Below are 60,948 nucleotides of genomic sequence, written 5' to 3' on the forward strand. Positions count from 1 at the left end.
GGCTGTGAATACTTATTTGGTTACTTCGTTGGTATGCTGACTGTGAGAACAGAAAGAAGAGAAATAATTGAATTCCTAGATCATCTTTGTTTTAAACTGTACATTTATATTATGACATTCATTTGAGGCTTCTTCTAGCTGCCTGAAATTGTCACAAAAGTACTAGTTTTCCATGTTTTATAAAATTAGACATGTTTATTCTTTTTCCTTCAGTCTTTCAAATATTTGAGATAAGTCACATCAAAAAGATAATATAAACTAAGGCATTTGAATGTGATATTGATTTTGTACTGTTGCAAGATCCAAATTCAGTACAGGGTGTGTGTCTTGTGGTCTCTGATAGAGAGAGACACATGGACTAAAAAGTCTTCTGGACTAACCTTTTCAAATGTGGTTCCCCAACCCTGTGAAAGTCAATACTCGATGATACAACCAGTCCCTTTTGTCCATTCTTCATTTATATCTTCCTGTGTCTGAGGATACTGAAGCACTTGTATTAAAATACTGACTTCATTATAGAATCGTAGAATAGGCTGAATTGAAAGGCACTGATCAGGATCATAGACTTCAATGCTTGATCTTCCCCAGGAATCCCCAACAATCACACCATGTGTCAGAAGGTTTTGTCCAAATGCTTCTTAAACTCTGTCAGAGCTTGGTGCTGTGACCATTTCTGTGGGGAGCCTGTTCCAGTGTCCAATCACCCTCTGGGTGCAGAACCTTTTTCTGATATCCACTCTACACCTGCCTTGACTCAGCTTCTTGCCATTCCCTGGAGTCCTGCCACTGGTCACAAGAGCAGGAATACCAAGATGCCAACACTAGAATGCAAAACAAGGTTCTTCTGATCCACCAAGGCTGAAAGAGGGCAACAAGCCTCGTAAGGGAAGCTGGCAACAATGGTGGTAAAAGCAATAAAATGCAAAATGGAGGAAAGAGTTAAATGTAGTGAAAATAGTATCCAAAAAAGCCTAGAAGCTATAGTGCAAAGCAAAACCTGATGGTGCAAAACCAATTCCAAATAATTAGGAATAGTTTAGGGTTACAAATAGGTTTACATATTTTATTCTGGTGCAATTATAAATAGCTCATTAGAAACCATAGTACACCAAGCAACTCTGGGTACCTATTGCATTGTCTAGTACAGCTATAATCTGAAAATCGTGCTGAACTTCACAAATAACACTTACCCAAACAAAGATAATATCAAGAAACACAAAAAGAGGAGTGGAAAAAAATGCTGGGTATATTGTAATGCTGTTACATTTTGGTATGACATGCCTCACAGACTTATGTCTTTGGCTCAAAAAGACACCCAGGCTTTTTACAGCCCTAGAGTTCAGCTAATGAGACCTAGGTGACCTGGCTAACAAAACAAATCAGACAGTTCATTGCCCCAAGTCTGACATAGCCTCTCACACTCTTCCTTTGTTTGGGGTTGGAAGGTCAGAAACTGAGACTCCCATACTATCCATTTTATCACATCCACAAGCCTTTAAAGTTTTTTCCATTAGACCTTAATCACAGTATATTTCAAACACTTAACTAAATACTGCTTTACATTAAGCTAAACTTGTGAATCATTTAAGTAATTTCATAACATCTTACCTTGAAAACTACATGCTGCAAATTGGCACCATTTCTAAATGTTAAGTAGAAATAATAATGGCAACATCTACATTTGTCAAGTCAAATCTCCTAGAAAATCTCTGTGTTCCCTGTTGGAAAACTGGTGAAGATCCTGTCTGTCTACCAAGCACTCTTGGGAACTCAAATTCCTTCTTTCTTCTTTGGACCTCCCCAAAAGCTTAGGGAAAATTGTCCAAGAGTGCCACCAGAACTTCCTTATCTGACCTGGGCAGCAGATTTTGCACTGAGCAGGAGGCGCTCAAGCAGGATGAATCCTTATCAACATCACAAGCGAGAAAGTTTCCAAGGATAGGACATCCACCATGTATGTGGGCAACTGTGTCAGGTTTTACCACTCTCATTATAAAACAACTCCTAATGAATAGCTAATCTAAACTGACCATCCACCAGTTTAAAGCCCTTACCTCTTGTTCTAACACAACAAGTCCTGCTAAAAAAATTGTCCTTGTCTTTCTATTGTCTGTCTGTTGTTTATCAGCCCCCTTCAAGTACTGGAAGGTGATCTCCGTTCTCCCCAGAATCTCTTCTCCAGGCAGAACAGCCTCAATGCTCTCAGCCTCATTGGAGAGGTGCTGCAGCCTCCTGATCATCTTTGTAGCCTCTGGACTCACTTCAACAGGACCATGTTCTTATGTTGGGTACATTGGGCCTCAATGCAGTGCTCCAGGTGGGGTCTCACGAGGGCAGAGCAGAATGGGAGAATCACCTCCTTCAACGCTGCTCTGGGTGCAGCCCAGGACACCTTTGGCTTTCTGGGCAGTAAGTGCACTTTTCACATTCATATCCAGCCTCTCCAGCAGCCCCAAATTCATCTCCTCAGGGCTGCTTTTGAAACATCCATCCCCCAGTCTGCACTGATACCAGGAGATCCACAAGTGTTCCAAAGTGTCCCTCCACAGGACAACCTTACTTCTTTTGATGTGCCGTAGCACAGATCAGCTCATGCCTTGTCCTGTGCCTGGCACAGAGCCCTGCACATGTACCAGTACCACACATCCCAGCCCAGCACACGTGTCAGGGGATGGTTTGCACAGCTCAGTGTGGTGGTGGTGACAGAAGCCCTGCCCACCCTGTGTGTCCCTCCTGTGTCCAGACAAGGACACTGGTGCAGGCTGTGCATTCCTTGGTGCCCTGGATGGGTGGTCACTAAGTGGCCTCAGGTGACCTAAACAGGCTGGCTGCAGGCCCCAGAGTGCACTCAGACATTGTCCCCTCACCAAGCATCAGCCTCCAGTGACAGGCCAGGGGGCTCCTGCATGGGGAAGTATCAGTGGGATGTTTTTATAACACCTTTAAGAGTGTTAAAAGCTACATGCATGCTTTCCTAGTGGGAATGGGGCTTCACAATCATTCCTCATGAGCATCTGAGTTCCCCACAGCAAAACCCACATCTCTTCCTCCCAGCAGTGGAGCTGGAATTTTATTTCTGCTTCCTATCAACCTTGGAAAAAGCCTCAGGCCACGACTTCCTTTCACTTTGGGAGAGGGCTTATAGAAAACCCAGAACCAGCAGCCCCAGTAGCAGAGAGGAAAGAGCACTCTGCCAAGTGTAAAAATGAGGAGGAATTTGACAGACTCTCATTTCTACAGTTGCCTCCCTGTACACCTACAGGTGTGGGTGGATGAGCAGAAATCACGTGGTGATGTGAAGATTTTGCTGTTCTTTCCCCCTATTAAAGTCACATTCTGTCAGCCCAATCCTCAGCTCTTGGGAAAAAGTCTCATTAATTTCATTTTCAGAATATAAAAGAGCAGATAATCACAAAGCAAAACTCATTAGTGAAGTTTAAAAAGGGAACTAATTTGAGCAGCATTTACTTTTTCCACTCTGCAGCACAGTTCTAAGTCTGCTCAGAATTAGGGGCAAATGAAGAAAATATTTCCAGCAGTGAAGAGGAGTTTTCAGCATACCATTAAATTTGCCTGTGGCATTCCAAACCAAAACTTTTTGCTTGATGTATACAGCTTACTGAGGGCTTATCACAGGAATCCCCACGCATGCCTGCACAAAGAATTGCTATGGACCTATACACATAACTATTTAAAAATGCATGCAAGGGGGTTGTGTAGTTTTCCATTTCCTACGTCATCTAATGGGAGCTGTGACCCTGGAGGTCAGATTACTGTAGGTAGATCCAATAAGAGAGTTAACCCCCGCAGATCAGGCACCAAATACCTGGCCTCTTAGCATCTGGCTCCTCCTGTGAAATTCAAAACCCAGAGCTGGGTGCTAAGCCTCCCTTCATTGAGTGCATGCAGAGTTAGACCTCTCAGAAGGGCCATCCAAGAAAGCACATGTAGAGTGGGAGCCACTTGGAGCTGGAAATGTTAATTGCAGGAGCGTGGCCCAAATTCTTGTACCCTCTCCAGGGCTGTGGCATCCGCCCATGTCAGAGCTCCAAATAGAGGCTGACCCTGCTCCCTGCCACCAGCAGGCAGCTCTCATCAGGCTTCTGTTTTCTTTCTAAAATCCAAGCAGGATGCTCAAGCAGGGCTGGCACTCACACACAGTGTCATGCCCTGGAGCTGGTAGCAGAGGGAGGCACATGGGTGGATGGGCTCCTCCATCAGCTGGGGGACCATCTTCAGCCTCCCAACAAAGCTGCTTTGCTTTGCTGCAGGTGTCTTGGATGATGTGAATAGGACTTCCATAGCTTTCCTTGGAAATCCCAATGTTTGTGACGACCCTAGCAGCGGGTCTTAGCACTTTGGCTGCGTACGATGAATACAGATGGAATTTTAGCACTTCACAAGGACTAACTTCCTATGGCCACCCATCCCCTGATATTATCCAAGGCTACTGCAAGCCTTCATTTACTCTTGTGGATATCAGAAACACCATCCTTGCAGAGAGCTCTCTACCTCTAATGCAGGTTTCCTCTGCTTGAAATCAAGTGCTTGCTTTCTGAATTTTGTTGCATAAAAGAATAGCATTTATTGATGATTTGGGACAATTCATCCAAGTACACTGTGATCCTTTTCAGTTCTCTCTTGCCAGTTGTACAATTTTCCCTTTTGATCACAACACACACACAAACACCTGTGCAATAACTGTCATTGTTTTTAAACAGGAATATATTTTATGACAAGTAACAGTTGAATTAGAGGTCATAAGATCTGAGTTAAAAGAAACACATATTTTATAGTGTTATTTGATGTTAAATGTATGTCCTGAAAACATATCACTTCTCGTGAAGAAATGTTTCTTTTAGTAGCGATATTAATTTTTGTCAATATTATCTCTGAATCTGAAATAAATAATAAAAGGACACAGTAATCTTTTTTTTCAAAATGTGAGTTACATATCTATTAGAATTGATGTCTACAGACACTAGTGGTAAAATACTGCTCTGAATTTTAACATGTATGTATGGCGACATCGTATTTCTGGATTTTACGTTTGCTTTGAGCACCTGCACCCAAATTCCCCAATGTGGAATCAGCTAAAGTTGATATAACATAACAGCTAGTTGTATTTAGGCTCAGAAAGAAAATACTGACATTTGGATTACATGTCAGAAAATAAGAACTATTAGACCTGAATTATTCAAAAGAGAAGTTAATTTTTAAAGCCTTAAGACATGAAAACGGATAATTGAGAGACCTTTTTTTTTTTGCATCTGAAGATACTACTTAAATTTTTTAAGTGATGCTTTACTGGGAAAAAATTCTGGAAAGCTATTGATAATTTACACCCTGCAGCATTGCTATAAATGACTAGTTCAAGAAGTTTCACAGAAACCTCAAATGCATAATTCCAAAATAAATAGCATTGAAATGGAATTTAGCAAAATATGTTCCCTGACATGTGGCAGGAGATAGCACACACCTCTCAACTCCATGTCACTTGCAAGTCAAGAGTCTTACTTGCCAGAGTACTGCAACCTCTTGCTATTAAAAAGAGAAAAAAAAAAAAAAGTGTGAAATGAAAACCAGGGAGAAAATGTGAAGAAAGATATTCTTGTTCAATTTGCAATAGCAAATCCAAAAGGAAAATGCTGGCACAATCCTGAAAACTTGGGAACACACTGAAAAGATACTGCTGGGGCATGGACACAATAACCTTTTAGGCAAAACATGTGGCACTATGGCTGGGAAAAGAGATGATGTTTCTGAGAGACAAAGGTTTTGATATTTTCCATGAAACGGCATAAAAGTGAAACTAAGTCATTCAAAAACAACCTTTTAAGAATGGAACAAATAAAACAGTTATAACCAGATACTTCAGCACCTCTTCCAGAACAGAAGAGCCACTTTTGCCATTGTTCAATCTTTACACCACTGTGAAAAATATCCAAGTCCTCTTTGCTAGGCAGCTTCCTGCTGAAGTCCTATCAGTTTAATACTTTCCACTGCTCATGTCTGCTAGACTTTCCTTATCTGAAGTCCCCCTTTGACTGAACTGGAATGAAAGAAGAAAGCCAAGATACACACAGGATGTCTCTATCTGAAAAAGTAGGAGCAGGTAGATAACTTCTATCACATATCCAGGCACTGAGCCAAATTTTCAATGCATGTAAACAAGCATAGCTTCACTGAAGCTTGTGGAATCTTGCCAATAGAAAACTCACTTGAGTCTACCATTCTCTTTACCACTGTAACAAACTGATATCCTAGGATGAAACCTGAATTCATTAAGCCAAAAATAAATAAAAAAAAAAAATCACAGAAAGCAAAGCTGTTAAATTAATAACTGTCTGAGAGAAAATCAGATACCTGAAACTGTAAGCTCTCATTGTAACTGTGATATAATCTATTTAATGAATATTGCATTTACCTCCAGAAGTTTTAGACAGGTAACAGCAATGTTTCTGTGCGCATTGCTGTTACCACAGTCACAATACTTCTTTCACTCTGGATGAAACTAAATGATTGATTCCTTAAAAGTAGGGTAGAATTTCTCAGGACAGTATGGCTAATTTGTTAAAATCACTCTTGTGCACTTAAGAGTCACTTCAGATAAATGAGGACAGATCTTGTGTTGAAGTACATTGACCCTGCATCTTATTTCCGGAAAACATAGGCACTTGTGAAACTCAAACTTAAATATTGTATGTCAAATGATCACACATATGCTGAAGATATTACTAAATAGTAATAGAGAAATATATTCATAATACAAAGGAAAACCTGTTTCATGACTGTGAGCATACAAAGCTTTTAAACAATGGAAAAATACAAAACTTTATATTTATACTAAGTTTTATATATAAAATATGTAATCAACATAACTTCAAATATTTGGAATTTAAGTCCAGCAGATCATGAATCTTAGTAAGAAATATTAATGTGAGGATTAATGGTATATATTATTTAATAATTCACTGTGAATCAGGAATGTTAAATTATATTTCTGGGTACTTTATTACTAATTTCTTTCAGCATTCATGAGAGTTTCCGTTAAAATAAATTAAATATTTTATATCTCAATCTGAATAGACTAGACTTCAAAAAATTGCAGTGACTAAACTGAAACATATTTTATGTTAAGTAAGATTTTGGGTTGTCCAGGGCCTAGAATGCTGAACACACCTCATCACCTTATCCATACTTACTATGTATTGTTGCCCATATTGCAAATGTAATAACTTTACTTAAAACATAGAAAATCAGTGTGGGAAAACACAAATCAACTTGTAGTGAACTCAAACTATTTTTTTTTTCATCTACAAGAATACTATCTGAGCAATATTCATTAGCATCCCTTTCATCTATCTGATATCTGCCTGTTGAAGGTGCAGAAACAGATGCCTGATGGTCTAGCTCACCAAGTCTCCCAACAACTTCCATTTTGGCACAGGGAAGATTATATGAGCAAAGGCCTCATGTGTCCTTAGGTTTTGAGTCAGATTTCCAATACACAGCAGAGCGGACGGTGCAATTTTGAGAAATTTGTCATGGTTTTTAGTCCCCTTATAATACACTATTTTTATTATTTTCATCATAGGATATTTAACACTTTGTGATAATTTGTGCAATTAATGACACTTTAATTTGCATATCTCCAGTGTTCTCAGTGCAAGATAATGATTACAGTCAGGCATAAAGCATAGGACATTTCTGACTCTCCTCCAAGTCAGTTGATATGAGTTCTTTCTTCTATTAACATTTCCCATAGGAAAAAAATATTTTCTACTGAATAAAGATTTATATTGCAGTTTCCTAGAATAATCTTCAAACAGGAAAAGGAATTTCCTCCCTCACAAATCCCCTCACTCCCTGCACACTCAACAGTGTGCTCTGGATAGGATGAAGAAAAAGAAGAGAGGATATGATTACTTTACTAGAGAAAGCCTACTCTCCTCCTGCACCAACAAGATATTATAGGTCAAGTCAAGTAAGGTCAAGTGAGTTCTTGTCATATCCAAGATCCCTGATTTATTCTGTCAGCTGTTCACTGTCATGCAGCACCATGGCTTGAGTGTCAATACTGAGATGGTGCAAAGAGACTGGACAGGTTGATTAAGACTTGGGTGGCTCATGTTCATTTGAAACACACGGTGAGCCCTGCTGGGTGATTATGGACTTCATGGGGAGTGTGGGATGAGCAGTGCATTAGTACACATAATTTATGTGTGGGGCTTTCTTTGCCTTTCAGAGTGCAGCCCCTGGGATGGGGAAGTCCCATGGGTTCCTCCAGGTTCTGCTATATCCTAACAGATGAGGAAAAAATAAGGAAGAAAATGAGGAAGAGCTGGTGCGGTCAAACCCACCACTTCTCTCAGCAAGCACACCCAAGGCAGCAAAGCAGAAATACAGCTAGGATCCAAAGCCATGGATTCCTGTTTGCCAGCTCGGTGGGGTATCTTACTTCCTAGCTGATTGAGGCTAGATTTCTGGGGGCTGAAGTTCAGCATTTCCATTCAAAAAGCAGACTGTATATGCAGATTGTAGTGGTGGCGGTGTTATGCAAGTGAAGGACGCCATCAAACCTGCAACTTTTTTTTTTTATACTTTAATTGGTAGATTTTTTTTATTTTTTTTTTGGAAGTAATATTATTAGAGATTTGGCATATTTTTTTATGCTGACCTTTCTCACTCCTTCTTTATAAATACACATTTTCTGTGGGCAGATTATAAAGCAGAACAGTTGCTGAAATGGATCCGATGATTATTGGAACATCCTGAACTTTCTTTTAAATCACTAGTTTTTGATAGGCTCAGATTTTATGAGCATGGGTTTCAACAATGCAGGAGCCAAGGGCCTCTCTTTGAGTGGCAGCTGCAGTCATTCATCAGATATGGAGTTGGAGGTACCACAGTTAAATGCAATAGTTGTATCACTGTCTGAAGTTTCAATTTGTTATAGCATATGAGTACAGGATGTAGACACTTGTGTTGACATAATGCATTTTTGTGCATTTGATTATGCAAAACCAGAATTTTATAGGGTTCTTCAATGAATGTGGTCACACTATACTGTAAAATACCCATAAATTAGATTGCATAGAAGTCAGGCTGTGAAGAAGCACTACTGTGGGCAGAACCATACCTCAGATGAATTAATTGGCAAAACTTCGCTGACTCCTGTGTATGCAACATTCCTCACTGTGAAAATGTTATGAAGCAGGGTTTAAACAACAGCAGTATGAAACAATCAACTTCTGTCAGTCACATGCCACACTTTTTTCTTAATGACTGTGGTCTGGAGCAATCCATAGCCTATTATGTTTCCACTTCCCACAGTGAATGGCTTCTGCACCAACCTCTTCAATGCCAAAGTTTACAGTACTGCATTGCCTTCGGTGGGAGCTGTGACAGACCATGAGGCTGGGCTGATGCTTTGATAAACGAGAAAGCATCTGTTCTGTGGACCAAGGGGGAGGGAGACGATGTTAAAGTAACACGAAAAAGTAAAAGTTTCTTTATAGGCTTTGGTACCATTGGAGCCAAAGGAGCTGAATATTGTCAGGTAAAGCAGATAGAACTCCACAGTTGTGCTGTGTCTTTGGAGCCCTGCAAATATTTCCACTACTTTTTCTTCAAAGAACTCAATTTCATTTTGAATTTCTGGTTTGGGAAAGAATTTCCAGTTTCAATTTCTAATCACTTCCTGAAAGGTCCCAAATTCATTCTTTTCTGATATCAAACCCATGAAATAACCATTTCTGACCTGCTTTTATTGGTTAGGATTCTAAACAACAGAACACTCAGGCACACACATAACTTCAAGTAAGTGAGTAATCCCAGCCCTTTGGGCTGCACCACTGAAGTGAGTGGGAGTCTTGCCACTGAATTTTATAGGAGCATTATCAGACTGTAAGTGCTTTGCTGGTTCAAGGCCAATATTTTCTCAGACTTCAGTGGAAGCCAGATTGGGCCCAAACTCTACACAGCCTCTCCTAGAAAGACCAAAATAAAAACAAATGATACTAAGCAACAGGAACGCACATAGCATAGAGGAAAGGAGCACTGAACACAAGACAAGCCGAAGAAGCATTACTCCTTGTATAGGAGAGAGTGGTGCTAGGTTGTTTGGTTCACAATATCTTTCCCTCCCAGTTTTTCAGACAGAGAGTTTATCCATTTAGCAAACAAGCATCTGCCTGAGTGAGATCCAGAGAGACAAATAAGCCTACCACAGAGCCAGGGATGTACCCTACTCCAGCAGAAGAGTATGCTGCACTGGTTAGAGAACAGGCTGTGCGAAGTACTGTATGCACTGATCACCTGTTCCGCACACCTATGGCAGCTACAGGCGGAGCAGACAACTGACTGCAGCCTCCAGCAGAGCAAGAATGGCCCTTTTGCTCCTTTAGTCTGTACCTGCAGATTTGAGAGCAAGAGGGGTGGCCACTGCCCTGTGATGGGGCTCTCTCCTCACAGCCAGCACTCTCACATCACTGCCACAGCAACCCAAACCCCAGAAACACCTGCCACTGGCAGGAACAGCCTTTCTGGAGCAGCAACAGCCAAGGTGTTAGAGCTTGCTAGTCATGCTCTAACATCTCTATTAACATAATTTTGGGGGACTCACCAATTCCTTCCAACAGCACTATTTGGCTTAATATAGCTCTGCTCAAACTGTATTGGTGCTGTGACACTCCCTTCACATTAAGTAATTCTTGCCATATTAGGAACTGTGTAGGCACCCATTTCATACAACATGCTTATCACTTATGTGCACTTGGAGACTGAGATCTTATGTGCACGACCCACTGTGTGTTTTAATGTGGCATCCACCACGTGGACACATAACCATGGCCAGTGAGCATATGGCTTCTCTAAACCAGCTGAACCCTGCAGAAACACACTCTCTAGGCTGAACACTTGAATTTGGAATAAAGCAACTTCAGAGTTTGGGGTTTTTTTGTTCTAGGAAGTGAGGGGCTTTTTTCCCCTCTTGTGGCTGCATTAGACAATGCCTCCTTAAGCAAAATGAGCAGATATGTCCTTTGGTTCTGTTAGTTACTCTTTTAGGAATAATTCAGTGACATGTGCTCTTACTCCCATTGAAGTCAGTGTGATTATTTCTGTGGTTAAGATTTATTCTTCTAAAGCCACAAAACCTAGGCTCTTGGTTTTCTGCTATATTTTCTTCAGTGGGAGAATATTTATTTACTCCTCTCATTCCATTCAACCACACAATTATTCAAATCTTTCAGGAATGTGTATCTTTTTATGAAATAGACACCAACTACCGAATGCTGTGTTGTTTCAAGCCAAATGAAATCTATGCTTTACAGAGCACATGAACAACTCAGCTCCATTAAAGGCACATACCTTGAATTGCTAACCAGCTCTGGTTAGACCAGAGCATTTTAAATGACAATGTCACATGCAACTTGTGAGTGAGTAAGAAGCTATGCCAGTGTGATGTCTCTGGAAATAAGTGCTACTGTTTTCCCTAGGCACTTCATGACCTTGTGTGTTGATCTCAGTCCATTTTCCAGGACTGTAAATAAGAGCACTTGGAAAAGCTTTTCTGTTCACACATTTGTAGTTACGAGGGAGAACTCCTGAATGGAAGCATGGCATCCATCAGGCAAGCACAGCAGGTGGCACAGGACAGACTGCATTAGGCAGATCCTACAACTGGGACTTTGACAGAATTTTATTATGGCAACAACTGAATATATATTTATCAAAAAAAATTAAATAGAAAAAAGTAATTCCCTTGCACAGTAGTAAGCTGGCAAGGTTCCAGTAGGCATTTTTACTGTTGGCAACAACAAATAAGTCACTTGCTGGGGTCACCAAACTTATGGGAATCTGCAGTGACCTTTATCATATTATATAATGTATTATTATTATTATTATTATTATTATTATTATTATTATTACTATTACTATTACTACTATTACTATTATTATTGTTATTATTACAAGGAACTTTCTTTGGGCTCCTCTGTGCTCCCAGAAGAACTTTTATTTGGTAAAGACAGTTAAGCTGAACAGCTTCATTCACAGTATTGCAGATGTTATAAAAGTTACTTTCTTCCCATATTCAGTTTCACAGGTGGTGATATTTTCTGCCTTCTCTATTAGTCTCTATTTGTATGATTGTGTTCAGGCTATCCATACTGGATGATTAAGCAGCAAGTAAGACTACAAATTGGCTTTTATATTATCCATCCTAGAATGCATAGGAAAATGTTGCCAGCAGAGTATCTGGGTGCTGATATGAACTAGCTCTAACCCCAAAGCCAGAGAAGAAGCCTTGGGAAACTTGGGAAGCCACAGCCATTCTACCACTTTCACACAAGGAGAAGAAAACCCCAAGATGGAAAATGACATCTGCAGGATAACATATGTGCTAAACATGCTGCCAAAACGAGGAAATACTAAGTCCTCAACACCTGTACTTACCAAAAACACTAATGCAATCCTAGTGAGTGCCTCACTATTTTAAAAGAAAAACCTCTAGTCTCTCGTTTCCTGGAATCACCTTTAGTAATTTCAGACACATAGAAAAGAGGAAAAAATAGGAGCAGAAATAAGTAAATTAGAGACAGCCGTGGTTATTGGCAGTTTCTGCTGCTTCCTTCCTGTAATCTTTATAGATTACATCACATCACCTGCACATTGTTCCCTAAATGTTCAACCATGGATACATATCTGCACTTGCAAGGCTGGACAGTGGCACAACCTGCCTTGGAGCTCCCACCCAATATTTGAGAGAATAAATGAAACACAGGAGATGGGCCCCTTTCAATGGCCCCATTTCCAACTGTGACAATCTATTATCTATTTTCAAACAAATACCTTCTAGTTTTACCATGTTGATGCTTGCACTTGGAAGCAGCTGCCTGAAAGCAACCACAAAAATGCCTCACTATCTTTTAAATTCTTCCTTAAAATTTACTTTGCTAGTGATGGCAACCAACAGCTGGCAGCAGCAAAGTGCTGAGATTGTGGCTTACCCCCTCTTCACTCTCCAGGTGCAGCCAGCTTTCCTCCCCTGTGCTTCTACACTTTGCCTCTTCAACAAGGAGCCTACTCCAATGGTCAGCGGAACTGAGAAACAAGGCTAGCTCTTCCTTTCACAATATCCATTTCCCTTCACACAATATTCAAGGGTTTAATTAAACAGATTGTAGCCTGTCAATGGCTTTTATGATCACAGAAAGCTCCCTGACTACAAGACCCTTACAAAAGGGAGGAAACCTCTCATACAGGAATAATAGGAATAAGACTAAAAACTCGCAGCTTTTTGATCTGCTAAACCGAGCACCAAAAAGTGGACATACGAAACTTCAGTCTTCACGTAACAAAAAGTTAATTTGATTTAATGCAAGACGACTATTCCTTCTTACTTATTAAAAAAAATAATAAAAGAAAGAAAAAAATACCAGAGGTTTTACCAGTAGTACTCATTTTCTGAAGCTGAAGAACAGAACCTGTGCCAGGAGAAGGAGGAGAAATTGCAGAGATAAGCCAGAGAATGTCTAAAAAAAAAATGCTAAGGAGGTGGTAGAGTTTTCAAAAGGATAAAGGATTCTTACACCCTTCCCTGTAAACCTCTTCCCCTTTGTTAAAGCCTTTACTAGCTAAAAAATGGTCCCAGACCTGTAGTACAGCATGGAAAGATGATGAAGAATTATAAGACAAAAATTGCAGTAAGAGAATGCAGAATTTCAAGTAGGAGTCAGTCTAAATAGGAACCTTTTTCCTCTGATTTTCTAGTCTGATAAGTTTAAAATTTTATCATCCCATGGCATTACTAATACTTCAGAAATGTGGCATTTTATGCCATACTTAGTAACAGGGCAGGAAGAAGGAGAGTGCCAGTAACAACACTGAGGAAAGGACATGTCTTTTCTCAAAAACCTCTGATGTCTGGAGTTTTTCCAGCCAAAGTCACTTGTGGCACTGAGGTCTTGTCCATCAATGCCATTAGGTTTCTGATCTCTTTGGGGAAGAGAAACTGACAGTCATTTTTAATCCCTACCAAAGACATGTTTTCCTATGCAGCCTTTTGAGCTGTCAAACCCTGAGCCAGACCTTTCTATAGCAACAAAGCACAGTAGGAGTCATGCCTTCTGGAAGCTTGGAAGGGCAGGAAGAGAGATATGCCAGTGTCTCTCTATTTATACCTTTAAAGCCTATGAGGAGACTGGCTGGGCACGAGGACCACGGCCAGCTAAGAATTCCTTGCAGAGCTAGTATTGCCAGCAGCTCTGGACCTAGATTTCTCTGTTTAAGCTAACTGCTTCTCTGTGGAGATTGCAACTTGTGTGTTTTGCCAATATTTTAAGACAGAAAAGCTAAGATATACGGGAAGCTAAGGGATCATGTGTTTTGTTAATCAATACACATGGTATTTTCAATGGCTTAGTTAAGCAACACAAAATAATTCAATAATTGTGCAGTTTAAAAAATTCCACGTGTTCCAGCCTGAAACTACCGGAAACCTATTGAAGAGGCTACCAAAACTGCCCACAGAAAAGGACAACTAAAGGAGGACCAGCTGTGTGCAATAAAGGCATGTATTTTATACTAACAAAACCAATTTATTATACAAGGAAAAATATTTATTTGATCTAGATCTGCATAACATCTGACAAATATTTCTTAGTACATCAAGTTTTTTCCCAAATGAGTCAATGTTAAGTGTTATTAATGTGCATAAATACCATTAAAAAAAATCAGATTTGTTTCTGGAAGCCAAGAGGGGAAAAAAAAACAAAAAACAAGAACAATCCTTTCTAAAGAGAAAAATAACCTGTTTATAGCATGGCTAAAGATCTAAGAAAATGCAAGTATATTTACTGACAAGGCAAATCTGATAGCATTTTATTGAGATAAAGCAAAATTTGTTTCTATACCTTCCAAAATGTGAGTATCTGTTAGGTAGGTTACTAGAAACACCAAAAAGTGGTTTTAACTTTACTTTTAGAGCATTTCCTAATTTTTCCCATGGAAAAATATATCCTTTTTGATTCTGAGATATTTTCAGCATGTTATTTAATTTATATTTCTCTTCTTTAATGCAGCCCAGAGCATTCAAACCTAATTTTGCAATGTGCCATTTCTGGGAGCTTGACTCCAAGGGCTCTGCAGCACCTCAGAACCACTGTATCACTACAGCTCAAAACAGCCTTGGATCTGCACCCATGCCCTCATCCTAGTGTGTCCTCTGGAGAAAGGCAGGGCAGTAAAAGGTGGTTAAGTCAAAGCTGGGTTTATGCCTTTGTATGGATGAATTTCAGAGAACTTTGAATTAAACCCTCAACTGAAATGTATTTCTGATTATTTATTACTATCTTACATTCTTCCTTCATGTGCTCATTTTTTAGATATTCTCTGGCAAAAACTCCGCATCACTGATCTGTTGATTCATGAAGTTCATTTTAGCTTTCATTTTTCAAATCTGCTTGAGGGCTGCAGAGTTTTTCCTAGGGAAAAAAAAAAAAAAAAGCTCTCTCTAAAGAAAACCTAGAAAAGTTGCCAATGGATGAGTATGTTGGCCCCATGAGGAGCCATTATCTTCATGAAGGGCTCTTGAAGTTTGGTCCTACCCGTCATGTTTCATGCTCTGCCTTTAACAAGTCCAGAACTACTTGCTGTAAATGCAAGAGTTATAGCACAGCAGTAGACAGATGGAGGCATGATCTACTCCTTATGAGAGGTCCCGTTCCAGTCCATAATTGTTAGCAGAAATAATAAATATGAAGCTATTTATTACACAATGTAGCATTTTGTCAACCTAAATCTTTTTCTTTCTTTTTTTTTTTCCTGCTTCATCTTAATTAGTACCTGGCCTTTACCATCTGCTGAAGAGAGATATTATAGCAAACACTAGATTATCTTCACAAGCATCTGATACAGCTAACTGCTTCATGTCAGAATTGCCTAAAATGTTTTTCTCTGAAGGAAATGAGAAATCACAGCTCTCATTTTTCAGTACACGTTCCAAGGCAATGGTTTCCAAACTGGTTTGGACCTTTCCTCACTGTTAACTCTCAGCATTACTTACACACCATCAATCGCCATTACTGTCAAACATTCAGCCTAACTCCCAGGACAGCACGTCTCGGTGTGCCAGCTATACACTCCATGCCCTCACAGGCCACCAGTTGGGACAATCTCCCACAAACCTGCTGAGAAACAGGTTTATATGCACAGGCCACAATACAGCCAGAATCAGACCTCCTCTCACCACTTAAGAGGGAGATTTGAGGCACAAGAAAATTTCTATCCACCCTGAAATCTGAAATGAAGACAACAAACAAATGACAGTCCAGTGTTCAGATGAGCTCAATGATACCTTCTCTTTTCATGCTGAAAGACTAATGACAAAGTGCTCCTGTTTCTGCAGAGCATAGTATAGAAAGCACAGAATCACAGAATCATCCCAGTTATAAAACCCCTCTAATATTACCAAGTGAACCATTAACCTATCAGTGACATGCCCACTACTGAACTGTCCCCCATCTAGACACTTTTTGAACACTTTCAGGAGTGGTGCTTCTACTGGCCTGTTCCAATGTCTAACCACCCTTCCCATGAAGAAATGTTTCCTAACATCCAATCTAAACCTCCCCTACTACAGCTTGGCACCATTTTCTCTCGGCCTACCCCTTGTTATCTGGAAGGAGTCACTGACCCTCACCTCACTACACCCTCTTTTCACAGAATTGTGGAGTGGTAAGGTCTCCCCAAGTCTCCTTTTCTCCAGGCTAAACACCCCCAGCTCCCTCATCTGCTCCTCACCAGACTCGTGCTCCTGACCATTCTCCAGATCCATTGCCCTTCTCTGGACTCACTCCAGCCCCTCAGTGTCTTTCTTGCAGTCAGGGCCCAGAACTGGACAGGGCTCAAGGTGTGGCCTCACCACGGCCAAGTACAGGGGGACAATCCTTTCCCTGCTTCTGCTGGCCACACTCTCACTGATACAAGCCAGGTGCCGTTGGCTTTCTTGGCCACCTGGACATACCCTGGCTTGTGTTCAGCCACTGTCAACCAGCACTCCCAAATCCTTTTCCAGCAGGCTGCTTTCCAACTGCTCTGCCCCGAGCCTTTAGCATTGAGTGAGGTTGTTGTGACCCACAAAAAGTTCAAAAATTGGAAAGCCTCAGGTAGGAGGAGTCTACCAAGACAGCCAACACTAGGTTTGAGGTGTGTGAAAGGCACGTAACAGGTACATGTTTATGTATACTCATACCTCCCTGCATGCTTGCAAAGCTCATGCAGAATGTGTACCTTTTTTTAACCAGAAGGAGGTTTCTAAAGGTGATGGTTTCTCCCAGGCACACAGCCACTTTGATGAAATATCATCCCCATCACAGCACTGGCCCTAACTAGCTCTGTGAGGCTGTCTCCCATGCCTGCACCCTTTCCCTCATAGGAATGCTCTTTCCCTTCATGAGCCAGTGCCAGCAACTCCAAGGAGTTGAACAAGGCATTTGATTCCCTTGATTCAGTAACCATTAATTTCCTTAAACACCTGGAACTGCCCCTCCTGTCACTGAAGTCCAGGATTTTGCATTTGAATTCTGTGAAGACAGCTCTGAAGTCAGCTCAAGAGTCTCAGACCCTCCTGACTGGACTGGTGGAAAGACAAGGAGCTTGCGTTATGTGTCTGCTTTATGGCTAAAACCCCAATTTTTTTTCCTACCAAGCTTTCCCTAACAGATCAATGTCAAAACTTGAAAATTATGTATATGCTCGAAGAGAGGAGACACAGGGAGTTTCTTTACAGCTGACTGACTGAGGATTTTAACTTTCTGGCCTACAGTCAACAGAGCATCTACCCGTCCTTGTGAAGCTGTAAGTGTGTCATCAGGATACCACATGCTTTGATAATTACTCTAGTGGGTATTAAAGTTAATCCCAGACTGTATAGATCACTTACAAAACACAATAACTGAACCAGAAATCCTAATGTGATACAGTAATGAAATCAACATCTCAAAGTGCCAGCACGTCTCTGACACGTCCGGCGTAAACTGGAGCCCAAAATTCCTGCCTGGAGCAGCCAGTCAGGAATCCAAACTCTTCTGTGATTATGAAATCTGAGGCATGGCAGAGCAGCTTATGTCAGATCTATTGCGTATCCATAAGCCTTAAACCAAGACTTGTGAATATAACCCATGCCTTTCCAGGATTGTGAGAAGGGTCATGAGCAACTGGTGAAATTTCAGACTGAAATAGCTAATGCATCATTCAGTGGACCCAGCTTTTCTTCCTTTAAAGATCAGACATCTATCCCAGATGTACTGATCCTACTCAGTTATATTCACAGCATGAAATCTCCTGTTCTGCAGAAAGCCAAGAGAAAAAACACTTTAGGCTTTCTGAAACTTTTCTCAAGGAAAACACAAAGCTAAAGCCACCTCTACAAGGATGGTGAAGAGGAAAAGATGTCCATCCTTCTCACACTACTGGTCTCTTTGCTATGTCAATGCAGCAACATAATTGTGTTCTCACAATAACTGCTCGCTATATTTCCCCTCTACGACTGGTGAAAGTCCCAAGTGAACTAAATAATAGTTCACAGTTTAGTCCCCAGTGAACTAAATAATAATAGCAAACAGCACGTCCCTTTAACACCTCCCTTGGATCAGTATCTTTTTCTATTTTCCTTACATCTTTTTATTATACTGTGTTGGATAATATATTCAATACAGAAGCTGGACTCCAGCTCTGGGTAACAGAAGGCACCAAGTATCAATACTAAATATGACCACCTACTGCCACCGCAGTTGTCTAATGCTTGAACAACACTGGCTTTAAAGTGAAGAGCTATAATAACTAGGTAACCATGCTGGAATGTATTTTTATGCATCTTGAGTCATCTGCACACATATAATTATCATTTTTGCTTAAAGATTTCCCAGCAGCTGCCTCTGCTGCTCTGGATTCACCATGTGCTCTGAACACAGTATTCAATAATAATCCTTTCTGTATCCTGGTCAGGTACAAGAACCTTCCCTTACTTTCAGATGAAAACTTCAGCTTTTAAGTGACAAACAATCTGAAGCCCAAAGTAGCATAAGATGTTTGGAGGATGTCAGTTCTATTTGTGCTTAAATTGGCTCAAACCAGCTCCAAGGTCTTGACCATTGTCTTTGAGGCATTATTTTTGCCTAAGTCCAGGAAATATAAAAAGCTATGAGTTAAGAGTAGGTAGGAAAAATTTCCTCAACGACCAGGAATAAAATCTTCCCTACTTCATATATATGGCTCTTTTTCTGGTCTTACTCTCCCCATAACTGAACACACGGTAAAATCAACACTTTAAAGAAATATATCCCCTTGCTAAAATAAGGTATTTTACAGTAAGAGTGTCTCACCAAGCAAAGAATAAAGAAAACATAGCAGAATCTGAATTCAGACAAATTGTGAGACACATTGGGTAATGCAAGATGGAACAAAGTTCACCTAACCCTAAGCTCTCTTAGAACCACAGGAGGCAAAGGTCTAGTTGAAGCCCAGAGTGTGGAGAGGGTGAGGATATGGAGAAGACACAACTGTATTTGCAGCAGGTGGTGTAGATGAAAGATTCAGTGACCTTTGGGAGCAGAAAAGGTGATGTATCATCCCACTGTTCCTGTAGAACTAGTAAGGAATTACAATTTCCACCCTAGATCAAACACAATGAGTCCTCATATGCATCCATCCTAGCAAGGAAAAGATGTGTCCTTTCAAAAGTGATCCATTCAATATGTTCCCAAGAAGGTAGATCTCTGTTCTTAATATCACAAAAGAAGTGTGATTCATATCTTTTATACACCACCCTAAGAATTTATAGGGTTTAGAGTTTTATTTATTCTATTTCATATGCCAATAGGGGTTGGAACAGGCTTAAAATTTTCTGTTGGGTTGAGCCTAAGAGTCTTTTAAACTACATTCCCTGACAGTGTTATTTCCACTACCTTTAATAATTTTAATCAGGCTGATTATTCTATTCTTCAGATTTGAAGGGGATGTAATTCTCAGTGATCTCTGAGTTTCAGTGCCACTAAGACAAAATAGTTATTAATATTAATCCAAATAAGCCCTAAAACCCAGTCAAACTAAGGTTAAAACCACAGCAAGTAGACAGATTAGCAGGAGCATTGAAATTAAATGGCTATTTTGGTTAGAATGTCAAACTGAGAAGACAGGAAATAAATCTTCATAAATCCTTAAACAGGAAGTTAAAAGAGGTAGTTATGTAGGTAGTTACAAATCATATGAGCAAATTTTTGCCTGCAGCAATAAAATCAAATTTCAGTTGGATATACATTTTAGTCCTGAAGCAAATTACTGTTTATGTCTAGATCACAATCTCAAGGCTAGCAAAGCTTTCCTCCCTACATTTCTTTTGCATGAAGACTAATCTGTTTCCTTCTGCCTCCCCACAGAAATTATAGACTTCAACAAGTCAATCTTTGAGAAAAATGTCTAGCAGTTTGCTCTCCCAGATGTACGTGTATGTGTGTGTGTGTATATATATACACACACACACACATATATATATATATATATATATATATTTATATATTTATATATATATATATATATATATATATATATATATCTCAGAGCTTATTTTCTCTGGAATTTGTCACAAAATGGAACATGAAAATTTCAGTCTAAAATTAGCCTGTAGAAACTAAAGAGGTTAACCTTGCTCCCCATGCAATGCTTATGCAGGAATTTGTAGGCACAAGGCAGCATCAAACCAGTATCTTTATTTGCCTTCCCAAGAAAACATATTGTCCTAAACATCAGGCCTTCCACCTAGTCTTTGCCCTCAGCTGTCCTTTCTACACTATCTCTGCTGGAGGCTCCTGGAAGTGTGAGATATGCCTTGGATTTGGAGAAGAGTTGTCCAACCCAGGCAGTTTCCTAAAAGCTGCTGAGCTAGGAGTTACCCTAAAATGTGATACCCTACATGTGATTACAATAAATATTGTCAAAGCAATGGAAAGGGATTTTGTGAAGCCATTTCTGGTAACCCTCCCCTCTGGAACAGGTGATCAGACCCCACCTTTTCTATTACTAATACCTGGTAGAATTTATAAAAACTCATAATCCACAATTCTCTGGGCAACCACATTCACACATCCATTTTTTCTGGACAACCTGTGCCAATGTCTCACCTGCCTCACTGCAAAAAAATTTCTTCTGTGTGTCCAGTCTAAATCATAGAATCTAATCTAAAACTCTGTCAGTTTAAAACTATCAGACCTTGTACTGTCACCTGATAAAAAGTCTATATTTCTTACACGCCTTCTGTGTTGGCTGAAGAGCCTCTCATCCTGTCCACTTTTTCACTTGCCTGTACAGCCCTTAGATTTTGAGGAAAGTATTATTCCCATCCTAGCTACAACTGTTCTCCTGCGCAGACATGACTACGTATATCCCGTCCCACTCACGCACCACCCCAAAAGTCATCCAAACTCTGAATCATATCCTTTCCCAGGGGCTACTTTGAAAATTCCTGGCCATGAGTGCCATGGGAAGACGGTCTGCCTTCAGGCCATGAAAAAAATTTTGTTACCCTGTGTATTTTCACATGGTTTGCCTGCCTGACTTTAATAGCAATAATAGCAATCATTCACTTCGGGGCTGCCTCATAGGAAAATAGTTTGGCAAAAATAAGTACCAAGTGGAAAACAGATGCTAAAATTGGTTGGCTGGTTCCTCAGCAACCTATGGCTCCATTGAAAGGTGCACATAACTGTTTTGGTCATCGTTGTATCAGTGGGGCTCTGTATCAGTTCAGCATAGCCAGCTGCATCCAAAAAAGCAGAAAAAGATAGAAAAGTGATTTTCTATCACTTGTCAAATAAGAGTGAAGATTTGTCTTTCTCAAGGCCTAATAGACAGTTTTCTGAGTCTCTGGTGGCTGGGACCTCTTTCTCTAGCTTGTTGTAAAGTGGCAAACTGCAAAGATTCAAGCAAGATTTGCTCACTTCAAATAAGCCACTCTCCACGTGCACACACTTCAGTGGGAAACCATGATCTTTAGAGGGATTTTTTTAGCTGGCCTGGAATATAATACTGTATACAGACTATTTCATAAAAGTGAAATCACACAAAAGTAAAGCCACTCATGTCCTCCTTCTCCAGCTCTTGCTCCACTCAGCTGAGTTTTGCGTACAGCAGGAAGTGATTCAGAAAATAATGATTTTCTGTGGTAACAGGATCTGGAAAAGCATCAATGAAATTATACCACATCAATGAATGCTCACTTACAACCTCCCCAACACAGATGCAGGCAGAGGCAAAGCACTCTACTCTGGAGGAGTTCCTGGTACAGGACCTCACAGGAAAGCAGTAGCACTGATCCCATGGTCTGAAGCCATTTACTTTAGACAATTTTAGTTTTACCCTCTTTATTTTGTGAGGGAGAGAAGATATCCAGCTGGTAAGCCCTCTGGGAAGAGGGTCTTGCTTACCCCTGCAGGAAGGATAAAGCTTTGTAGCATGAGAAACACTGCTTTAGTTAGGTCCTTCTGCACAGATTAAAAGAAAAATGTTATGCAAATACATCCTACACTTCCACAGATATAACCAAAATATAACTTACTATTGGAAGATATAATTTTAGGTCTTGCACTCAGCATATATTAGAACATACAGTTCTGCATATTTTTGTAATTTTCTTGATTCACAGATGAGTAGCAAACTTCAGAAATGTTATTTTTAGGAGGAAGAGAAGCAGACAGACAATTTTACATCGATCTGTAGAAGAGAAAAAAACATTCATGGCTTTTTCAATAATTATCCAAGTATTACCTTTTCTCTAAGTCCACAGATAAGAACTCAGAGACAGAACTGCAGTGACCAGTGACTTCCCAGTAACTGAGGTGACTTACACTGCTTATACAGGGAGAAAGACTTACATTTCTTTGCATTTAGATATAAGGAAGGAAGGACGCAGGCTCTGGCAGTTCTTTGTATTCATCCAGTCCTGAGATCTGACACAACAGCCAGCAGACAGAGCAGATGAGGTAAAAAAAATCTTCAGGAGTGCCACACGTGAAAGCACTGTGTGCCCAGACTGGGATACCATGAGAAAATTACTTTTTCAGCTGATACAGGTGTTATGTTTGTCTTTGCTTCCCTAGATACTCTTGGCTGCAGTCTTAGAGAATTTGCTTGTGTCATTGTAGATTTTCATGGAGTAGTCTTTTTTCCTCCCAGCTCATTTTTTTTCATTAGCCTTGTTCATAATCTACCATCTGTCTCTTCCTTTTGTTCCTGATCTGGCTGATGTGGTTATTACTAGAAAGCGCCTTCATTCCGTAACAGGAATTTGAACAATTGTCCGCATTACTTACTTTGGGAAATCCAGTAGTCCAAAAATAAAAGGATCAGATTCTGATACTGGCTAAGCTTATGTAAGCCTGGAATGACTCCACTGATTTGAGGAGAATTTGCCTGGATTTACATTGGTATGAGTAAGATCAAAATCTGGGCTAGAGTTTCTATTTCTTCAGTCACATTAGAATTCAACAACCAGGCAACCCTGGATGCTAATAGTTTGACTAAAACTGGAAACAGGGTTTTTCAAAGAGGCTAGCACTTCATGGTCATTTCCATCTATGGAACATCATCTGTCTCTCCCTGGAAGCTTCTGTAGATTGAAGAAATTTAAACTTCCAGCCTAAATTCCAATTAATAAGTTAAAGCTGCTACTAAAGTTGTGCTAACAATTTCATGATAATTTAAAAATCAACAGGCTACTGCTGGTTTGGGCTCCAAATCTCTTTCGTAACAGCTATACACTGGCTGTAAGTTTTGCAGAATCCTCCTCTTTGAGGATCACTTGCAAACACCTAAGAGGTGTTTATATAAACAGGAATATAAACCTGCTTTACTGTAAATAGGAATTGGGCACTTTACATGTAGCATTTCTTTTGCTGTTTATTGTCAGCAATTCTCTGCAGCACATTGATTTAATCTTCTGGATGAGCTGCATGCAGTTGTTTGGCTTCTGCTATTGAGACTTTTGTCCTCTGTTGACTCTGTCTGTCTCAGGGCATGCTACTCTGGCAGTGGCACCAGGGTGTGCATCACCAGCCTTGCCTTGTGGTTCCTTGTCACACACGATTTCCCTCAGGGCAGCAGCAATTTCCCTGCTGTGCTGGCCATGGACATCAAGGGCTTTCACACTGCAGGGTCACTATCCATAGCTGACTCTAACACTGCACAATTGAATGCCACTGAAGCCACTGGAGCACCATCAGGCTGTAGGTCAGCAGAGTTTGGGTAGCAGCTCATTCATTGTATTATGTAAAGCATGGTGGCTGCCCATTACTGTTGTACTGGGCAATAGTCCCTGTAAGAAAATTATTTTTCTCCCTGCTGATTTATTCAAAGCACTTTGAAATCGGTGGAAAACCAGTGACACCCTGCAATTTTTATTTTAGCTGACTGGTACAGCCATCTTCAGAGCTTAAATCAAGAAACTTACTGTAGCTGAAACGATCTAAACCAAGATCCATCAACAGGGTAATATCACTTTTAGCTAGCTGCCTGAGGGCACATAACTGACATTTTGTCTATATAAAGTATTGGCGTTCCTCATATGTCAGAGTTTAAACCACAGAAAGAATCTTCTGGCAGATTCTAACAGAAGTTCCCAGAGGCAGCTGAAACAGTCTATTATCTGTGCGTGCCTGTGTTGACTAAAAGTTACACATAGGCTGCACTCCACTATCCAGAGAGCAAGACACAATGCCAGCCTTATCCCTGCAGCATTTCAGAACAGGAGCATCAGGGCTGCTTTCCCACATCCATCACAGGAGGAGCTGCCCTCTGCCAAACACAGCAGGAGCTGCAGAGGGAGCGCCCTGTACCCTCACCACAGCTCTGGAAGTTCACCACACTGCTCCAGCCACTTGGCAAAAGGAACTAGGATTGTATGGAGATGGGAGAGCACCGTGGCAGGTCACTTACCAAATTATTTTAAAATGTGGGACTAGTGAAGGGTAGAAATTCTATGAAGCAGCTTGTCCTGAAAGTACCAAGAAATATGTTCCTAACATCTTACACTTGACTTTTTTTTCCTTCATTTGGTGATAGCCCAAGACCTAGGAGGAGTGGAATTTTTCATGTATATTGGTTTCCTAGGGCTGCTTGAATGAGCTCTTTTCAGATTTCAGAGCTTGTTTTTCAAATCCTCACTTTCTTACTTGTAAAGCTGGGATGCAAATAATAAAAGCTATGCTCTGCTCTCACCAGAGAGAGCAGGGTTTATCCTTGCACTAGTTTCTATAGAAAGAGCTTGAGTGTCTGTTTGCACTAGTAAGTTCTGTGATTTTAATTACAAGAAAACTAGTCAATGTAATGACGCATTTTGGCTCTTCTATTCAGAATCCCATGAGATGAAAATGAGCAGAAAGGCTTAATTAAACACACGCTTTCTCCCCAAGTCAAAACATCAACATTTTAGAACAAATGGGTTTGTGTTATTAAGACCAGAGTTTTATTAAGGTTTTTTTGTGTACAATATTTTAAGTCATACTAGAGTTCTAGCTACTGTTCTTCTGGTGTTAAAAACAAACAACAAAACAGTCTTACAATTACCCTGAATTTAATTTGGATACATAATAAATTTTATTTGTATTTTCAGTGAGGCTTCTTTCCAAGAAAGCTTTTCCACCACTTAGTCTGTGGCTCATGGTCACATCCAGCCCCTGCAGGTAAAGCAGTTAAGCCTGTGGAAAGCTTAGCCATATTCAATGGGAGAAGAATAACGCTTGTTTGTGCTTTGCTCCATTTTTTTTAATATTCACCAGATAAATGCTTCTTAGTAGATATCTTGTTTCAAGTCTTACATGAAATTGGCACTGAGAAATTTCTAATTTACCTACTATTTTCCATATTCTGGTCAAACAACACAGAGGAGTGTGGTAGCTTTTTCTCCAGGTGTATATCCCCACATGCTATAAAATACTTAGTTAAGATGCACAGCATTTTTCCCATTGTTCAAAGCTGTGGTTCTGTTTTCTGCCTGTTCCAGTACTACATAGCTGCTGCCCTTCCTCTGCAAACATTAAGTTCATCTTGAGGGTAGGCTCAAGTGGTTGACCTATAACAAAGTAAACACATGTAGCTCAATCAGATGAGCTCAACACATGCTTGTATGAGGTTGCTTGACAGTCTGGGGTCTGTGAAACAAAATGTGTAGCTGCAGCAGTGCAAGCTGCTCCAGAGGGGAATAGTTTACATGAAGGCAAAGCAGAATTTAGATTAATATCCTCTGGTACAGTGATGTTGCAACCTTGTCCGGGATCACTCACCTCGCAGGGCTTCATTTCACAGACCCCAGGGTGGTGAAAACCACACTGTCTGCTCACTTGAGCACTCCACCCTTACCCATCTTCCTCTTTAGGAGCTATCCTGGGCTATTTTCTGCTCTAGCCAGGCTCTCAGCAGGGCCACGGTTGGGCACATAAGAGACAGAAGAAATAAAAGTTCTAGAGGCTGTCCACAGCATGACCCCTTTCTCCCAGAGAAATGGGGAAGACATCTCCCAGGGTTAGTAAGAAACATTCAAATGTAGTTTTACTTTTCCCTCCAAAGTCATTAACTCAGGAGCAAAAACACAAGCTGTAGTAGAATGGATCCACAAGCCACACTAATATTTCTGTGACTAGGTTGGAAATCCCCTGCCCAATCCAGCTTGGCTCTGTGCTCCAGTCCCACCTCGCAACCATTCCACCTATACCACCCATGTGCCCCTTCTCAGCCATTCCCCTTCTCCCCCTTCCAGACAAGCCACTCCAGGTCTGGCTTTACTCACATCAAGGGGACTGAAACAGAATGACCATGGTATTAACAAACATGGTACTGCTCTCCCCACTTGTTTGTTGTTGCCTTTTTCCCTTTCCAGCTGTATTCACCTGCAGCATCTGTGCCATATTGCAAAACTCAGCATTTTTTTGGTGTTTTAGCATAAGAAAGTAAAAAAAAAACTTCCTGTGGACACACTGGGACAGTTTGAAGAGACAAAATTCAAATTTCACCTGCATTTAATAAAAAGCCAAATTTTCAAGCACCAGTTTCCCCTGCTATGGGTAGGAAACCAAGCACACAAGTCACTGTCTGCAAGGCAGCACCATGTCTAAGCACATCAAGCTTCAGATGCAGATAAGAATTTACTCCAAGATAGTTGCAAATGAAAGTGGAAATCTCTCACTACAAAACTAACTCAAATTTTTATATGGGATAAATGATCAGACTGAAAATTTGGTCACAGTAATTCAACATCCTGCATACTGAGTGGTGATTGTGCCTCTGGTTAACTTGAAAAGGAAAAGGTCAGTTACTTTTATGAAATAATTATTCCCTGCATGTAGAAAACAGCTGTTTCCAGCATCTAGAGTCAATACATGTCACTGGTTGTCTGCAGAACAGTTCTCTCTGTATATGGAGTTGAACAAAATGCAGATGTGAACACTGTTCATATCTAAATGGAGCTTCTTTTTACATTTCTCCTTTTCTTCAAGAATTTTTCATCACAATGTAAAAAATACAACGTATGTATTACAGTATTATGATTGCTGGTGGTATAATATTTCAGTCCCACCAGAAGTTAAGATTTCTGCTGCAAAAATAATGTAAACTAATGCATTTTTGAAACAGAGCTTTTCTGGCAAGAAAATTTTGTGTGAACCAAGGGCAAATGACCACTGCCAATAAGCAAGAACTCCGGTTTCTCTATCCCACTTTCCAGGGCTAGAATGCAAGGTCTGATAACTCCTAGAAGTGAATGAGTTCTCTCTTCAAAAACACAAAAAAATACTGTTAAATACACACAAGTAGACATTATCCTAACAGCAGCTGTATTGTCTAATTCATCTCCTTCCTATGTCATCATATAGTAAGAGAAGCCTGGCCCAGGATGAGAACTCCAGGGCTCATCCTGCATAGGGAGCAGAGTCCTGCCTCCCACAGCAGTGTGGTATGGCAGTCTCTCTCATGCCCTTCAGGTGGTGTTTATTCCTGCTGTCAACAGCAGCAGTGGCATGCTGACAGTGTCACCAAAACTGTTTTGACTTGCTGCAGAAGGAATAAACAAACTCACTGGATTGGGAACTACACCTCTCAACAAAATCCATCCTGCAGCTCCTATGGCATTACCAGGCTCCTGTCTGCACTCCTGTGTGTTTTAGGGGTGGGGGACATGTGTGTGAGCATGTACATTGTTCTGGAACTTAAGTTCAGAACATTCAGCAATTAACATTGCCACTGGAAACAAAACTGTTGAACTTCTGACAGCTTGGAACTAATTGGAAGTTAAAGGTAAGTTTGCATCAGGTTTTCTATTAAATGAGTAAAACTTAAGTTCTCAAAAGTATGTCTCTTCCAAATGAATGTATTTAGTCCAGCAGGTTTATTTCAGGGCAGTGATGCTTTGAAAGCTATAAGCATAATAGTTAATGTAGTATTATAAGGAAAACAAAACCCAAGTGCTGTTCTGAGAGGTTTTCAGGATTTTATCACCTACACAAAAGTCAAACATTCTTTTAAAGGAATTGCCTTAAAAATAGAAAAGCTATTTTAATCAAACTCCTGGGCTGGATCATGTCACCTGTGCCCAGCAATGGAACTATTTTTTTTCCTTTAATAGATATTTCTTTCTTAAAACATCCTGATCACAAATTGCCTTTGTTTTTTTAAGTAAAACACAACAGAACAATTTAGTCCAGCTCCTCTTCAGGTCAGTGGGAAACCTGCCACCCTTTGCATCACAAAGTGTCCCAACCTGTGACATGTACAGACCCTACCCTCCAAAGACATTCCACCCCCCCAAACAGAGTACATGGACAAGGAGGAGCTCTCAGTCCCTCTGAGGATCAGGGCCAAGAGATGCTTTCCAAATGATCCACAATAGAATAGCTCAGCATGCAGCAGCCAGCTGACAGATGAGAGTCCTGTGGGAAAGAAGTTTTCAGTTCTGATTTACAGAGTGAAAGGACAGCAGTATCTTTGGCATCTTTGGGCAGGGACTTTTAGGGATGAAGTAGCAGCTGCCCAGCCTGCATAAATCTATGAATGAGTGAGACAAGCAGGCTACTATCTGCTGGCCCTTTGGAGAATGAAAGGTGTGACCAGATTGCACAGAGAGTGAAAGAGCTCAGGTTAAAACCCTGAAGGACTGCATAGAGTCTGCAGAAAGCAAATTACCTCAAAGGACGTACTGAGGCCAAATGTAAGCAAAAATGTAGAGTAGTATTCAGTAGTGGCTGATGGAGTCCTGGAAGCATGTGTAAAACAAATTATGGTATTTTTTTTTCTATGCAGTAAACCATCATGAGAGGCTTTACAGTTAAAAGTTTCTATAAACAAACTGTTGTCAGGAAAAGGTGCACAGGCAAAATAGCTTTTTTTTAACTCACGTTAGTCTAGAAAATATGTCACTAAGAAGTCTAAAGATACTTCTTGTCAATAGCCATGAGAAACCTTTAATTTTGTTTTGAAGTTTATTTTATTTGCTTTGATGCTTATGTTCTACCATGACACTTTTGTATAAAAACTACTACTTAAATCTCCTAATGCAAAAGCTAGGAGATGCAGCACTTATTTAACTTACAAAAGTTATCAGATACTGAATATAATTTTAAAACATCTAATCAAAGAATTTACTATTGTAGTGTAAGGAAGACACTTCAGCCGGCTCAATTTATTACAAGATACCTAGACAAGACAAATACACAGTCTATTTCAAATACACAGTTCTATTTCAAATAGAAGAGCTGCAGGTCCAGGAAACACAGTGCTGATACTTCTGAAAAGGTTAGAGTTAATCCTAGGAAAAATCAGTGACTCAACCATTCACTCTTCCCCCTGCAACTATACTTCTCTGGTAAAGATCCTTAAGAAACATCACCTAAGAGAGAAGATGGCAAAAAGTGCAGATTCCTAAGCAATTGCTGGACGTGTAATCAAGAGTAAGTTTCCAGATCATCTGGTCCTTGATACAGCATGGAGGAAGATTAAGAATTTCAAAACAAAGCAGTTTATGAATAACAACCAGTACCATATCAAAACATAAAATTTTCCTGGGAAAAGCATGAAGAGGTGTAAAGGCAGAATCCCAGAAGACACATAATCTGAAGTGTAACCCCCAAAGGAGAACCTGAAAGGCATCAGGGGGATGAAGGGGCTCAGGTGAGCAAGGATCATCAGTCAAGGGGCTGCAAGACTTTCCACATTCAGGGAGGCAAAAAAGTGGCATTCCCATCCTGGGGGAAGTTTTACACCACTGAGAAATAAATGTAACTCACAACAAATAAGAGCCAGCCCCTCTGAACACTACCCCAGGCTCCTTGTGCTGTCAGTCTAAACTGATTCATTAGAGACTTTTCAATTTTCTACATTTCAGGGGCTTAGCTACGGACTTATTCTCTATGCAAAAGTCTAGGATTAGGTGTCTTCCCAAGTAAAATACCAGAAATACAGCTGCTTAGAATGTTTTGCACTGGGGTTTAATATTATCATTAATGACCACAGATGACAGTAAAATCTTGCCTGTAAACCAAACTTCTAGATAATTTCCAGAAACTAATCAGCCATTTCAGACAGATTAAAACCTTTGCAGTCACTCTCCCTCTTCATAGATTGCAAGTCACAGGAGAACTTGCAGAGAGGACTGCTAAAATTATGTGTGCCAAGATAACTCTAAATCTTGTAGGAAAACAGATACAGTTGTGATGAAGCCAAGGGGGTGAACTACTCCCATGTGTTTCTCATTTCCTAGTCAGCACAATCTGCAGTAGAGAGCAGACAGAAAAATGTAGAGATTGTTTCAGCTTTGGTGCTTGTGCAGGCAGCTATTGGGAGTGCAGCTGTTGAAAGATGAAGGCATTTCTCTTCCCTTTGCCCATCAGACAGGTGATGACATCCCAAGGAGCCTTACCTGAGAGATTGCACACTCATAACACCACTATTAGCATTTGTCTTCTCAGGTGTCATCAGCTTTGAAATAATTCATTAAACTTGGTGATCATTAAATACTTTCTGCTGTGCTCAGGGCCTTTGCCCTTGCATTTTCCCATGCACCTGTGCAGCCTTTCCTCTGGAGCCAGGGAACAAGCCAAGATTCACATTTCTCCTTAGGCTACATCTTCTTCTGTGAGAAGCTGCCTGCAAATTTTCTGCCAAGAAAACCTTGCAGAACTGAGATCAGAAAAAGCACAACTAAGTTCCTCTAGCCTTTGTAGTGTGGGGAACTATGGAGGAAGGAACATCTGTCTATATGTTGCATATGTGTGTGCAGTTTAGGCACAGAGCAAGGGCTGGACAAGAGGAGCGTTCATCCCAGGGCACTGCTTAAAGGCAAAAACTTGGGCCAGAAACACCTCAAATTAGGTAAGCAAGCCATTCCCAGCAGTGGAAGTTTTGGGGAGGAAGGTAAGGACTTTCTGAACCACAGGGCACTGAGACTGAAAAGTGTGTGTTTCTATAGGGATGCAAGTTTATAGCAGCCAGCCCAGAACGCAGAACCAATGCTGTGTGTGAAAAACAAGCCCCTGAGGACTCCTGCCAAGGTATATCCAAGCATGGGGAAACAGCTCTTCTCTACCCTGGTTTCATCCAAGCCTGTTTAGCAGAGATGCCTCCTTCATGCGTCTGGTCACCTCTGGTTTCCTCTAACACAAGTGATGACACACAAAGCTGGTGCTCATCTCTTAGTTAGGCCAGATCGCCCTCTGGAGAGGCTGTACCCTCTGTGAAGTACTGAAAAGGAATCTGGCAAACTGGTTTCTCACTTGGGCACCTAAGCTGCCTGACAAAAATTAGGTGGGAGGGGGTTAACTCATAATACTTCTCCTAACATCTTTTACTGGGAATTTCCCAAAATAAAGCAACATGAAAGGGGTAAAATGGCTCAAGAGGATCAGTGTTAAGAATCTGTGTGTATTTACCCTAATTCCATTCCTCTGGTCCCTCTCTTCCTCATAAAAAAACCACAAAGAAAACTCATTAACATCTATAGCCACCTTGGTACAAAATGAGGAATGTGCTAGGGACTGCTGGAATTTCTATAAACAGAATAGAGAAATTTGTGTTCTGGAGAATTAGTACCAAACAGTTCTTTGATTCTGGGCCTTCTTCTCCTTTCTTTTTTGTTTTGGTTGGGTTTTTGTTTAAATTAGTGCTTTGTCTTATATTGGCAGCACAGGGCTAAGTGCTGGAGCTGCAAACAGAGAGGACCAGTGCCTGGTGCCAGCACCCTCCCTTCCCATGATCCAAGGAGCAGATGCCCCCAGCAGCAGCCCTGCTGGCACCCAGGCACAAGCCCTTCATATCTCTGATGAGGACATCACTGAAGACTGGCAGAGGAGGGGACAGCAGGTTATGAGCACTGACGAGAACCTATAAAGTGGGAGGTGGGAAGCAGTGGATAGAAGGATCACTTGGGGAGGTGGCAGGGGCTGCTTGCAGCACATAGAGAGAGGGAAACAGGGAAAGTTGCAGTATGGAAAAGGGAGAGCTGCTGTGGCCATTCTGAAACAGTCAAGTGTCAAGGAGCATTGAAGGAGCAAAACATCACTGAAATTTTGACAAGATACTAGGACCAGAATTAGGCTTGTGTCCCAGGTTGTCAGAAAGAGAAGGTTCTTTCATTTCAGGAACAGATAATTTGGTACCCTGGGATTGTTTTCTGAATTAAGGATTCTGTTGATGTTTTGGTATAAACTGGCTTGATGTCAAAAGATTAAATTTTGATAAACTTGATTAAATCTTCCCCAGATTTTCCTCATATGTTGTAATGTTCTGATGCATAACCCTCATTCCTATGGCAAAAGATGATTCTGGGTTGGTTTTTTTCCTGAACAAACAAAGCAAGTGTTCATCTCCACTTCAAAAATTCACGTTTGCCTTTAAAAATGCCAAGGAAAGAAATTAATTGATCTGAACAAACAGCCTTTAATAACCCCCACCATAATATCACATGTTCTCCCTGAGGAGACCTGACAGTTTTTTCCCCAGCTCCTTTCTAAAGGTCCTAGAAGAAAAATACAAAGAGAAACATAATTAGGGAAAGCTATGGGGAAATTACCCTTTTACCAATTTCCAGAAAAATTAATTCCTTGAGATCTGACCTAATAATTACATAATCTTTATTCCTGCACAAGAGTGAATTTCTTCTTACAAAAATAAAGGATTTATCTTTGTTTCCATTTCTAATTTCCATTCCCCCAAGCAAATCATAAGTTCTGAAAACCCTCATACAGATTCTCAGAGAGTGCAGATGAGATATTTTATAGAAAGAGTGGTGTTGGGAGAGGATCTGAAAAGAGAGGAATGGGAAGTAAGGGGTTGATTTGACTAAAGGTAATAATAATTTTGCACAGGAAATAAATAGCTTTTGCACAAACTGGCATTATCCCTCATGCAGCAGCACCAGACTGACTCTGGAAGCAACTGGTCACTCAAGAAATTGTCACTATGAAGTCAGTGCAGTATTGCTGGAGTAAGAAGAGCAGGCAGAGCTCCCAGTGTTGATTTTGTATTAACTTTTATGGGAGAAGATACTTTGAAACTTTCCCTTTGAGGGAAATTTACCAACAGCTATCCATAAAGCCTTGTAGCATCCCACCATCCCAAGATCTACAACATAATTCTGGGTTTTGTTGCAAATTTTGACATTTCTGTCATTGGTTTTTGGACTAATCATATCTTTCTGGTAAAAATGGCTAATCATACTTGGGATTCTTTCACACCTTCCCTCATTTTCCACCACCATCCACCTTCCATCATTACTCACCTCTGCATTTCCCTATTTCAGTTTGCTGATTAGCACTGTCTATTCTTTTCGCTTCCCCTGCACAAAAACAGTGAAAATACCACTTCATGCTGAGACATACAAGGATTCAGGAACCAATTTTGCAAGAAGCTTCCACATATCTAAGTATGCTAGCCATCCTTGGCTTGAAGTCAATGTTTCACTTCAATGCTGAACTGAGATCCTAAACCCATCTTCAGAGGAACTTGTTTGAAGATCACATACATCATTGCACTTCCGAGTCTTACTAACTATGGAGAGCTCAGAGGTGTAGGCAAGATCATGGAACAGTTCCCCCACACTTTTCCTTGCTAAGAGAGAGAGGTCTACGCACAATCCACACAGAGATTTCATTTAAAACAAGCCAAGAGTGCTCCTACGGAGTGATTTTAAAAGTAGCCTGGTATAAATAAAATGTGTCAGTTTGCATTTTCATCCCAGACTATAGTCCCAAGTTTTAAGAACTTTTTTTGCTAGCTGCTGAAGATTTTCATATGGGTAAGTTCATAGCTCTATAAATTATTGTTATGCTTATTTTGCCTGTGAACTCTTTTCTCTAAATTTGTAACGAGACCTAAGTTTTCTGCTCTACTAAAGTGTAATCATAAATGTATCTTTCTGAACACAGAGGCCAGATAAATGTTTCTAGTTTCAGTAGTAGCGATGTCTTCCCAATATAAACCTGTATGTTGAAGCAACACAATATAGCCACAATATAAAAAAATAAAATAAAAAATAAAATAAATAATGAAATAAAAAATAAAATAAAAAATAAAATAAAAAATAAAATAAAAAATAAAATAAAAAATAAAATAAAAAATAAAATCTGTCATAACTCCACATTTTCAGGGAGATGAAAAAGTATCAGTTAATTGTCTCTAATAATTTACGCACAAGAAAGAAGCTGGAGATTTATAGACCAGTTGTTCTCATAACCAATCCCAGTGACAATGTGTCTCATCCTAACAGGAACATCTGCCTAACCAGCAGAGCTAGGGATAACCACTGATATCTGACATTCCAGTGGTTTACAAGGACAACACACTTACAGCTACAAATCTGCCACAAGCAAACAGCTAAATACTCTGCTGAATGCATCACAGTCATTCACATGCATTCAGATTACTCAGATGTTTCCTCCTATCCATAGTAACAGGCTAACATCTTGGGCCAAAAGAACCAAGCTTCTGCTCCTTATCTCATAAAATTTGATGGGGTTTGATGCATGGGGTTTTGAGGCATTTTTTTAAAACAGCTTTTCCTAGCAGAACTTGCAAGCTAACAAATACCTCTAAAAGACCTTCCTTGTGCCTTATATCAGTATCTGACAGCAGAACTCAAATTCAGAAATACAGAAAAAAACGTTGGGAGAGAGAATCCAAACAGTAAAGTTTACCACTTTTGCAAAGTGCCACTGCTGGTTCCAGTTCTCCCTCTGCATGGCTTGCTCCTCTTGGCTGCTTTCAGCACAGATTAGTGACCTTCAACCCTGACAAATATGTTGCCCTCATGCTTTTATGATCTCATAATCTCTCAGAAGGTGCCACATTCTGAGATTAAATACACCAGAATCCCAGTGGCAGCATAATACAGATGCAGCTGTGATTAATGTCAATTAAAACAGTAGCAGCATGTGACAGCTGTTACAATTACTGTTAATTAGCAAATTTTAAACCCTCTCTTATCAGGCTCTACTTGAAAATATGCAACTAGAATAGGTCATGAGTTCATGATTCCTTAGTCCTTTGAATAACTTTCTGCTAGAGAACTGCTACATGAAAGGCTTTGCCAGAAAAGCTTTGCATGATCTGTTGGTATTTCCCTGGAAAATGGCTCATAAAGAATAAAGGAAGTTTGGCTATGGGGCAAATTTGAGCACAGGACACTGCCCAGATGAATTATTGAACACAATTTGCTTAGAGTGTTCCCCACAGCATCTTAAATTTCACCTATAAATACACAAACAATCCAAGTAGATATCTATAATAAAGTTGTGCAAATACCAATGGAAGGAAACGGTTGCTCTTAAACCCTATTTGCCACATTTCACACCAAGTTTAGAAACGTGGTATCTTCTCCCCTTCTCCCACCAGAGAGCTCAGGATTTGTTTCTATTGCACTGGGAGGTCTGCCTGAAGCACGTGCAGACACGCTGGCTGCACCTATCCCAGGAAAATAAACACTGCAGAGATGCTGCCAGCCCCAACCACTGATGCTATCACCCTAGTAGAACAGTCACTGGCATGCTGGGACCCATGCTGACTCAGGAAAAATCATCCCACAGGGTGCACCAGTCCACAGGGGCCAGGAGCCACAGCCTGCAGCCACCCTCTCTGGCAGGAGTGAGAAGGATGTGGTCAAAAGGCAGCAGTTAGCCCCCAGGCTAAAGAACAGACCTTGGCACTGGCTCACAATAATTCCAATAAACACAGCAATTAGGGATAGCTTTAACTATATTGCTTGAGCAAGTTATCTGGGCCCCAGCACAAGATGGGCACCTCATAGGTCCCAACAAACCTGCCCTACCCAGGCAGCTGCCACATTTTCACTCTTGTTGTTACCTAAACCAGTGTCTCGCCCCTTGTCCACCAGTTAAGTCACAATAACACCTCCCATGGGATGCAGGAATGGCAGGTCCAGTGTTGGATGTCAGTGCAGCCACCCATGTCCCCAGAATGATGAATGCACTACAGATTTTAATCATCTTAAATTAAAAGAAGGGAATGAATGCTCAAAGCTGTTTCAGGCAATCGCCAAATGCTGCAGGGATCTCCTGCAGGCCTAGGGATGACCATGGGCATTTGATATCCCACAGGAGCAGACAGCTGTGGCTCAGAACACAGCTGCTTCCCCAGGCATCCAGCCGCTCGGTGCATATTCCTGGCACTCAGGTGACTGCCGAGGGCACTTGCTTCAACAACAGCATGGTCTCCTCTGTTACTAATACCAAAGAAACCACCACTTACTGCCTGAGCAGGCACACTGTGACTACGAAATCATGTTTCATATTTCAAAGGCAACTTGGAAATTACAGTATGGAGCGCTTGACATCTTAAGAGATTTATATATCATGTTGACACATATAAACAAAAAATGAGACCATACTGCACAATGTCAAGCAGCTTTTTAGCTTGTTTTAAAAGAGGCAACCTTTACAATGTAAAGACATACTTTATTTAGGTCTGAATGGGTCATTTTTCTCTTCCTGGGTTTTGGTTTTTTTTTCCCCTGACAGCAGACATTCTTTTTTTTTTTTTTCCCTTCACCAAAAAGAGATTATATCAAGCAGTTCTGAAATTTTCATGATCTGTATAGAAAAATACAATCAATTTTGAAGTTTTTGTAGCTTTTAATAGAACCATGAAAATCTTTCAGCAGCTACTTTACCTTCCATCAAGAAAAAGTGCACAGGGCTCTCAGTAACTCTCCTTACCGAGAGATTTGTGCCGGCAGCACAGGAAGAGGCAGGTACATTATTTTGTGATTAAGAACTAGCAGGTTTGCTCTCCATTTATTTCAACCATCCTATTAGTGCAGCTAAGACATCTGCCTAACATTTCCTTTCACTCTGGTTCACATGAACTAAATAAGCTAAAAAAAATGGGCTTTCAGCAGCTTTTAATAGCAAGAAAAAATAAACTCCTGCAGTATTATAGATGGACAATCTCTGTCTTGGCTACATTACCTTCTGTTATTTAAAGAAAATTAGTGGCTTTGCACTGACAAAACCCATGCAAAAGAATAATGTGTTGAGCTCATTTTGTCCAATATATGCAGTAAAGTTCTAGTAAATGATCTTTCACTTAAAACACTAGGACTCTGCGTCACCATAAACGGTGTAACCAAGGCATTCATTTTAGTGTGCCTAAGTCCCCAACTTTTAAAGGAGGCACCACGTTGTACCCATTCCCCTGCTCTGCTCAGGGTGGGAGCCAGGAATAATAACTTTTTGTGCAAACAGCACTTGGGTGCACTTGCATCCATCGCCCATCACATAGCTACACGTAAATGACTTTGTGACAGAGGTAACACAACCTGAACAGCACTGCTGAGCCAAACCAAGCACTGCTTCTTGTAACACCTTCTCCTGTCCCCTTCTGGTGCTCACATACATTTATAAACAGATGCATTTATCAGATGCCTGTGTCTTTATTGTACAGATACCATATACCCTGTTTCTTTTCAACAGTTTGTTCCGTCATTGTCCCATTTGTTGCCTGCAGAGGCTGTACTTCAGGAACTTTTATTCCAGGTGCCTATCACTAGATTGTCTGTATTGGAAAAGTTAAGATTACTTTTAAGTGAACATGTACATTTATGTATAATACTGTTTAATATTTATAAAGTAGATAACTTTGGGGAATATTTTACCCTCCTGTACTTAGAAGAAATCTCTTTCATGCAAATTACTCTTTCTTCAAATGGCACAGTTAGGAAGAAAAAATACCCTGAAGTTTAAAAAAAAAAAAAATCTAATAAAGTAATTCTTTCTTTTGTGACTTATTTCTGAGTCACAAATCTGTTGCTCCTGCAGAGATGGGGACATGGCCCCAAGAAAAGCTGACCACTTCATCACAAATGCCTCCTTTAGTGGAAGATAGTTGTGAAATTTCCCCTCAAGTAGGCAGACAACTGCAGTGATGGAAAAGCCATGCTGCCCAAAGGACTTCACAAGAAATTTCGTATTTGTCTCCCCATCTTGTCATCTGATGGAAATTTGGAAGATGACTTCTGCAGAAATATTTGTCCTGGCAGCCCATCCAGTCAACATTCAGCAGACCCTTCCAAATTTCCAATAAACATCTCAAAAGCCTTCACTAGTCCCCTGGAGGTCACAGGGATTGAGTCTCATTCTATCTAGTGAGTTGACTGTGATCCCCCTCTACTGTGCTACAGCACCTGGCCTGAGATCTCCTTCACAACTAAGAGCTTGGAGGGTAAATTTCAGACTGATGGAAGGCTAACAAGTGTTGTTGGCATACACACACTTGGCTCTGGAGTCCACACTCACAGCCCTCACCCTCCTTCCTACCCAAACGGTGCAGAGAGGGTGCAAGTGGTGCAGGGTGAGCCGTGCACAAAACCTAGGGCACGCAGCAGGAGCTGGTCCCACTTGCCTCCTGCATCCTCTTCCTGCAGGGCCTGGGACTTACACGGTGGAATGGGAAGAGGCAGAGGCAAAGTCGCATACAGCAGACGAGGTGGTGCAGGCGATTGGGCAGAGTTGGGAGCAGGCAGCCCACGGTGGCAGTGTCCGGACAGGGCTCGGCGCCCGGTTCCCCCTCTCTCCGCCCTGCCGGACCACCGCCCGCCCTGGGGGTGCAGCTCTGGCCGCCGTGCCGGCGGGGTCCGGGACGGGCGGCGGTCACCGACAGCACTGCCCGGGGGCCGCTCCCCTTCTCCGGGCGAGAGAGACGAGCCGGTGAGCACATCAACACACACCAGGGCCGGAGAGCGTACTAAACAAACCCGCAGCCAGGTGTCACCTTTGGGGGCAGCCCGGAGCGGCCCGGCCGTGCCCGGCGCGGGTCCCTCCGAACCGCAGCTCCTGTGCTCGGTGCGGTGCCGGAGCGGGGGCTCCGGGACCGACCCGGCCTCCTGGGGGTTTCGCTGCTCCATCCCACACCCGAGTGCCTTCCCCCACAAAAATAAAATATCCAGAAGCAAAGACAGCTTTAAAAGAGAAGCCGCGCGAGGCGGAGGGAGCCGTCTCCGGACCGCCCGCACAAACCCTGCGCTGCCCAGCCGCCCGCCCAGGCTGCGCCGCGCTAATTCCGCAGCACCGGAGACATGAGGATCTCATACCTCCGGACAACTGCGTGAGTCATAAATACACGGCGCAGGGCTGAAAGTCGACACTGTTTACAGCGACTTTGCCGCGGCCTTCGGCGAGTCAAACGCCACCCCCCGCACAGGGCCGGGCTGCGCGGAGGTTCCGCGCCCCGCACTGCGCCTTCCGCTGGGGACTCGCGGCGGCGGCGGCACCTGTGGCCGGCGAGGGGCGAGGAGGGGGCGGCCTCCCCGCCGCCGCCGCCGGCCGTCGGTCGGTCCGTCAGTCCGTCCGTCCGCGGGAGCGCGGCGAGCGGCGCTGGGGAGGGACGCGGTGTTGGGTTACCCCGGCCCGGCCCGGCCCCGCCGCCGCCGCGGGGCCAGCGGGTGCCGCGGGGCTGCGCCGGCGGCCGCGCAGCCCACGGTATGTCGGGCCGGTGACTTCAGCCGGGAGATATTTGGAGGCTCCGCGGGGTCCGGTGCGGGGGGCCAGCGTGTGTTTGGGTCTGAAAGCGAATCAGCGGAGGGCGCGTCACTGCCAAAGGGCCCTATAAATCCATCTGCGGCGCCGAGTCGCCCTGGCAAAGCCCCCGCGTCCGCACGTCCGGCTCCGCGCTCACTCCGTCCGCGGGTGCGGCGCCCCCCGCGCCTCGCCCAGCCCCGCGCCCGCAGCCAGCGCCGCCGGCGCCCGGGGAGCCCGGCGCGCCCAGGCCCAGCCGGAGCGGGCGCTCCCGACGCCGGCCCAGCTTCCCGCCGCGCTCCCGCTTGGATCTAAGCTTTCGCCGTGACGGGACCCCGCTCTGGAGGAGGAAGCCTCGCTGCTGCTGCTGCTACCGGCTCTACAAATCCCAGTGCCGGCCTCTGATTCTCACAGCAGGCTGAGGGGGGGTGGTTCGATTTTTATTTTTTTATTCGTTTTCCCCTTCCTTCCTCCGCTGGGGTGGGTTTTTTTTTTCCTTGGTATTTTTTCTTTTTTTTTCTTTTTTTTTTTTTTTCTTTTTTTTTTTTTTTCCTCCCGCCGTGGTGTGCGTGTCCGAGCGGTGCGCGGCTCCCGGCAGTGCTGGACCAGCTGGCGTTACAGGAGCGCTGATGTCTTCATCTGACTCCCCGCAGTTGTTGATGGAGTGTCTTTCTCAGATTTCCAGGCAGGGTCCCAAGCGCAGCACCCAGCGCCAGCTCCCGCTGCCAGGCGGCGCTCCCCGCGGCTCGGGCCGCTCCCGCCGCTGCTGAGCGCGGCTCCGGGGCCGGGCCGGGCAGAGAGCCCCGCGGAGCCGCTCCTGCCGCGGGCACAGCACCTGCGGCGGGGAAGCCGCCGGGGACGGTGCTGCCGGCGACCTGCGACCTTACACCCCCTCCTCCATACGATTCCCCCTCCCCCCTCCTTTGAGCAAAGAGGGTGCCGGCAGTCGGACCCCGACCTGCCCACATGAATCGGCCGGCCGGCCGGTCGACTCCACGGCGTTAATGTCCATCTCGGGTCCGACGAGACCAGCTCAGAGGTGAGGGCGAGGATGGTTGCGCGGAGGGGAGGGCGGGGCGGGCGGGCGCTGGCTCCGGGGGCACCCCGCAGCTCCCCGAACACGGCGAGGTGCGAAGGCAGCGGCCGGCGGAGAAAGCGCGCACCGAGCGGCAGCCGCGCCCTGAGCCCCGCAGCACGACCGGGACCTCCGCGGTTCCCCCCGGTGGGGCTGCTCCTCCCGGGCCGGACACTGCCGCCCGGGCCAAGCCGAACCGGGCGGGGGGCAGCTGTTACCCCGGGGCGGCGTGCAGAGGGCAGCGGGTACGTGCCGTGGCAGACTTCGGGCAGGGCGGCTGGGGAACGAGGAGAAGAAAAGAAAAAGGGGACAAGGGAAGGGGAGAAGGGAAGGGAAAAGAAAGAGGATCGATGAAAAAAAAAAAAAAAAAAAAAGAGAGAATGAAAGAAAGACTAGGGGATAAGAATACAAGGAGTGGGAAATGAGAGGGAAAGGGAACGGAAAAGAAAAAGAAAATTAAAGGGAGATGGAAACAAAGAGGAAAGGAAAAATGAAAGTGGAAAGAGAAAAGGAAAGGAAAAAGGAAATATTGAAATAAGGGGAAAGGGAAACAGGAAAAGAGGAAGACAATAGGGAAAGACGAAGAATGGGAAAAAGGAAGAGTATAAGGCAAAAAGGTGACAAGTGAAGACAAAAGGAAAAAGAAAAGGGGAGAAAAAAATTAAGAGGAAAGAGAGGACTGGCTAGAGGAAGGGAAAATGTGAGGGGAAGAAGAAAGGGGAAAAGAAAAAAGGGAAAGAGAGAAGGGGAAAAGAGGGAAAGGGAAAGGAAGGAAGGTTGCACAGATCAGCACCCCACATCAGCCCAGTCTGCACCGGTCCAGAACAAGTGCCCTGGTGCTGCCCAGGTGCTTGACAAGCACAAGGTGACCTGCCTGCCAGCGAGTACAGGGACATGGTCACACTCCCATGTTCCTAGAAACAGATTTCTGGGGCCTGCATGCCTGCTTTCCCCATTGCAGCTTTCTCAGGCATAGAAGGACTGGACGCCATCCTGTGCCTCCCTCTCCCACACCACTCGCTCACTAGGGAGAGCCCACCTCACTCGCCCTGGCTGCACAGGGAGCAGGTTGTTGTTCCATCCGCTGTCCTCAGGCCTGGGCTGGGTGAACCGCTGTGATCTGGGGTGTAAGACTGCTTAGCTTTGTCTCAGGGCTGGGGTAGGACTGGGGGAACATAGTAGCTGTCAGCTAACACTGCTTCTCCTTTCTGCCAGGGGCCCGTGTTGGAAGGAGATCTAAGATGAAGTTATGGGATGTTGTGGCTGTCTGCGTGGTGCTGCTCAACACGGTCTCCACCTTGCCCCTGCCCACCGGTAAGACGCCTCCCAAGGGGTCCCCTTCAGTGGTAGAGGGACCTGAAGATGATCTCTCCCCCATCAGCCTGCTGCCTCCCTATGCTGTGCACAGTGACTGTAAGAAACATTCCCCTTTGTAGCAACTGCTGTCTGTCTTGCTAAACCTGCTTCCCTTTGCTCAGGCATCAGGATGAGGAAAGGATCCCCCCCCACTTTGTGCCCCTGTTTTTCCACAGATGGTTTCATTGGCTTTGGTCTTGCTTGTGCAATTCCAAACCTAGTCATTCTCCAAAGCTTGGGGTCAACAATTGCATTGGCAATGCCTCCTGCCCACTCCAGCCCTGCTTTCCTGGCAGTCTTAGGATCCCTCTGGTTGAAAAACATGGGGAGGTGGGAAAGTGTATGCAGAGGAGCCGAGAGGAGGGTCTGGTTCACACCCCTTGCAGCGCAGGCACTGAAACTCCTTTCCCCTGGCCTCAGCCTTCTCTCCCTGCCCAGACCTGCCAATGCAGTTACTCTCTGCCTGTAGTGGGCGCAAGTCCTGATGGAGGTTTGGCTCCGCGATGGGAGGCACTGTTCACATCCTGGAGTACTGCTGAGCTTCATTAAATTCTCCTTGGATTCTGATCTCGAAATTAGTGTGTCCGCATGGAAATTTACAGAAGAGTAGCTGTGGCAAGGTTAGGAGCTTGATGCAGAGCAATCCACATGAACTAGCTCACAGTAAGACAGTTTACAATCCAAATGACAGATAATAATGCCTTGGTAATAATAGGTCCTGTACCTACAATAGCAGGTACAGGATTTTCACAGTGGTATGTGAGCTTTCTGTTAACTCCAGTGGCTTTTTAAAGAGAGAGGTAATATGACTCAGTAAGAAGTGGTAGAATACTCACATGAATAGTGGAGACGTTTGCTTAGCAAAGGCACAGAAGCAGTTTGGAGGTTGCTTCTTTTGGCCTTGCTCATCCCCCTCTCTGTTTAGCTCATTACAGGATGCAGACAGTATCCAGTAATTGGGATTCATTTCTATCTCCTTTTCTGGAGGCATGTCCTTCCCCTGTGCCTGCCGCAGCTCCAGTCGCAGGCAGCAGCGCTCTGGTTTCTCTGGGAGCAGCCAGGCTGAAGCAGTGTGGAGGCACCAAGCATTTGCTGTGACTTCACTTTGACCCCTCCCAAACACCCATCTCTTCCATACACACACGTTTATGTCCTTCCCATTTAGTATTCCCTCTTTCCTTCTCTTGCTAGTGTCTCCCCCCTGCTGGAATCTTGCCTAGGCTCCCGCCTCCGCGTGTCCCAGCCTAGGCTCCTGCTGCTCACAGACTGGCAACCTTGACATCCTTTCAGCCCCTCCACACAGGGAGGCTGGCTAAAAGTGTTTCCTTACAGGCCTTTCAGCCTGCCAGGATCATGGGGCTATCACACATGATGATCTTCTTCTCCATGGCAAGCCATGTGGTGGATAACTGCTGTCCTACAAAAGGCAGTGATCAGCTTTTCAGGCCACTGTGCTGCTCCTCTCTGAACAGGCTTGCTGAGTGCTGGTGGCAAGAAGAGCATTCGGGGGAAAACATCATTAGTAAGTTTGTAGTTCTCACAGAAGCTTCAGGGTGGGAGAACAGTAATGCTCCATCTTTCCTGAGTAATAGCATGTATATGATGCCTGCTTTTACCTTGAAACCATCTTCTGAGAATATGGTCCCTGGTAAGCTGATTCCTCTACAGCAGCTCAAGGGGATGGGCAGCAGTAGTGATTCTCAGTTCCTAGTATCCAAAACTGCTCATCATTGCATCTTCTTTTTTCCTTTCCTGTGGATTGGATAAACAAGAAGCAGGAAGAAAGAAAACCGGTGTTTTACCTGAGCTATGGTAGTATCAGTATTATCTCTGTTCCCAGGGTATAGACATGGGCTTAGCCATGCAGAGCTGGGTGAAAAGTTATTGCCCAGGATAGTCATTTGAGAAAGGGCTGATAATTTGGTCTCAATTTTTAACTCTGTGTATCACAAACAAATGGGCCTGGCTGCAAGGGCAAAGGAAGCAGTGCCGTTCCTCACATCAGAAACTGAGGAAAACCCAGGGTGTTCCTGTGGTCTTTGTATGGCAGCAGTTAACAATCGAGTTTGAAAGTCAGAAGTTCATCTCTGTGTTGCCAAGTCAGATGAGTCAGAGAAGACCTTCAGAATGGTGACTGTAAGAGAGCAGACTCTGGTGCACTTTTATGCTTTTTGTAGTTGAGTTTAAAGCGTGTGTTGTCTGGAGAACAGGCTGCAAACAGGCTATGAGGCTGATCCTACCCAGGCACATCACTGCCTTCCTGCTGCAGCAGCACTTTTCTCAAGTCACCCCCATCAGTGTCTTTGACATATTCGCTCCACTTAGAATTTGGTGGCATGCACCCTTCAGCACAGGAAAGACATAGAATCAAGTATGCAAGAGGAATCAGTCTACACTGTGTAGATTTCCCTTTGCACTTGGAGGTTTCTCTCACCATCAGAGCACAACATGCCACAAGCACAGAGGTGTGTTTTCAGCTCCCCAGCCGTCTGCTGGTGAACCTGTCATGTATTCACAGCTCTGTGGATGCTGTTGGTCAGCTGCTTTGCTAAGGGCTTTTGCAGGAGACAGCTCACCAAGTGACGGGAGCACCACCATCGACTGTGTTGCCTCATATGCATAGGGCAGTGTGTGGGTCCTGAGCAGGACTGGGTGCTGTGTGCATTCAGAGAGGTGCACTGCTGTCCCCTAAAGCAATCCTTTTGCAGGCTGAGTGTAGCCATTTTGCTCCAATCTCCACTGTTCTTACTCCAGAGAAGTTGGGTCTCTTACACACCACTTGCATCAGGGCTTAGTAGGATTGTGATCAAGTCCACTCCAGGCCAAACAACTTGCTGGAGAACAGATCTGATTCCCAGGCCCTGACACCTTTTTGTGTTCTCATTTGATGGGATTGCTTTCTCTGCAAAGTACTCTGAGGTCACCTGATGTTACCCCATCCCCTTCAGGTTGGCCTGAAACCTTCTTTCGTTCCAGGCTCCAGGCAGGGTTCTAACCTCCTGGGCTGATCAGGTGTAATGTGCTGACCTTTGCTGTTCAGGGCAGTAATCAGAGATGGCAGAGGGTGCCAGCAATTGCAATCTTCTGCATATTTAATTGGACTGTAGGCTGGAGTATCCTCCACAAATGCAGTGCATTGGAGATTAATCCAGTATTTGTAGGTGTTTTGGCATCAATATTCATGGGATAGCTTATTTCACACACAAAAAAAGAAGAGATGTAGAGTTTGTAACTATTTCATTGTTTTCCTTATGCTACAATCCTCTGGGGGAAGAACACTATTAGCTTAAATACCAAATCCAAGTGGAACAAGTATAAACCACATTATTATAAACTAAGTACTAAGTCAGCAGCCTCAGAAGCATGACAGTGCAGAGGGAGCCAAACACTTGTTTGCATTACACACAGTCACCAGTGAATACGTCTGGTAACTGCTTGCTTTGGATGCATATAATCAACACGTACGTGGGGACTGAAGTGTCCTAAAATCCATGATATGATGTGCATTCTCTTGATCAACTGAGAACCTGTACTAAAAGGTAGTGGTAAGCAGGTAGAATTAAATGAAACATCTCCCCATGGGATTTTCCCTCCTTGTAAGAGGAATAGATAGGTTATTGCATCATGGTGTCTGAGTTACTGTGCAGCTACTGAATGGCCATTCACTGTTGGAGCTCCTTTGGTATATGCTGTGACATGCCATGGTATGTGTGTGTTATAGCTCTGTTAAAAATTCTTCTTACCCCTGCTAAGCTGTATTTAATGTTAAGTTACTGCTTTTAGCTGCAACTTTATCAACTCATATAGAAAGTATGTAGAAAAAATAATGGTATTGTAGGGCTCTTTAAGGAAAAAACAGTACTTAATTATGCTTCCAACTGAATGCATTTCCTGCCCTACAATATTTATTAGGCCCATTCAATGTCACAAACTGCAACTCTCATGTTTCTGGCCAGGCTTTCCTGCTCAGCACACCTATGGTGTGGTGTATGTGCTGTAGTCTAAGACACCCAGAAGCTGCAGAGGTAACCTGCCCTGCACAGTAAACCCAGTGCATTAGGGAGGTACCAGCCACACTGAGCAGGTGTCACGGTGTGTCCTCTGATCTGATCTGATCTGATCTGATCTGATCTGATCTGAGTGTCCAGAGCCACTGCATCCTGCCGATGTCAGCCCAAGTGCAGCACACTATGTACATAGTACACAGTATGTACTAAAGTTTGTTTGCACAGGGATGCCCAGGATATCTAGGCATTCAGATATCCCAAGCATTCAGATTGGTACATTCATGGGTAAAATTCTAGAAAAAGAAACCAGGCAGATGTGGTTAAATGCAGTGGCCTGTAGCCCTAGAAGCAAATTCCTCTGCAGTCCTAGGTGTAAATACTGAATATACTCCAACAAAGAGCACTCTTTGACTTAAAGAAAAAGTTCTGAATTGCAGGACAGTAAAGTTTTATTCTCATTTTGAGTTATCCTTAGCTGAAAGTTTTAGTTCTTTGCTGCTTTTAAATTTAGAGACCTCAAAAAATTGCCAGAGAAACTGGATGCTGTTGGATGTTTTGCAGTGTTTATTGACAGATAACATACATGGACACACTTTCCTTTGTCATCTTTCATAAGCCTCTTCCATATATTTTTTAAAAACCCTGTGTTCAGGGTTTGCAGATGAAGAGCTTCAAAACATTCCTTGAAAAGCTAAGAATTCAGTTGTGTTAAGTATTCATCAGACTGTTACTGAATTTAGTAGGGGAGATATTGTTTGTTCACTAGCAGAAGATCCACAGACTGATAGATTGTAATGTCTTTGTATATTATACTGTTCCTGGTTAATACCTCAAAAAGTGGTTTTAAAACAATTAAAGTTAGAAAAATTTTGAGAAGCCATTTGGATCATCAAGTCCCACCCTGCCACAATTGCAAATGTTCAGAGGTGAACATCTAGTACAAATACCCAGTTTTCATCCCCCCCCACACACACTATCTAGAGATTGCAGCATAAAACTTGTAGTACATAGGCCAAACCCTACATAACTACATTTGTTGTGGATTCCCGTATTTCTGAGGTAGTAAGTGAATAAGTAGAAATAAACAAGGAATACTAAATACTGCAGCATAACCATGTTCAGGATCATCAGACATCTAAATAGGCCACTGACACATTAGTGCTGGTAGAGTGGTTAGCACTGCAGAGTGGTCATTTTTTACAAAACCAGCTCAGTTTCTGATGAAGTAATATCCTTTTGTAAAGAGAACCACAGGAAAGATTTCAGTTTTTCTTGAAATTTCAATTGTGATTACAAAGAGTAGAAAGAAAATAGGATCAGAACATACTTACTTGAGACGGCTGCAAATAAAATATTAAGACACAAAACGTATGCCAGAATATGTTTTAAGATGAAGGACTTAATCTTGTGAGGTATTTCATGTAGCAGCATTTTTTTTAAGGAATAAAGCCAGTCAGATGACCTAGCAGAAGTTTTAGTTCTATGTATTATCTTCATCACTTATCACATAACTTCATCTATATATTATCTTCATCACTTAAACTGAAAATTGCAGGTACATTTCTTTAAAATCTTTGGGACTTGTACAAATACTTTAAAGATTATTGGACAGGGATAGTCTTCAAAATAAACAAACACTGAAATCCATGTATTTCTTTCCCTGTGTTCTGGACTATCTCTGCTTCCATCAAAAGCATATGTGATTTCTTTGCCAAAATCAGACATTACTTAGGAAATTTCTGCAGGGAGGTAGCATCTGGGGTAGCAGTTAGGAAGGACCTTGCTGTTCTGAGCACACACCAGTTCTATCTGGCAAGTGGCAGTCCACACTTCCCAGCAGGAGCCCCTCTGCAGTGGAGTACAATGCACCTGCCCTAGGGCCAGGGACTGATCATTATAACAGTAACAATATTCAACAAACTACATTAAAACCTTCCCTTTGTAAACACACTGAAATACAGACAATTGAAAGGCAACAATGAGAGATCATGTGTTATTTATAGATCAGATCAAACCTGATAGCAGCAGAGATTGCCACAAGAGAAACATCAGCCAAGATTTTGCCTGGACCACTCTGCCAGCCTATGGCCACAGGGAAGAGACTAGGTTAGGGTCCCTTTAGAGTCTGTTCTTCCTGCTTTGCTGTATGTCTTTTTTCCTTGGGGATGCTTCTAAAACCCAATGGGAGATGCAGTGTAAGAGCACAGGCAGCCCAGTAATAGCTGATGTTATTGATTTAGGCATGCTTTTTCCCTTCAGTGAACTGTTACTAAGTGAGCTGGGCTTTTTTTTTGCTGATGTCATAAGAGTGCTGGGCTGGATCACTTCTGCACCTGGGATGGTGAAGAAAATGCCATCAGTATTTTCTCCGTTAAAACCTGTATGTATGCTAACAGAGGTCGCAAGTTCCGAGTCTCACTCATATATACTCACCCTGCTCTCGCAGGATTTGAGGTTCTAGCTTAACCAAACATTAGCTGTAGACCTAGGTTTTACTGGGAAGCTGGGTACTTACTCAGCCTGGTATGGATCTGGAAGGGTACCAGATCTTAGGGAGGAGTCAACAGGTATGTGTCTTGCCCAGGTTTAGCTCCTGCTCAGTCAGTGGCTCCAGGCAGGCACTTTTTCTGTCTTCCCCTTTTATACTCTTCATGCTCTTACTTCTGATGCAGGGATGCTCCAAGGGTGCTCATGTACCCACCAGCCCATAGGATAAGGTCCTAGTGCAGATGGGGTCCTGGCAGCAGCTGCAGGAGATGCCACAAAATCCCAGGTGTGACTGCTGAAAAGCTGACTGCTCTGTGGTGCTCAGAGCTGATGATCCAAAGCTCTGTGCCAGAGGCAAGTTTGCATCTTCCTGTTGCTCCTCTGCTCCTTGACTGCTTGGTGAGACATTCCTCTGCCCACCCCAGAGAGGCCAGAGGTGGGGGTGGGCAGGGGAGGGCACCCACCATCAGGCAGGGTTCTCTGAGCAACCTGCCTGGACTAGGTGAAGAACAAAAAACTCCCGTGAGTGAGTCAGCTCATGACTTCCTCTACTTCACACAGTTCTTCTGACCTTGCTGTTTACCCCTGCTTGCAGGGACTTCCCACACTGGCAGCAACTGTGGTGGTCCCACTGTCTCCCCCCTTTTTTCCTCTGTTGGGAGCCAGTCTTTCTACCTGCAAGAATGCAAGCAAAGTACAGAAAGGGCGGCACTGCCGAGCATGGCAGAGTGAGAACACAAAGGACTCTGTGGGTTTGTCATTATGACCAACACGTGGGAAGCTGCAGGGTTAGCTGGTGAGCTACAAAACTTGACTGCTCCATCAGGAGCAAGAACATCAGGAAGGTCAGTCCTGTGCCTTTTTCCAGTTGTGTCTGACTGGTGTGACTGGCCCTGGCATCAGCCACCAGGTTATTTAGCACTTGCCTTGATGAGAGACAAGTGACACCAGGGAGAGGCTCCATTTCTGAGGGCTCTCTGAGTCTGAGGGGAACCACAGCATGGGCTGGGAGTGAGGTACAGAACTGTATTAAACATTTAAGGATGAGCTGACCCTGGTTTGTTTGGTGCTCTGTTTCCTAATGGATACAACCAATGGGTTTCCATTTCACTCTTGGTCCCATGGATTTTCAGGCAAGGCGTGAAAGCAAAGTCATGCCTCAGAGAGGTGGTATTTTAATTGTTTAAATACCAAGAACCTTTCAGCATACTATTTTTAACACCCGCCTTCACTTAGACGCATTCATATAATATTCTTAGTCTTTTTATACAAAATATTTCATTTTCAATAAAATAAATGGTTTATAACCACCACAGTTGCTACTTTCTCACTTGGTGAAGCAGAATGACCATCACATTAGCATTTTTAACCTGGATGAGTTTGCACTTCCGCAAACAAATTGCTCCAAATATCTCCTGAATTACGTCCTTGTGGTGTGAGATGGAGGCATTCTTTGTTCAGATAAGCCACGTCCACTATAATAAGCACCTGAAAACAGTACTGCAAAGCAAGCTAAATATTAAAAAAAAATGAATAATTGTTATTAAGTAAAGTAATTATTTGGTTATGAAGGTCTCAGATTAAAGTACCAGAACTGTTTTTGAAAAACAGGGCCATTTAATCCTAATGCAGATCTGGATCTAAACTTTCTAAATGTTGCTTACCATTGCAATGAGTGGGACTAAACCCCTAGAACTTTGAAATCATACTTCAAGGTCTGATACTGTTGTTTGAGCTTCTTTAATTGAAAGAGTGTGCTCAAGAAAATAATTTAGTTGTTTGGTCAAATGTTTTGATGTGATAGGTGTACCCTGTCACAAATGCAGGCATAAAAACAACAATCTAAAAGCAAAACCTAATTTTATAGTGTTTAATATACTTTTCATTACTTTTGTAACATCACTTTTGCTCAGGGTTTGTAAAGTTACAAATGATGTGGCAGTGATGTGATTGCATTTTCCTGAGATCAGTATGGAAAGCTATTCTATAAAACACAGCTTCAAATAACTTAAGATGTCAAGTTTTAAAAAAAAGAAAAAAGAAAAACCCACCTATATAAATTATTATTCTGCAATGAAGAGGGTTTAAGCTTTCCTTGTATGACATAAGAGACAGCATGGTTAGGAGAGACTGTAGTTAGTCTTTTAAATCCATAACTAGGCACCAAAAGAAGAAACTAGATTTCTATCTCAAAAATTTAACATCCAAACCATTAGGTACAAGCTGAGGATTTCTTTCTGTACCATGCTGAGTTGCTGCCATTGGGTGTGGGGGACTATTTGGCTTTTAAATGAATTTGCTGATAGTGAAATCAAATTATTAGATATACAAAATGTAATTGTGATCACATTTGAACTGACAGAAATAAACTGTCCATTTTTACTTAATGGAGGCTGGTTTTTTTGATAATGGGACAAGTTTGGTGTGAATATCCATTTAGACCTGTTTCATGTAGAAGTCTATCAGAACACTGTATAATTTATTCTTCTAAAAAGCACAAGGATCAAATCCTGGTCCTGGTGTCACTGGGTGTCTCTAATTAAATAGAAAGGCAAAGACAGGTCCTGGGGGTTGCAGTGGGGAAGATGCCCATAGGAAGGCACATTTCCCTGCACACCCAAATCAGAACTCAGGACTGGATTTCTCCAGTGGGGAGTGCCATGGTTGTTTGGCTGCAGAATCCTTCACTCATGCCTGCTGCCAGCTCTTCTTGTGCCCAGGGGACAGAGACTGTGCTTGGGGACAGGCAGGTCAAAACCTGAGGTTCCAGAGAGCATCAGTGAGGCAAGCATTTCAGTTTGCATTACAGGGGGATGTCCCAGACCTACGAGGCTGGGTCAAAGCTGTGATCTGACTGTGCCCTAGGTGTTTAGAAAACAAGCAAACAGCTTTCAAACAGCAAGCTTTGTGTTTGTTTGGGGTTTTGTTTTGGTTGGGTTTTTTGGGGTTTTTTTGGGTTTGGTTATTTTTTGTTGTTGTTGTTGTTTGGTTTTTTGGTTGGTTGGTTTGGTTTTTAAATTAGTATTTTAAATGAATCTCTCTCCTTCTGGTGAAGGTGTTCACCAATTTTGCCCCCAGCCTGATCACTCTGCTAGATTTCTATTTATATCAGTCTTGTGACATTTAATTCTTTCTTGCTTTGCTTTTTTATTCATTTTTCTGGTCATGTGAGAAAATCCTCACAGACCAAGAGCCTCTGTTCAGCTGGACAAGGGAGACAGAGAAGGTGCTCAGAGGCACACTGGCACATGGACTGTCATCAATACCTGACATATCTGACCCTGGAAAACAAGCTTGTACTCTTGTTGGAACCACAGGAAAATGCTCTGCCTGTTCCTGCCTGGGTGGTCAGGTCCTTGGTTAGGTAATGAAAGAGGGAGCATGGAAAGGAGGTGCAGGAGAGTGAACTAAGCACAGCAGGACACACGTGGTGGATGCAGTGGATCCTACAAGTCCTGCTGCCTGCCCCAGGCTCCTGCTGCAGGGATGCTAGGCAGAGGTGATGCATAAACACCTGCATGTGCCCACACACAATCTGCCTCCAAGGAACTTCCTCAGGGAGCTGGACAGTCAGGAAACAGCTCTGAGAACTGTGACATAAAACCCAAACCAGACCTCATGGCTTCATACAAGTCTTGTGAGAGATTATGGCATCATCTTTTAAGTGCTGGAACTCAGCCCATGGGGGTCTGTGAGCCTTTCTGCTGCACTCTGAACAAGACACACAGAGACCCTGTGTTCCCTAAGTGGGGGTTTAACTTCTGAAGGACATATGTTCCTTTCCTTTGAGAAACACCTGTTTTGAGGTGCATCACGTGTGCAAGACAACCTTTGTCAAAGCTATATTGAGCACATGCTACTCTGGGCTATCCTGTTCTGTCCCATCCTGTTCTGTCCCAGGTGGCTTTCAATTTTTAAATTCCATTTCCTTCACACCCTGGAGCTTGAGACCAGAGACTACTCCTCAGATATCTTTGCTGCTTTAATGTGATAGTATCCCAGCATTTTCTGCTGGCACATTGCACAACATGACAGGCATCTGTCATGTGTTTGTTCTCTCAGCTTTTCCAGCAGAAGGCAAGTGTTGTCAGTAAACTAGTTTGTTTTGAAAAAATATGTGTTTGTGTGTAATTAGTTGTATTTGTGTGTGTGTGTATGTGTAAATGAAGCACACATACATACACATGCAAAATGTGTATCTCCTCCTTGCAGGGGTGTGAAATCCCCCCCAGCAAACTCTGTCTGCTGCACAATCAAGTCAGCACAGTCCGTGCAGCCTGAGAGAAGCAAAGATGCTGTGAGAACTATTTCATTTGGTTACTAAACATTTTCTAAACAACATTGCAGACAGAAGGGTAACAAAGTACCCCTCTATCAAACAGCTTTATTTAGCCTACAGACCATCACTACATGCTAAGGCAGCCCTTCTGAGTGCACTGATGCTCCCTGGCCACAGCTCAGGTCAGCACCCCCATTGCCCCCAGCAGAACTTACAACACTGCAGACACCAAACAAGTGCTCAGCATGTGATGTCTGTGGTGCAGAGAGGTCTCAGCATCCCTGGAGCACATCTACTAGTGCCCATCAGGATGGGGACATCCTGCAGTCAGTCTTCCCCACCTTCCCTTCTGTCTATTAGCCTTTTACAGAGTTTAGTCCTTGGTCAGTGGTTATTGCTTATTCATGTATGATGTCTGATGGTAGCTTCCTTAGCACTTACCTCTAGTGCCTTGTTTCAACCCATCATGCCTGGTGTCAATGCTGGTGTTTCCACTTGATTGCTCTGGGTCCTATTTCAGTGGTTTTTCACAGCATTTTATTTCAGGCTCTATGTCTTCACACCCATGCTTGTTGGACAGCTAAATATCCCTACTGAGTCATGACTGGCACCTCAGCAGAGGGCTAAGACAAATCTCCCTTCACTCCTGGCTGTCAGTCTTTCCTACAGACCCCTGTGACCCATTCCTAGTGACTGCTTGTAGTCACACTGATGACTGATTTATTAAGCAGCATAAAATTAGCTGATTGCAGGGTTTGGAGCTGTTGCTAAGACTATTAAATTATGGAAGCAAACTTGTGGCACCTTGGCAGCGCTCTGGAAGCTGCCAAAAGAACATTGCTGCATTGCTCATAACCAGTTTGGGGCTCCACAGGCAGAGGAGAGTGCTGCTTACAGAAATTTGCAAGGTCTCCCTGAGTATCCCAGTAATGCCACTGTGTTGATGTGATGTACCCATGTAGCTGTAACAGCACATGTGGTTTAGGTGGGCAGACAGTGACCAGGATCAAGAAGACCCACACATTTTCTCAAGGAGAGCTCTGTGCCTCCAGTTTCCACCAGCCTCCTACTATCACCAGAGGCCTTTTGTCTCCTCCAGTGATGTAATCTACAAATACTGGGGGTTCCTACCTGAGTCTTATTGGTAAATTTGAATGTCTGCATGGGATAGTTTCCAATTCCCTGGGCTGAGGAGAATGTCCATGCTGGAGGCAGGAAGGTGGGATTCATCTTACTAATAGTGCTGGCATTCCTCCCAGTGAATCTCCAAAATATATCCTGGTGTTGCAGTAGAGGGTGAGCAGAGCAGAGATCTCCAGCTCCATTAGACACTTGGAACACTTCTTGCACAGTTCATGTTAGAGCCTTAGTGAGATTAGCAGGATCAGTCATGCTGCCAATGACTCCATTTTCTGGGCACAGCTAGTCTGTGTGTGTAGGTAGGACTTCTCTAGCTGGATACGGTGTTGGTTTGATTATTTGATCTACTTTTTGCCCTGCTGCTCCCACCTTCTGATTGAAGTCAACTGGGTTGACAGTGCATGTCTGCATCACCGGCGTTGCATGGGGCTCTTTAGTGGTGTTTAGTTTCCTCAGCCTGAAATATCACAGGCCACACGCAGTGCAGAAGGCTCTCAGTGGCATTACCTCCCTTGGTGCAGCTGGGATAGGGATCACATGAACCAGGACAGACCTCAGCATGTGTTTTTAGCAGGAACACAGTCCACCACATGGGCCTGTCCTCCTCCTATCTACTACCCTGCAGGATATAGCTGGCAGAACAGTGCTTGAGCCCTGTGGCTGTCTAACTGGTATTTCGCCAAAGTACATTCCTGCCTGTAGCACTCTCACAGGGATAGATGGTATTTTTGCCACTCAGTTGCAAGCCATTTTAAAGTCATGTGCCCAGTTGGATTATCTCTTCAGTTAAACCACAGTTTTGTTTCTCCCTTGGTAAGAGAGGAACACTTATACCTCTCACTGCACTGGCAGTGTGCCAAGCTTGAGATAAGTATAAGGCTGCAGGTTGTAAACAATAATTTCTACATACAGGTTGGCTTTCCCTGTAACTGTCTCCTGTCCCCTTCCTGATGGTTGATCTCTCCATTAATTTTGTTAAGCCCTCATACATTTCCCTACCGTTGTGTTTCACTCTCCATAGCCAAGGTCTCTTTGCATCATACTATTTGTACAAAGGTTGGGATAGGAGGAATACATGAAAGAATACGGAACTACTCATGGAAATATGGAAATATACTCTTATGGAAATGTGGAAAGAAAGTGGGCTGGGGTAGTCACAGTAGTAAGAGAGGAGGGCAGCTGAAGGTCAGAGTGGAGAAGGGCACTTCTAGAGGCATCTCCTCAGGACTACATCCTTCTCTTACTTGGTTATAGACTAAGAAACCTAGTTCCTTAAGAAGTCTCTTTTCCTACTAGAAACCTACTAGGCAATTTAGAAGCTACTCAAGCCCTAGCAACAAGTGCCTTCTGCCAGCTACTCTCCATCTGTATCTGTGTCAGGTCCAAGTTTGTACTTCATCAATGGGGGTTATGCGAGCTCCATGTGGGTCATCTTTTTTAACTGAGTCTAGAAAGATGTCTAGCCCTTATTGCTTTGAAGGAACATAGCCTGCCTATTGCCTGGACCTGGCTCTTGCTTGGTAGGGCAGTATTTGTACAGAGTAGGCAGACCAGCCTGTTCTGCAAAGGAGCTGGTTGGTGCATCCATTGGACACATCCATCCAAGCAATCCCCTCCAGCAGTGTGGCTCACAGTGGGTATTTTGGAAGCTGCTACAGAGATAGAGGAATGCAAGAAAGATGTACTTACCACTGGTGTCACAGGAATATGGGGCTGGGTACAGGGTCCTGCCTTGCTCAGGTTCCACATAGCTGTATGGAGAGCAGCCATCCCTTCACATCTTTGAACATGAACACTGGTCTCTGGGATTGTTGTTTTTAGCACAGGTATCTATCTGTAAAACAAAATGGAATTCACTGTTTTCAATTCCAAACTCTACAGTTGCACCTTGTTTGCCTTGCATCACCCTCATTACATAGAGGTACAAGATTTCCAGCCCCCATTACTCTTTTACCAGTCTAAGCTGTTTTGCTGTATCCATCCATCAAAAAACATATATCTGTGATCCACCACTATTTTGTCTTGGAGGAAGGCCCCTAGGATGTGGCTGCTTCAGGCAGCAGTCCCTATTCCTGCTTATGTGCAGGTGCTCTCTGTTTCAGCAGGTTTTTGCACCGACAAAATTAGGGTTCTGCTGCCTCCCACCCCCCCTGTTCAGTGCTTCCACTGAAGATATGAGGGTGCACTTTTGCTAGGTCGTGGGGGGCAGCCTCATGCCTTCCTGTCTCCTGTTAACAGAGCCCATGCCACCCTGTTTGAGCTAAGTACCTGTGCTACCTGGTCACCCCCTGGGATTCCTGTCTCACCGTGCTCATTAGGGAAATGTGGTGCTGAGCCTTTGCCATTCCTATCTCAGCATCTCACTGAGTGGGACCCTTTGTGGAGGTACCAACCCCTGAGCAGGTGCACTGCACTGGATATTGCTTCTCCCAGTGTTTGCTGTTCCTGCAGTATTTGTAGGAGTAATGGAGATGGACTTCCCATATTGAACCAGGCTGGTGTGACACTGGTCTGTTACATGTTGGCTTTCAGGAGTTAAGTACAGAAAGGAGCATTCTCTTAGGACTTACTGGAAAGGAAGAAGTCTTAACTTTTGGCACAATAAATATGAAAAAAATCTCAATGTTGCAATATAGTTTATATGTTTAAGATACAGCCATTAATAATGTGGTGTAAGGGCATCCACACACAGGCTGACAGCCTGACCTTCCATTCGTTCTCTGTATTTACTAAAGCAGGTAATTTTGAGAACTTTAATTTTGAGAAATCCATGGGAGGACTAAGGATCTCAAAATGCAATTTCTTTTCACAAATCATGATGAAATGGCAAAATTTGGGACTGTCTTAGAACAAATTTAATTCCACCCTTCTTGAAGAAGTGCACTCTGCTAGTATCAAAACATTTCATTGACTTCATCATATAATTTAGTTGAATAATTAATCAGTGCTATATCAAGTGATAAATTAAATAAATTAAATAAATTAAATAAATTAATTAAATAAATTAAAAATTAAATTTTCATCAAAGGAAAATGTAACAATAATATTTCCCTAGAAAATTAACATAATACTTCTATTCTGACCTATTTCTACAGTGTGATCAGCATCTTATGATACAAAACACATACATGAGAAATTTTTCAAAAGCTATGAAAAAAATTATCCCCTAGAAGCAGTAAAAATCCAGGCATTCATCCAGGAATAATATCTCAGCCTGGTACCCCAGGAAATCCTCCTTCTGTCATGCCTAAAACCTTATTGACACATGGCTTTGGCAATACTAACTGCTGCTGGTGTGAAAAGAAAATCATTAACAACTATAATCACAAAATTGCTTTAAAGAAACCTCTTCTTGCTGCTGCTTTGCTGGGAAGAGTCTGTATAACCTCTTTACAGTGGCTTCATCTACCTCTTAACTAATATTTGTACCATGACATGTTTTTCCTTCCCTCTATTTCCACAGGGCTCATTCAATATTAAAAGGTGTGCTGAAAGCACTACCAAGCATGAACAGACACACACAGAAATACAAATATATCTCATTTATCTTTCCCCAAATAAGTTTCTGTGATGATCTAAACCATTCCAAATTCTCCTTGATTTCTGAGGGTCCTGGGCATGTGTTCTGAAATGATAGGCAGAAAAGCTTGCACGTGCATAATATTTTTGAGCTGTGAATGGACAAACTTCATGATAACTGATGTGTGACAAAGCGTTTTCTGTCTTTCCCAAACAGCTAATATGCCAGAAGATTATCCAGATCAATTTGATGAGGTAGTGGACTTTATTCAAGCCACTATTAAAAGACTGAGGAGGTCACCAGACAAACAGACTCCAATTTTTTCTAGGCGGGAGAGAAATCGTCAAAATGCAGCCACAAACATAGAGAATTCCAACAAAAAAGGAAGGAGGAATCAAAAGGGAAAGAATCGAGGATGTGTCTTAACAGAAATACATTTAAATGTGACCGACTTGGATTTGGGATATGAAACCAAAGAAGAGCTAATTTTCCGGTATTGCAGTGGATCTTGTGATGCAGCTGAGACCACCTACGACAAAATTTTAAAAAACCTAACCAAAAAGAAAAAACTGGTCACTGACAAAGTGAGGCAAGCCTGTTGCAGACCCACAGCCTTTGATGATGACCTGTCCTTTTTGGATGATAACCTGGTTTACCACATACTGAAAAAACATTCCGCAAAAAGGTGTGGATGCGTCTGACAGCTGCATGCTGAGGCGGCACCAGTTTTCCATTCCTGCTACACTGCAAAGAGAGGGACCAAGGTTCCCAGGGAAGTGTCTGCTCCAAATGGAGGAAAAAGGACCAAGAACACAGAATGAGGAGCCAATGAGAGCCTGGGGATAAGGAGGAATGTGGCAGAGTAGAAGGATGGAGACTTCTGACGTCCTATGGGGATTTAGATATAAGCTCAGGTGGAGATGACGATGGATGGATGATGTGCACGCTACCTTTCCTGTTTGACTCAGTCCACCATCAGTGAGACTCAATCCATGAGGAACGTGCTTAAAAACACAACCCTGCCATACCACGCTGTGTTGTAGTTATGCCATGATATATCAGTTATACCAAGAAGCTTAGCTAAGAAGTAGCTTAGGAGTATTTTACTAATCCCCTGTGCCCTCAGCTCTACTGAAAGACATGTTGTGCTACTGCTCATTGGAGGGCAGTTCCTGAGTGCTTAGGACAGCTCCTAAGCTATAAGATTACCCTTGTAAGTAAGATGATATTGGGCAAATATCAAAATGACCAGGCTCAAGTTCTTATGAAGCAAAACAGTTCCGCTTACTGGCTAAGTTTGGTTATTTCCATCTTGTGTTTCTTCAAAACGAGTGCAGGATTTTGTTCTTCTGCTACCTGTGAAAATAAGTTGAGTTTTTAAGCACTTCTTCCTAGTTTAGTAAGAGAAATAACAAGCCCAGCCTACACAAAATGCGTTTATTTAGGTTTACAAAGGACTAATGTCACTTGCATAACTACATTTCTATTTGGTCATTGTGATTGAGAGAGACTACTTGATGCAATGCATCCCTTCAGAGACATAAGTATACAGAAGATATTTATTGAGATTAAGTTATTGTTATTTATTGCAGTTCAGTAATGAGTCTCCTTATTTATTAAAGTGTCTTTCAAAGGTGCCAAAGTAGATGGCGCTTGGGGATATAGAGAGACAAAGACGTTGGGAACAACGGTCCATGCTTTTGATTGAAAATGTTAACTTGAATGCAAAAAATCACTTACTTTACCTTTTTTTCTTTTAAACAAAATCTTGGCTGTGTTCACAAAAGGTAGTGCTGAAGCCTGCAGCCCTTATTCCTGTCACTAAGCCTTTTGAAAATTACTACAGTCATACATGTGCAGGAGCAGCAATGGCCCTGGGCGAGTGAGGGTCGCAGGACTTGGCTCAACATTAGCAATTTGTAAGAAAAACTAATTTTAGTCATATTTTAAATGTAGCCACATTTTTTTTCCTCACACTTTATGCCAACTGACCTCATATAACTATTGACAAATGGAAAATAATCACATTTAGCCTTATAATTTCTACTTATATTTATTTAAGCTTTTCCTTCCGTACTTCCATATAGAAGAGGTTAAATCCCTCTTACTAGTTAGCCCTGGATTTAATATAGCCTGCAAGTAAACAGTTGTGTTAAATAACCAGAGTGTTTTGTATAATTTGCTGAAACATTACAGGATCATACCCATGCAGCAGAACAGTCTGAGTTAGGAGGAGGGAGGTTGTACAGCAAAGGTGTTTGTACGTGACCGCTAACACAAGCTCTCATTCTGGAGACATTTTTCCCAAAGGAGCAGGAGTGCAGGTCACTAGACATACCTGACAACCAGTGAAGCATCAACTCCCACAAAAGCAACATGAAAAAAAAAATCCATATTGAAAACCATGGTCCAACCTTTTATCTCATGCATGTAATGGCTCTCCATGCTCATTTTGCCCTGGGCCCCTTGGGACACCACTGAAGAAGGGTCTAGAGGTCAAAAAAGTCCAGAACAGGCATAGAAAGATGTACCAGGTGTATGGCATGTAATAAATCCCCAACTTCGGCCGGTTTCCTGGCGAAGGAGGGGGATAGCCCTGGAGAACCACCAGCAGGGTCTGTTCTCACACTGCCACCACGGGGACGCCGTGCCCTCCATGCTGCTCAGGGGTGGTGACACCACCCCACTGGCACGATGTGGGCACTGAGCACCTGCCAGGCGGAGGGTAAGCTGCGCTGCCGGGCAGCTGATTGGCGACAGCGCTCAGAGCTGTGCTTTCCCTTGCCCCTGCTGATGAAAACTTGCCTCGGAGCATTTTCTGTGCAGCTTGAAGAGGCTGCAACCAAAGCAAATCTCTGTGTTCAAAATACAAAAGGGTAAAGTTTGTGATTTTTTTTTAAATTTTTTTTTTTTTTTTTTTTTTTTTTTTTTTTTTTAAGTTTTTAGACCTTACTGAAGACAGGAGTGTGCTTCTCTGGATTTTTTTACTTCACCTGCAATTTTATGTCTCAGTCATTTGTGTT

The 60,948-nt window shown here is 42.8% G+C and overlaps 1 protein-coding gene and 2 long non-coding RNA genes across 4 annotated transcripts; 2 read left to right on the plus strand and 1 right to left on the minus strand.

Moving 5' to 3' along the window:
- Positions 1 to 30,810: 30,810 nt before the first annotated feature.
- LOC147648554 (uncharacterized) lies at positions 30,811 to 31,926 on the plus strand. The gene is made up of 2 exons (XR_015280739.1): positions 30,811 to 31,410; positions 31,508 to 31,926. It is a non-coding gene; the product is annotated as an uncharacterized LOC147648554 (long non-coding RNA).
- A 1,027-nt stretch (positions 31,927 to 32,953) lies between these two features.
- Positions 32,954 to 36,069, minus strand: LOC111941091 (uncharacterized). The gene is made up of 3 exons (XR_002869842.1): positions 35,229 to 36,069; positions 33,815 to 33,871; positions 32,954 to 33,052 (listed from the first exon to the last, which is right to left on the minus strand). It is a non-coding gene; the product is annotated as an uncharacterized LOC111941091 (long non-coding RNA).
- A 4,511-nt stretch (positions 36,070 to 40,580) lies between these two features.
- Positions 40,581 to 60,314, plus strand: GDNF (glial cell derived neurotrophic factor). 2 transcript variants are annotated; one of them, XM_086868001.1, is made up of 3 exons: positions 40,581 to 41,100; positions 42,352 to 42,549; positions 58,142 to 60,291. In XM_086868001.1, the coding sequence occupies exons 2-3, from the start codon at positions 42,378 to 42,380 to the stop codon at positions 58,624 to 58,626; spliced, it is 657 nt and encodes a 218-aa protein (XP_086724127.1). In that variant the 5' UTR covers positions 40,581 to 41,100; positions 42,352 to 42,377; the 3' UTR covers positions 58,627 to 60,291. The 2 variants fall into 2 exon arrangements, with proteins under 2 accessions (XP_086724127.1, XP_086724128.1); XM_086868002.1 differs by having other exon boundaries at positions 40,853 to 41,100; positions 42,352 to 42,450; positions 58,142 to 60,314.
- Positions 60,315 to 60,948: the final 634 nt, after the last annotated feature.

The sequence above is a fragment of the Cyanistes caeruleus genome, chromosome Z, assembly GCF_971803275.1.
Source record: "Cyanistes caeruleus chromosome Z, bCyaCae1.hap1.1, whole genome shotgun sequence".
Classification (NCBI taxonomy): domain Eukaryota; kingdom Metazoa; phylum Chordata; class Aves; order Passeriformes; family Paridae; genus Cyanistes; species Cyanistes caeruleus.

Coding starts and splice junctions, on each gene's coding strand:
- GDNF (XM_086868001.1), top strand. CDS start 42,378: ATGAAGTTATGGGATGTTGTGGCTGTCTGCGTGGTGCTGCTCAACACG. Junction 42,550..58,141: donor CTATGCTGTGCACAGTGACT/GTAAGAAACATT, acceptor TTTCCCAAACAG/CTAATATGCCAGAAGATTAT.